General features: G+C 39.0%; 1 protein-coding gene and 1 non-coding gene across 9 annotated transcripts; both read left to right on the forward strand.

The window, feature by feature from the left end:
- Positions 1-7,427: 7,427 nt before the first annotated feature.
- LOC133827714 (small nucleolar RNA R71) lies at positions 7,428-7,534 on the forward strand. Its single transcript, XR_009890366.1, has one exon. It is a non-coding gene; the product is annotated as a small nucleolar RNA R71 (small nucleolar RNA).
- Positions 7,535-9,610: 2,076 nt separating this feature from the next.
- LOC133823217 (uncharacterized) lies at positions 9,611-57,172 on the forward strand. 8 transcript variants are annotated; one of them, XM_062255864.1, is made up of 20 exons: positions 9,616-10,027; positions 10,133-10,167; positions 10,285-10,406; positions 10,666-10,755; positions 10,909-11,028; positions 11,153-11,236; positions 11,634-11,711; positions 33,367-33,492; positions 33,572-33,661; positions 34,355-34,390; positions 34,482-34,537; positions 34,704-34,848; positions 35,052-35,493; positions 35,625-35,716; positions 35,835-36,384; positions 55,615-55,750; positions 55,905-55,946; positions 56,195-56,360; positions 56,505-56,588; positions 56,717-57,172. In XM_062255864.1, exons 1-20 carry the CDS (start codon positions 9,765-9,767, stop codon positions 56,861-56,863), a joined length of 2,904 nt encoding a protein of 967 aa, XP_062111848.1. In that variant the 5' UTR covers positions 9,616-9,764; the 3' UTR covers positions 56,864-57,172. The 8 variants fall into 8 exon arrangements, 4 of the variants coding, with proteins under 4 accessions (XP_062111849.1, XP_062111850.1, XP_062111848.1 ...); XR_009888186.1 differs by lacking the exons at positions 55,905-55,946; positions 56,195-56,360; positions 56,505-56,588; positions 56,717-57,172 and adding exons at positions 39,188-39,340; positions 39,577-39,756 and having other exon boundaries at positions 9,611-10,027; positions 55,615-55,749; XR_009888187.1 differs by lacking the exons at positions 55,905-55,946; positions 56,195-56,360; positions 56,505-56,588; positions 56,717-57,172 and adding exons at positions 39,188-39,265; positions 39,577-39,756 and having other exon boundaries at positions 9,611-10,027; positions 55,615-55,749.
- Positions 57,173-72,089: the final 14,917 nt, after the last annotated feature.

The following is a 72,089-nucleotide window of genomic DNA, read 5'->3' on the forward strand; positions in this document are numbered from 1 at the left end:
ATGGATTTATTGTCATATATTTTATATTTGAAAATATTAATTTTAATTTAATTTGTGTTTAATTTTCAGGAAATAAAATATATTTTTGACACAATGAAAAAGAAATGAGAAAGAAAGAATTAAAATTAAAGAAATAATGAAGAAAATGGTATTTTTGAAGGAGAAATAGGCCCAAAATCAAGCCCAAAAGGGAGCCCAAACTCAGCCGTCAAGCCGCCAGCCGCCATCTGCCACGTTCTGACGCCGACAGCCTGCCACGCTGACACTTGTCCCCCTGCGTCAGCCCATGTTCCCCCACGCCCCGCCAGCCGCCATCTGCCACGTCCCATCATCCTGACGCGCCTGACGCTGCCACTTTCTGCCAGCCAGCTGAGCCAACCATTGCCCGCCACGCGTCCGCTGCGTCAGTCCGTGTCTCCACTTTACCAGCAGCCACTTCCCATTTTCATCAGCTTTTTGAGCCACTTTCCCACTATTTTATACACGGTTTTGCACGTTTTTGGGTCCTATTTACACTATAAATAGAGTACCAAATGAGTTAAAATTATATCAGATTGTGTAAGGAGAGTGTAGAGAGTATTGGAGAGAAAAACACTTACTTTTCCTATTTTTCTTTTACATTTTCTTGAGTGAAAACAATGCCTATTTTAGGCTAAATTTTCTTGTGGAAAAGCTAGAGTGGAGTTCATGTTTAATATTATATTTTTAATAAAATTGATTCATTATACTCAACTATAATTCTACACCATTAATTATAGTTGGAAAATATATATAATAAGCTCACCTTAAAATATGTTCTTTAATTAAATTATACTAACTTCTAATTTTAAAAACCTATCATATTATATACTTTAGAGCGACAAAATACCATTGGCAGAATGCAATAAAAAGCATATAATATAACAAATATTCTAAATTAAATTAAAAACCTAAATTACATAAGAAGAGCATGACTAGACTTATGTAAAAGATAATAATAAATTTAGAATAAAAATTAGAAGAAAATAAATTTAATTGTAACAAATATATAGAAATGAAGAATAAAATAAAGAATCAATATATTAAAAATATAATATTAAACATGAACTCCACTCTAGCCTTTCCACAAGAAAATTTAGCCTAAAATAGGCATTGTTTTCACTCAAGAAAATGTAAAAGAAAAATAGGAAAAGTAAGTGTTTTTCTCTCCAATACTCTCTACACTCTCCTTACACAATCTGATATAATTTTAACCCATTTGGTACTCTATTTATAGTGTAAATAGGACCTAAAAACGTGCAAAACCGTGTATAAAATAGTGGGAAAGTGGCTCAAAAAGCTGATGAAAATGGGAAGTGGCTGCTGGTAAAGTGGAGACACGGACTGACGCAGCAGACGCGTGGCGGGCAATGGTTGGCTCAGCTGGCTGGCAGAAAGTGGCAGCGTCAGGCGCGTCAGGATGATGGGACGTGGCAGATGGCGGCTGGCGGGGCGTGGGGGAACATGGGCTGACGCAGGGGGACAGGTGTCAGCGTGGCAGGCTGTCGGCTTCAGAACATGGCAGATGGCGGCTTGGCGGCTGGCGGCTGAGTTTGGGCTCCCTTTTGGGCTTGATTTTGGGCCTATTTCTCCTTCAAAAATACCATTTTCTTCATTATTTCTTCAATTTTAATTCTTTCTTTCTCATTTCTTTTTCATTGTGTCAAAAATATATTTTATTTCCTGAAAATTAAACACAAATTAAATTAAAATTAATACTTTCAAATATAAAATATATGACAATAAATCCATGAAAATATTAATTAAAACTTAATTAATTTTACACTTTTAAGACTAATAAAATGATATTTTTGAGCACTAATCACATATTCTTCATTTCTATATATTTGTTACAATTAAATTTATTTTCTTCTAATTTTTATTCTAAATTTATTATTATCTTTTACATAAGTCTAGTCATGTTCTTCTTATGTAATTTAGGTTTTTAATTTAATTTAGAATATTTGTTATATTATATGCTTTTTACTGCATTCTGCCAATGGTATTTTGTCGCTCTAAAGTATATAATATGATAGGTTTTTAAAATTAGAAGTTAGTATAATTTAATTAAAGAACATATTTTAAGGTGAGCTTATTATATATATTTTCCAACTATAATTAATGGTGTAGAATTATAGTTGAGTATAATGAATCAATTTTATTAAAATATATATATATATATATGTTTGCATGAATGAAACTAATGCCTTCCATACTTTCTTTCTGATTCTAATTCCTCGATTTTATTCATTTAATGTTTATATTCTTTTTCAAATTCACATTTTTCCAAAGTTTATGATTTTTAATTTACTAATCTTTCTTTTAATTTTGTACTTTCCCTCTCTGTGGATACGACATAGCCCGATTACTACTGCGACCGCTTAGGAATTTATTGGGCGATATCAAGATCCGGCATGAATATGCTCACCACCCCCAACCAAAATCTGACAGTGTCCTCAATGTCTCAAAAGATAATAAATGTAAAAGAGCAGGGAAAGAGAACACCTGGATAGCGAGCGTCGAGTGGTAGAGCGAATATTGATTCTCTAAAACATGAAAAACTGAAAACACAAAATGATAACAAATAAAATAAAATGACAAAAGGGAAATAAACAGAAAACAAACCTATGTACAAACAATTTGGAACACTACTCAGACTTGGTAAACCGGTTCCACGAGAGTGACTTCTTCAGGCTGGGTCACCCTCTCTATGTAGTGTTTCAGTCGCTGGGCATTTACTTTGAATTCTCTCCCATCAGTTGGGTCTATGACCTCCACAGCACCGTTGGGAAAGACAGATTTCACAACATATGGGCCAGTCCACCTTGATCTCAGCTTGCCAGGGTGGATATGCAGACGAGAGTCATAAAGATGCACTCGTTGGTTTGGCTCAAATTCTTTTCTTAGGATCTGCTTGTCATGAACCGCTTTCATTTTAGCCTTGTAGATCCTAGAGTTGTCGTAAGCATCGTTTCTTAATTCTTCAATTTCTGACAACTGAAGCTTACGATTGAGTCCTGCCGCCTTGAGATCAAAATTTAGGCTTTTAACTGCCCAATAAGCTTTGTGTTCCAGCTCAACAAGAAGGTGGCAGGCTTTACCATAGACTAGCCTATAAGGAGACATACCAAGTTGAGTTTTGTAAGCAGTGCGGTATGCCCAGAGAGCATCAAGAAGTCGGGAGGACCAATCTTTGCGGTCAGGATTAACCGTCTTTTCTAAAATTTGCTTAATTTCTCGGTTGGCTAACTCAGCTTGGCCATTTGTCTGTGGGTGATAAGGCAATGCAACCTTATGAATTACACCATATTTTTGCATTAAGGTCTCGAAAGAATAGTTGCAAAAATGGGTGCCTTGATCACTTATGATACGCGCGAGGTGTGCCAAACCTAGATAACACATTTTCCTTTAAGAATTTCACAACAGTTGTGTTATCATTATTTCGACAAGGCACAGCTTCCACCCATTTTGAGACATAATCTATGGCGAGGAGAATGTAAAGGTAGCCAGAAGAAGGTGGAAATGGTCCCATAAAGTCTATCCCCCAACAATCGAATATTTCTATTACAAGAATTGGGTTCAATGGCATCATATGTCGTCGGGACAGGGCACCTAATTTTTGACACCTTTCACATGATCGACAGAAATTGTTAGTGTCTTTGAACAAAGTGGGCCAATAAAGACCACACTGTAAGATTTTTGCAGCAGTCTTTTTCATAGAAAAATGACCACCACAAGCTTCATTATGACAAAAGTTCAGGACACTAAAAATTTCATCATCTGGAATGCAACGTCTCATAATTTGGTCGGGGCAATACTTGAAAAGATATGGGTCGTCCCAATAGAAGTTACGAACCTCGACCAAAAATTTACGTTTATCTTGTGCACTCCATGCAGTTGGAAGTTCGCCAGTCACTAAGTAATTGACGATATGAGCGTACCATGGCAACTTAGTGACTGCGAAGAGATGTTCATCAGGGAAGTCATCTCGAATGGCTGGGCCATCAGCGGAATCAGAAAATTCAAGACGAGATAAGTGGTCCGCTACCACGTTTTCAACTCCTTTCTTGTCTTTTATGGTCAGATCAAATTCCTGTAACAGAAGGATCCACCTAATTAAACGCGCCTTAGCATCCTTTTTGGAAAGGAGATATTTTAAGGCGGAATGGTCCGTGAAGACTGTGATAGGTGAACCAATCAGGTAGGAACGAAACTTGTCAAGTGCGAATACTACAGCAAGTAACTCTTTTTCAGTGGTAGAATAGTTCATTTGAGCACTGTTAAGAGTTCTACTTGCGTAATAGACAACGAAGGGATTCCCTTCCCTTCTTTGACCTAAGACAACCCCTATAGCATAATTACTAGCATCACACATGATTTCGAACGGTAAGTTCCAATCTGGTGGCTGAATGATAGGGGCGGAAGTGAGTTTTGCAACGAGCGTTCGGAAAGATTCCTCACACTCAGGTGTCCAACTGAACACAACATCTTTTGCTAGGAGGTTTGACAAAGGGCGAGCAATTGTCGAAAAGTTTTGTATGAACCTCCTATAGAATCCTGCATGCCCAAGAAAAGATCGAATGTCTTTAACAGTCTTGGGGGTGGGCAGCTTTGATATGAGTTCAATCTTTGATTGATCAACCTCAATTCCTCGTTCCGACACGACATGCCCCAAGACTATGCCTGATGGCACCATGAAATGACTCTTTTCCCAGTTGAGTACCAAGCCTTTCTCTTTGCAACGTTTAAGCACAGACTCTAAATTGAGAAGGCTTAATTCAAAGGAATCTCCAAAGATTGTCAAATCATCCATGAATACTTCCATACATTTCTCGATCATATCACTAAATATGCTCATCATGCATCGCTGAAAAGTGACTGGAGCATTGCACAGGCCAAATGGCATACGCCGGAAGGCAAAAGTACCAAAAGGACAAGTGAATGTGGTCTTATCCTGATCTTCTAAGGCAATCTCGATTTGGTAATACCCTAAATAACCATCGAGAAAACTATAGAAAGGATGACCTGCCACACGTTCCAATATTTGATCGATGAATGGAAGTGGAAAATGGTCTTTGCGGGTGGCGGCATTTAATTTTCTATAATCAATGCACATGCGCCACCCAGTTGTGACCTTGGTAGGAACAAGTTCCCCTTTTTCATTTGGTACCACTATTACCCCAGATTTCTTGGGAACAACCTGAGTTGGGCTGACCCATTTACTATCAGCAACAGGATAGATTATGCCAGAATCCAGAAGTTTCAAGACTTCAGTCTTTACTACTTCCTTCATCGTTGGGTTCAATCTTCTTTGAGGGTCACGACGTGGTATAGCCCCGTCTTCCAATTGAATGTGATGGGAGCAAATTAATGGACTAATACCTTTGATGTCAGCTATCGTCCATCCTAATGCATCTCTTTGTTCTTGCAACACATTGATGAGTTGGCGCTCTTGTGTGGCAGTGATCTTGGAGGATATTATGACAGGAAAAGTGTTGTCAGCTCCCAGGAAAACATGCTTAAGACCGTCAGGAAGTTGGGCCAACTTTGGTTGAGGAGCTTGTTCAATAGATGGTTTTGGTGTTTCTCGATCTTGAGGGAGTTCCTCAAAGATTGGATTCCAAAACATGGTTCTTTTAGCCTGTGAGTGTTTGACGATTTCAGGGTTGATTGCAGACTCATCAGGTTCAAAACTTTCTGAAATTTGGAAGAGGTGATTAAAATGACTAGAAGTGTATTTTGATTCGACCTCTTCCGAAATAAGTGTATCGATCAGATAAGATTGGAAACACTCATCGTTGTCAGGTGGTTGTTTGCCGATGTGGAAAACATTCACTTCTAGAGTCATGTTCCCGAAAGAGATTTTCATGAGACCATTCCTACAGTTAATGAGTGTATTTGCTGTTGCGAGGAAAGGTCTACCGAGAATGATGGGAATTTTGGACTCTATACTTACTTCAGATTGAGTGTCCAAGATGAGAAAATCAACAGGGTAATAGAATTTTTCAATTTGAATCAGAACGTCTTCTACTATTCCCCGAGGTTTCTTAACTGATCGATCAGCCAGTTGTAGCACCACAGATGTGGGCTTGAGTTCTCCTAGACCTAATTGCAAGTATATTGAATATGGCATAAGATTTACACTTGCTCCTAAGTCTAGAAGGGCTTGACCAAATTCTTGTTCCCCTATTTGTCATGAGATGGTGGGACAACCAGGATCCTTGTACTTCGGCGGTGTTTTACAGTCAATTACCGCGCTAGCTTGTTCTACCAAGAATGCAGTTTTCTTGACATGGTGCTTTCTTTTAACGGTGCACAAATCCTTGATAACCTTGGCATAAGCCGGCACTTGTTTGATCACATGCAACAATGGCAAGTTGATCTTCACTTGTGTTAAAAGGTCTAGGATTTCACCATGATTTTCCAGTACCTTTCCAGTAGATTTCAAAGCTTGAGGAAAGGGTGCCTTTACTGGAATGCTTATTGGCACATCATCATCTGGAGCGGGCATTGACGTACTCGTTGTCTTAGTTAACGGTGAAACCGTATTTTGACCACTTCGAGTAGTGATGGCATTAACCTCTTTGAAATTTGTATCTGCAGAGGAGGAGGTTTGTGCCATGTGTTGCCCTTTTTGATGGATTAGAGGTTGAGCGGGAAGTTTCCCATGCTCTTGAATCGCCAAAGTAGTGTTTAGCTTTGTCATTTGGACTTTCATGGCTTTCATTTCCTCTACCATTTGTGTGAAACAAGCTTTGAGCTCTTGGGTTGAGGCTATTTGAGTTTGTGCAAGCATTTGCAAAGTACTCTCAAGAGAATTACTTGACTGCATGATATTTTGAGGAGCGTTGTATGATTTTGGTGGTTGTTGTTGCTCAGGCCTCCATTGGCTTCCAGATGCTTGGTTCGAATCCTTCCAGCTGAAATTTGGATGGTTGCGCCAACCGGGATTGTAAGTGTTTGAGAAAGGGTTATAAGGTTTCTTGTAATCCCCTAAAGCATTACATTGTTCTTCTTTTCCTCCTCTTAACTCACTAAGAGTTGGGCACTCTTGCGGTTGATGTTCCGTTCCTCCACAGATGAAGCATGGATCTCGTGTCTCTACCTTTGCAGCCATGTGGATTCCTCTACCTTCTTGAGATTTGAAAGCCTCGAATTGTTGTCTCAATGACTCAATTTGGCTTTTGACGTTGTCATCTTCCCTTAATTGGTAGATTCCAGTTGATCGTGGCTTGTCCATAGGACTCGGTCCATTCCATGTGTAGGATTTTTCAGCAAGATCGTTGAGGTACTCGAAAGCTTCATCGGGATCTTTTTGAAGGAATTCGCCATTGCACATCATTTGTACGAATTGTCTTTGACCGGTTGTGAGACCGTCATAGAAATAGCTGATCAGACGCCAACTTTCGTATCCATGATGTGGGCATTGATTTATCAAATCTCTAAACCTCTCCCAGACCTGATGGAAAGTTTCATGGTCTTTCTGGATGAAAGTAGAGATTTGCCTCTTAAGGCTGCTAGTCTTATGGGGCGGGAAATATTTGGCAAAGAATGCTTTTGTCATTTCGTCCCATGTTTCGATAGATCTAGGCCTTAAGGAATACAACCAACTTTTTGCTTTGTCTTTGAGTGAGAAAGGAAAGAATTTCAATCTCACAATGTTGGTGACATCAGCACGGTTGTTGAATGTAGCCACCACCTCTTCGAATTCCCGTATATGCACGTACGGACTCTCATTTTCCAACCCATGGAAGGTTGGTAAGAGGTTAATCATGCCGGGTTTGAAATTCCTAAGCGGTCGCAGTAGTAATCGGGCTATGTCGTATCCACAGAGAGGTAAAGTACAAAATTAAAAGAAAGATTAGTAAATTAAAAATCATAAACTTTGGAAAGATGTGAATTTGAAAAAGAATATAAACATTAAATGAATAAAATCGAGGAATTAGAATCAGAAAGAAAGTATGGAAGGCATTAGTTTCATTCATGCAAACATATATATATATATATATTTTAATAAAATTGATTCATTATACTCAACTATAATTCTACACCATTAATTATAGTTGGAAAATATATATAATAAGCTCACCTTAAAATATGTTCTTTAATTAAATTATACTAACTTCTAATTTTAAAAACCTATCATATTATATACTTTAGAGCGACAAAATACCATTGGCAGAATGCAGTAAAAAGCATATAATATAACAAATATTCTAAATTAAATTAAAAACCTAAATTACATAAGAAGAGCATGGCTAGACTTATGTAAAAGATAATAATAAATTTAAAATAAAAATTAGAAGAAAATAAATTTAATTGTAACAAATATATAAAAATGAAGAATAAATAAAGAATCAATATATTAAACATGAACTCCACTCTAGCCTTTCCACAAGAAAATTTAGCCTAAAATAGGCATTGTTTTCACTCAAGAAAATGTAAAAGAAAAATAGGAAAAGTAAGTGTTTTTCTCTCTAATACTCTCTACACTCTCTTTACACAATCTGATATAATTTTAACCCATTTGGTACTCTATTTATAGTGTAAATAGGACCCAAAAACGTGCAAAACCGTGTATAAAATAGTGGGAAAGTGGCTCAAAAAGCTGATGAAAATGGGAAGTGGCTGCTGGTAAAGTGGAGACACGGACTGACGCAGCGGACGCGTGGCGGGCAATGGTTGGCTCAGCTGGCTGGCAGAAAGTGGCAGCGTCAGGCGCGTCAGGATGATGGGACGTGGCAGATGGCGGCTGGCGGGGCGTGGGGGAACATGGGCTGACGCAGGGGGACAGGTGTCAGCGTGGCAGGCTGTCGGCGTCAGAACGTGGCAGATGGCGGCTGGCGGCTTGACGGCTGAGTTTGGGCTCCCTTTTGGGCTTGATTTTGGGCCTATTTCTCCTTCAAAAATACCATTTTCTTTATTATTTCTTCAATTTTAATTCTTTCTTTCTCATTTTTTTTTCATTGTGTCAAAAATATATTTTATTTCCTGAAAATTAAACACAAATTAAATTAAAATTAATATTTTCAAATATAAAATATATGACAATAAATCCATGAAATTATTAATTAAAACTTAATTAATTTTACACTTTTAAGACTAATAAAATGATATTTTTGAGCACTAATCAGCATCGACGAAGCATCGAAATGGCATCGATGTGGAATCGAATGAATATCGACCCACAAATTTTTTGCAGAATTTAAACATAATCTTCCAAAATGATGCACATAGAATCAAACCCATTTTAAGCTACATTTTTTGCAAAATAAAGATTAACAATCAAACCCATTTCATCGATTTATACATTACGATTCAAATTTTTTTTTTAAAAAAACCACATGACAACTGTCTTACCTTATCGTGGCCGGCGATGGAGAAGAAGGTGGCGACGGCGGCTGTGAGGAGAGAAAGAGCTTCGCCTGAGAGAGATGGTGAGAATGTGAGCTCGGTTGAGAAAAAATAATGAGAGAGTTTGGCTAGGAGGAGAGAATGGGAAGGGTGTGCACGGTTAGTGGTAGAGGTGCTTTTGTCCACAAATTTAAAAATGATATATTTTTGGAAGAATATGTTATGTTGCCGTTTTAAAAAAATTAAGTATGCTATTGAAGATATAGTGTAAAATTTCCCTTTCAGTTCTAGATTAGCCATTTCTGCAAATTTCTCACCGAACACGTTTCCTCCGTCAACCTAGAAGCAGCTGCTATCAACTCTTCCCTGCTCGGCTGAAGGGGTAGTGGAAAATGGGACTGGGGTGGAGATGGTTGGGAAGCATAGGGGTGTATTGGGTAATATTAGGGCTTCATGTCCTCGCCATTCTCCTTTTCACCAAAGGATTTCTTCTCACTCGAACTGAGCTTCCCTATTACAGTAATTGCTCCGACGTTACCGAATCCCCTTGCTTTTTTTGCTCTCATACTGATGCTAATCTCAATCAAACTCATCACCATTGTTGGACCAAGCCTGTTGTTAGCCGAGTACTCATTGTTGTTCTCGATGCCCTCAGGTTATCCTTATTCCGTTCTTATTGTTATTATTTTTTTTCTATTTTGGAGGGATCGCCATATTTAATATGTATGTATATGTATATAAATGTATATTTCAATCTCAGGTTTGATTTTGTTGCTCCGAGTACCTTCTTTCCAGGTTAGCATGTCGAAATAAACGATTGAAAAATAGTTAATTATGTTCCAAGAAAAATCTTACACATAGACGATGATTGATGGTGTGATATTGAAACTGGGTGTTTTTAATTGGTGTCAGAATCGAAACCATGGATGGACAAATTACAAGTGTTACAAGAACTAGCATCTCAAAACCCCTCATCGGCTAGAATCTTCAAAGCCATTGCCGACCCGCCAACTACAAGTTTGCAGCGTTTGAAGGTCAGTAATTCTATGCTTTCATTTAATGTTTGAAACAAAATCCCTTTACTCAGCGTGCAATACTCTTAAGCCTTCAACTTCGTGTAAGGTTTTACTTAACCACTTCCAACCTTTCTATTGATGATTTATTATTGCAAAGTTTTAGTTTTAGTTTTCGATTTTGATTAGATCTTGTTCTAGTTATAGTAAGTTCAGTATGTAGCTGGTGAAAGATCAACACTTTAACATGATCATATTTTTCTCACTGTAATGCTTTCAGGGTCTAACCACTGGTGGGCTACCAACTTTTATTGATGTTGGGAATAGCTTTGGTGCTCCTGCAATTATTGAAGATAATTTAATTCATCAAGTTTGTATCATGTTGTTCCTTTTTCTTTCCTTCACGTGTTTTTATGTATTTGCTCCCAAACTTTTCAATGATGATACATGCATTTACAGATAATTTGAATTTGAGAGTTTTGGTTTCTTGATGTGCTTTCACTTATGTTTGATCTGCTTGTAGTTAGTTCAAAATGGAAAACGAGTCACGATGATGGGGGATGATACATGGATGCAGTTGTTTCCTCATCATTTTGCAAGATCTTACCCTTTCCCCTCATTTAATGTTAAAGATCTGCATACTGTATGTATTACTTCTTTGTGTGTGTATGATTGAGCTTGAAGTTCATCTTTTATTGAATAGGTGATTACTGATTACTTGAAAAACTACTTTTATATGTATAATTGAATTTATTATGCTCTATCAGGTAGATAATGGATGCATTGATCACCTTCTTCCATCATTGTATCAAGAAGACTGGGATGTTCTTATTGCGCATTTTCTTGGTGTGGTATGGATGTCTTGCTTTCTCATTTAGTTTAGAATTACATTACATGTCATTTCTAGTCAAAAGATGATTTCTAATTTCTCCCTCAGAAATCTTATTGGCAGAATTTTTAAGGGTCGCTCACCCTAATTATGATCTAAAGTTTTAAATTATTCTTTGCATTTTGTTTCTATCAGAAATATCTCCATCAGTCTCATTCTTTTTCGTATTTATTTTTACCCCATAAATAGGACTGAGAACTTCTAAAGTCTTCTTTAGGTTAATCAACTTCACGTACCTATAGACAAGAAAAGATAAATCATCAACAGACTGCAAGCGAATCACCTCAACTTACTTATTCCAACCAACCTTCAATGATGTAGGCTATTGAGCATATTAATTGTTTTATTCTGTGGCTTAGGATCACGCTGGACATATTTATGGGGTTGAATCCACACAAATGGTAGACAAATTGGAGCAATACAATGTCGTTCTACAGGTGAGTTCCTTGAACACATATATGAAAATTGTACTTCATGTATTTATTTTGTGTATTATGCAGATTCCCATTCCTTGTTCATTTATTTGTTCGGATCCTTCTATAATTTCATCCTATAATACGTTGCTCATATTCCCCTCATTTATTTCACTCTTTTCTACGAAAGAGAGAGCAGAACAATAGAATTTTTGAAGCTACTAAGGAGAATATTTCCAATTTACGGGAGAAAGTTAGATATTGGGTAGCTATTTGGGTTTTTAATTTAAAACAATTTAGGGGTTTATTGTTTAGCTAGATATTGGAGTTTATTCATTGTAAAATCTTTGTTTGTTGTGTTGGAGTGTTTTCCCCAAGCCCAATAGTTAGGCCCACGGTGGTGGGCGAAGGCTGGCACAGTCCAAAACCCTAAAGAGGATATCGGGATGTTGCCTAGCCCATTTGTGTGGCCACCTCTCGGGTTGGGCAGATTCTTCCTTGCATAATAAGCCCAAGGTTCTCAGGTTGGGCAGATTCTGCCTTGCATAATAAACCCAAGGTCCTCGGGTTAGTTTCCTCATGCCGCTCGAAGTCCTTAAGCTTTTGTCCTCTTGGACTCAGGGTAGTCCCCCTTTTTCACTATGCACCAAGTGTTGCTTTATGTGGAAAGATTGGTTTACTTTTGTAAATCAATCTTGTAAACATGTCAATCTATTTCCATAAAAGCACTCTCAATGGGAGGTAAAATACTTCTTTATCTAAAATATAGAGAAAAAATTGGTGAAAGGAACTTTCAATAGGTGAGGTAAAATTGAGCTATTTTACATGTTTTTTACTTAAAAGAATAGTGTTTCTCCACATGCAAAAAAACACTATTCATTGAGCTACAAATATATTAATATTTTAGATACTTTTTTTTTATATATATGTGTGTTACTATAATATTTAATTATTTTATTTTTTAAAATGAATAAAATGTAATAAAAAATAGAATATTTAAATATTGTTGAGAAAATTTAGAGAAACTAATGTATTTTATAATGTAAAAGTTTGAGGAAAAATAGAGAAAACTGTGTTTTGGTGAGGTATTTTAAAGTATAGAGTGGGGTGCTCTAATAAGAAGAAGTTGGGTATTTGTCACCTGGTTCTAATTTGCTTGTGTTTATGGGATCACATTTATAGACTTGATCCTAGAGTTGGTATATATATATATATAAATTTATATATAATAGCTTGTATGTTCAAGGAAATGCAAGAATCACCCATACTATACAACCTCTTTGGGAATTCTTCAAATAATAAAGGATACAAGTGTTATCCTCTTATCACAAGGAAATTTTACAAGGGAAATTTGAGTTTCTATGCTTAATGGGGGGAAATTAGAAAATGCCATCTTAATTATACATATCAAAATATTATGCTATTATTTCCTTGTTTAAAAATTACTCATAATTTTTTCTCTCAAATCTTCTTATTCTCTCCTATTTCTATTTAATTTGAAAATGGTAGCAACAACACTACCATCACCACACACCTTCATCCCTCTCTTAGTTTTTCTCTCCCCCCTCGTTTCTCCTCTCTCTCCATGGAGGCTACACAAAAGAGACCTATGATAGTTTTTAATGGTTTAGAATTTAAACTCATAAAAAGTATCACTTAAGACACTAATTACTACATTTTGAATAAATCTGGGCATGATTTGAGTTTTTTGTGTTTTTTTTCTAAATATGAAATTCTCAAATCTGTAGAAAAACGACTTTGCTCAATGATGCTCAATGCCAGCTTGATGGGGTCTTAAAAATCAAAATTTTTATGAAAAAATTAACATTGCTCAATGATTGCTTGATAGTTTCTCAATATTGTTCGATGCTTACTTGATGGTGCTCGATGCGATTTTTGCAAGATGCATAATTTTTCACTTTGGGTGTTTGTTTTGGGTGTATTTTTTTAGACTTACATGTTTGAGATGTGTATATACACATTTGGGAAGTTCAAAACTTGATGAAATACAAAAATTAAAAAAGTACTCCAATTTCGGTCGTGCTGTCAAGCTTTACACTTTCCAAATGTGGATATAAACATCTCAAACGTGCAGATCTCCAAAAAATACTCAAAATAAAAAAAAAAAAAATCACTTCAAACGACATCCGAGTAGAAAATTATATATTTTGCAAGAATTGTATCGAGCAATTAACGAGCAGGGCATCAACTTCATCGAGCAAAGTTGATTTCGCCATCAAAAATCATGTTTTTCATGTCGAACTCGATGCTTCTCAATGAAGTTTGATGCCCAGCTCGATAGGACCTTAAAAATAAATATTTTCAAGAAAAAACCGACTTTGCTCGATGCCCTGCTTGATAGTTGGTAACTACTCGATGGTGTTTGATGCAATTATAGCAAAATGTTTATTTTTTCACTCGTGTATCCATTTGAGGTGATTTTTTTTTTAATTTCGAGTATTTTTTTGAAATCTACATGTTTGAGATGTGTATAAACACATTTTGAGAAGTTTAAAGCTTAAAAAAGTTCCATAATTCAAAACAATACCCTAATTTTAGTTGTGCTGCCAAGTTTTATATTGCCCAAATGTGGATATAAACATTTTAAATGCGTAGATCTCGAAAAAATACAAAAAAAAAAATCTCAAAGGGACACCTGAATGAAAAATTACACCTTTTGCCATAATTGTAGTGAACACCATTGAGCTTTATCAAGCAAAATTGATTTTTTTCATAAAATACTTTACTTCTAAGACCCCGTCGAGCTGGGCATTGAGGAGAATTGAGTTGGGCCTGGTGCTTGTTGCCTTGCTTGATACTACTCGATGTAATTTTTGTAAGTGACATAATTTTTCACTCGGTTGTCCGTTTGAGGTGATATTTTTAGTATTTTTTTCGAGTTTTACACGTTTGAGATGTATATATCCAAATTTGGGAAGTGTAAAGCCTGATAGTACGACTAAAATTGGGGTATTGTTTAGAATTTTTATATTTTTTCAAGCTTTAAACTTCTCAAATATGTATATACACATCTCAAACGTAGATTTAAAAAAAATATCCAAATTAGTAAAAAAAACACCCAAAATGAACACTTGAATGAAAAATTACACGTTTTGCAAGAATTGCATCAAGCAAAATCAAATTTTTCATGAAAATCTTAATTTATAGCCCCATCGAGCAAAGTCAATTTTTTGCAGATTTCAGAGTTTCAAAACTAAAAAAAAATCGCGAAAAAACTATTGATCCTAAACATGATGTTGAACCATATTTGAATCCAAAGGAAACATTGTCAAAGTAACACAAGTGACAATTCTAGTGAGTTTTCTTATCTTGATTTATTTATTGCACAAAGGATTGTAAGATCTTGTATGAAACACCCAATTAATAATTTTGCTTCCTATAAAGGCTTGGCATCATATTATTGTGCATTTGTTACGATGGCATCATATTATTGTGCATTTGTTACGATGTTTGATAAGATTCAGTAATAATATCCAAGAAGCATTTCAAGTGCTTGAATGGAAGATATCTATCGTATAGAAGTCGGGGCTCTAGAAAAGAATGGTACTTAGCAACTCACAATACCAGGAGGAAAAATTTGGTTGGTTGCAAATGAATTTTCACAAATATAAGGCTGATCCTGTATTGAGAGTTACAAAGTTCGATTAGTTGCCAATGGTTTCACACAATCTTATGGTATTGATTATTAAGAAATTGCTCTAGTAGCAAAACTGAATACAATTAAAGCTCCATTATCTTTGGCTGCTAATTGGTGTTTTCATAAAGAAGAGGTGTATATGCAAATTCCCTCATGACTAAAAACTCAAGCTAGTAACCAACCCCCCTCCTTCTTCCACTCAGACCGTCCCTTCTGCCCAGAACTTTACCACTGACCTGATCCCAAATGCCTATTGAGAGGAATCAGGCATTGAATTTGATGGACTTGCCCAAGGAGAAAAGAACAGTGGGTTGCAAGTGAGTTTTTACGTTAAAATTCGAGTTGGATGGATCCTAAGAGAGATATAAGGCACGCTTGGTGGCGAGGGACTTTACTCCAAGCTTATGGAGTCGACTATTTAGAAACCTTTGTTCCTGTTGCTAAACTTGATACAGTTCGTGTGCTCTTTATTGCAGTAATTTAGATTGGCAATTGCAACAACTAGAGGTCAAAAATGCATTTTTAAATGGTGATTTGGAAGAGGTGATTATGGATTCCCCTCCTGGTTTTGAAGACAAATTTGGATCTAAGGTGTGTATGTTAAAGAAGTCACTTTACGGATTGAAAAATTCTCCATGAGCCTGGTTTGAGAAACCAACTCAATCAATTGAGTAGGATATTCACAAGCTTAACTTGACCACCACACACTGTTCTTTAAAAGATCAAAGGAAGGAAGAATATCAATCCTTATTGTGTATGTAGATGACATCATCTTGACCGGTGACGATGCAGCTGAGATGACTCGTTTGAAGAAAAGTTTGGCAAATGAATTCGAAAATAAAGATTTTGGAGCTCTTAAGTACTTTCTAGGAATAGAGTAGCTAGGTCTAAAGAAGGAATACTAGTAAGTCAATGGAAATATATACTAGACCCTCTTAAAGACACTGCATGAGTGGGTGCAAACCAATTGATACTTTCGTTGATCCCAATGTGAAGTTAGGAGGAGAGCAAAGAAGATAGTGTTGTCACTTTTCGATACCAAAGACCTGTTGATAGACTTATCTTTCTCATGCACAACCCAGCACAACCCAACATTGCTTTTGCCACAAGCTTGATGAGTCAATTCATGCACTTTCCATGGAAGACACTCATGGAAGCAACTTATAGAATACTTCAGTATCTTAAAGGTTCTCTCAGAAAAGGTCTATTTTAGGAAACAAGAAAACTGGAATATTGAGGTCTATATTGATGCTGATTGGGCAGGTTCAGTCACTGATAGAAGGTCGACATCTGGCTATTAGGGGTGTGCAAAAATCATTCAATCCAATTAGAATCGATTGCTGAAAATTGGATATCCAATTATGATTAGATCGGATCGGATCAGATTTTGAAGATCCAAATTGGATGATATATGCAAAAATCCAATAAAACCGAAACGATCCAATTGTACGTATATATTTAAAATATATATATTTATTTAGGATTGTGCTTATAATTTATGTTGTATTTGTATGATGTATCATTTTGAACAAACGAGTCTTTATATATAATATTATGAATTATTTGAACAAATTAAGCTAAATAAATGCTAAAAATTATTGGACGGATCCAATCCGATCAAATACATAAGCAAGGAGACACATCCAATGGATAAAGTTGATTCAATCCAATGGATAATTGGATCGGATCGGATCGGTTGAGACAAGTTAATTGGATCAGATCAGTTGAGACAAGTTAATTGGATCGGATGAGTTGTAAAAATCCAACATTCAATGGAAAATTGGATTGGATCAGATAGGCCTAAGAACATTGGATATTATCCAATGAACACCTCTACTGGCTATTGTTGATTTGTTTGGGGGAATCTAGTTACTTAGTAAAGCAAAAAGCAAAATGTTGTTGCTTGCAGCAATGTGGAGGCTGAATTTAGAGCTATAGCCAATAGATTATGCGAGTTGATTTGGCTACAACGAGTCATAGAAGATTTGTAGCTGAAGATAAAAACTCCAATGAAACTCTATTCTATTTTGATAACAAGGCAGCTATTAACGTTGCTAATAATACAGTGCAACGTGATCAAACCAAGCATGTGGAGATTGATCATCATTTCATCAAGGAGAAGCTTGAGTCTGGTGCAGTTTGTCTACCCTTCGTGCCAACTTGTCAGCATACAACCGACATCTGTATGAAGGGTCTATTTAAACCAAGTTTTGATTCTTGTGTTAGCAAGTTGGGTTTGAAAGACATCTTCAACCCAACTTGGGGGGAGTCTCAGAAAATTAAAGGGTTTTTTTTAGAATCTTTCCTAGTTTAGATTTTCCTATTTTATAGGAGATTTTCTAGGAAAGATAGTTTCTTGATTTTGTTAGAATATCTTTTTTAGTGGCTGTAAATAGTGGTCATTAGCTGTCATTTGCATATTGTAGTCTATAAAATTTATTGTGCTCTAATGATATATTCAAGGAAAAGAATTCACATTTTTTCTTCAAACTTTCAGTTTCTTTCTAAAGAATTTGAAGCCAAAGTTCATGGAAATCTCAAATATTTCCTAGGAATGGAAATTGCTCAATCCAAAAAGGGTATTGTGGTCTCTCAAAAAAAACATGCTCTTGATCTTCTAAAAAAACTCTATCTACTACCCAACAAAATTGGAAGCAATAGAAGGAAGTGCCCATTTGATAAAGAATAATATCGGAGACTTGTGGGAAGCTGTGTATTGAATTCTAAAATTCTAAGGACCTCAAAATGAATCTAAGTAGAGAATTCTACTTTAGAAAGATTCAAAACAAAAGTGTGGAGATACCTTCTTATGCTGTTTGGGCAGGATCCTTCATAGATAGGAGATCCACATTATTGTACATATGTGTCAGAAATCTTGTTACATGGTGAATTAAAAAACTATTTGTTGCAGCTAGGAGAATTGCTGAAGCAGAGAATTGGACTCTTGCTCAAGGAAAATGTGTAATGACGTAAAAAGTAGAAAAGAATTTCAAGTTTCTCATTTTTTCAATCTCTCTGTTTATTCATATTCTACCAGTTGACCACCAAGCCTTGGAACTAGGCATAGGCTATTGACTGGTAAAATGGATGTTTGTCATGCAGGAGGTTGGGAAAGTGTGCCTTGTGTCACCCCTAATTTGTTACTTTGCCGAGGGGCAACAACCCCTTCTATCACATCGGTAAGGAGCAACCCTTCTATCTCCCTAGGAATGACCTCTCTTGTAGGACTACAGTCAGATCAACGATTGAGGCCTTTCTCAAGAGCCAAACTTGATCCAACAACGTAGGAGCCATGACAGTAGCTACTATTTTTGTCCGTGAGGTCGTCAAGCTTCATGGAATTTCTCGTTCCTTTGTGTCCGACTAGATAAGATCATCCTCAACCTTTCTGGAAGGAACTCTTCTGTTTGCAGGGCACTGCGTTGAAGCAAAACAAGACTTGCCATCCTCAATCCAACGACCAAACGGGGGTGGTTAATCGTTGCTTAGAGACGTATCTCTGCTGTTTTGTGAGTTCAAAACCTAGCTAATGGTCCAAGTGGATTCCGTGGGCAGAATATTTGTACAACACCACTTTCCATTCCTCCGCGGGAATGACTCCCTTTTGAGCTGTGTATCATTGTGACCCTCGGCCTCTTTTGCGTTTTGAGCAGAATAGTACTCATGTTTCAGCAGTGGAACTCAACTTGCCGGCTCGAGATGACATACTGTGTTTGCTGAAACAAAACTTGTAGAGGGTTCAACAGAATATGAAAACTCAGGCAGATCGTAAGAGGGATGTGCAGTTCAAAGTTGGTGATTTGGTTTATGTGAAACTAAGGCATTATCGGCAAAGGACAATAGCAAAAAGAGTGAATGAGAAGTTGGCACCTTGCTTCTTTGGTCCTTTTCCCATTACAGCCCGTGTGGGCACGACTGCTTATAGGCTTCATGTTGACAGAGAGGAAATCGAATCCCATTGATTCAGTTCCAGATTCTATGTTATTCCCTGTTTTATAGGGATTTGTTTATTCTATATTAAAGAAGTTGATTTTGTAAATACCCTATATAATATCGTTTCTAGGTTGTAAATAAAACACAGAATAAAAATAAAAAATTCTTTTTCTCCATCATGTTTTTATGGTATCATAGACTTAAGACTTTCTTCTCCGTCCGCCCACCTCTGTCCAGCCCAGTATTCCTCAGACAGAATCTATCACTTGCACCTCTCCTCAGGTCCTAATTTTTTTTAAGTAGAAAGAAAAACAAAAAACACGATTGCTCCTTCTGTTCATCTATACTCTTGTCGCACCTCTCCCATCTCTCTGCCCCCTCCAACGATGTCAACCAATGAGGAGATTACTTCTCAGATCACCGGAGAAATTACTTCTCAGCACAGCGGGTCTACAACTCAGTCCAATGATTCTTCTAGGTCTCTTTATGGCTATGACAACTGCTCTCTTCATATCACAACTCATAAGCTTGACGGAAAAAATTATCAGTAGTGGGCCCAATTAGTCAAAGTTGTCATCTGTGGACGTGGGAAACTCGGATACATCATTGGTGATCTCCCTGCACCACTGAAGAAGCATTCTCTGAGGTAAGATGTGAAGAATTATGTCGTCGCGTCATGCTCACTACTCCTGATGTGCAGCCCATTGACAGGTCTGCTCGTCTCAAAGTCAGGACCGACACCATCTGGCAGATCCAATCCTGACCCTCAGCCTAATCGTAAGGGTGACCGACCTTGGTGTGATCATTGTCAGCGTCATGGTCACACTCGATCCACTTGTTGGGAAATTCATGGCAAACCACCAAACTGGACTCCTCGTCGCCAGAATGACAAAAAGGCCTACTAAACTCAGACTGAGAGTATCACTAATCAGAGTAGTACTGCTGCCCCTTCATTCAATAAGGAACAACTCAAACATTTATATACACTCCTCAGTCAATCTTCCATGAAACCCAAGCCTAATCTTGAGTCTCATAGTGCCTCAGTTGCACATTCTGGTAATTTCTTTACTGCTTTCTAGACACCATGGATCATCGATTTAGGTGCAATTGATCACATTACAAGTTTATCTCATTTGTTTGATTCTTACTGTCCATGCTCTACTTCATCTAGTGTCAAAATTGCAGATGGTTCTTACTCACCTAGTACAGGAATTGGCACCATTAAATTATCTGCTGATTTAATTCTTCAATTAGTACTCTATGTCCCTTCATTGAAATGCAATTTAATCTCTGTTCACAAATTAACATCTGATAATCGCTGTCTTACTAAATTTGTGTCCAATTCTTGTCAATTTTAGGATCTATCATCGGGGAGGATGATTGGCATTGCTAGGATTCGCGACTTTATTTAAATCAGCATCCAATAAAAGAGCAACCTTCCTTGCAGTGTTTGACTTCAATTTTTCTGATTCGAATTCTCAAACTGTTATGTGATAGACCTCCCCTCATTTGTGTATTCTAGGAAGCACAAGAAGAATTCCAGTGGGGCTGCAGTAGGGGATAAAAACTAAGAGTTAGTTATTTGAGTTGTATTAGAGTGTGGGTGAGTGCACCGTATTTTCCTAGTCTACTAGAATAAAAAGGCTGGTTTGTAGAAAGTGGGGGTTGTCAAGTATTTTGTAAAAGTTTTAATACATGTTTGGAGAGAACCAAGCTCTCAAAATCTTGGTAATTAATACAATTTAGTGTTTGCTTCTACCATTCCATTTTTCTCTATTGTTATATTCCATTTTGACAGGAAATTCCTATCAAATTGGTATCAGAGTCGTAGGATTCAATGGGGCCAAAGAAGGATGCTCAAGTCGACGTGATGGAGGAGAAAATGGAGCTGGTTCAAGCGGACCTCAGCCGAGAAATCACAGAGGTGCGATCAGAATTTCGGCAACTTCCCAAGGATATCGTCCTGATGAAAGATGTGCAAAAGATTCCATCCATGGAGAAGAAGCTAGACTTGTTGGCTGGCCAGGTATCTGAGATATTCCAGTTGCTTCAATCACAGGTTCGGCCATCAATGGAGACCACTGCTGTGAGTATAGATCGGGAGAAGCAGGCTGAGGATGCAGAGTTTCATTCCAAGTCGACTCAAGCGTCACCCAGTGCTCAATCGGTGCCGAGAACGACACCTACAACGAATCCGTTTGCTCCGACGTATGGACGAGATTATCAACCGCCGAGAATGGAGTTGCCCTTGTTTTCAGGAGACAACCTCGATGGTTGGGTGTTTAGAGTGGAGAGATATTTTCTTCTGAATCATTTAACTGAGATTCAGATGTTGGAGGCAGCCATTATTGGATTGGAAGGAGATGCTCTGACTTGGTTTCAGTGGGAAAACAAACAGCAACCGATTGGTTCTTGGGCAGCGATGAAACATCAGTTGCTTTCTCGGTTCCGAGCAATTCCGGTGGGCTCGATATCGGAGGAACTTCTTTCAGTGCGGCAAGAGGCGACGATGAGGGAGTACAAGGTGAAGTGGGAAGCATTGGCGTCTCGGGTCCTCGACGTACCCGAACATATTTTGGAAGGGAGTTTTATCAAGGGTTTGAAAGAAGAAATTAAAGCCTCAATCCATATACTACAACCCACGGGCCTTGCCCAAATTATGGAAACGACCCAGCGAATAGAGGGCCAACAATTTTTTGTTGCAACTCAGGCTACGGCCCAACCCACGAAAAGCCCAAACACTAAACCCAGCCTTAGCCCACTTACCTCCTCCAGATCCACAATTAACCCATTTAGCCATAAATCGTTTTCCCCCGTTACATCACCTTCATCAATCGCATCGTCTTCTCTGACCACGGTCACCACCAGAACGATGCTAGCTTTGCTGTCCTCCCTTCGGATGTCTAAAGTCGAGTACCATGAAAAGAGAGCCCGTGGGGTTTGCTTCAAGTGTGATAAGAAATATTATCGTGGGCATCAATGTGAAAAAAAATCCTTAGAAGTCATGTTAATTACTGATGAGGAAGACCCAAATTCGCCTATCGATTCAACGCTAGCGAGTCCGGACCCAGAGGAAATAATGGCGACTGAAGAAACGTTGGCCATGTTATCACTTCACTCACTAGTTGGTTTCTCCTCCTCTCATACCATGAAATTGGCTGGCCGTATTGGACAGCGACCAGTCACGGTATTGATAGATAGTGAGGCTTCTCATAATTTTATACTATGGATGTTGTTTCTGCCTCTGAAATCCAAATCACTACCACTTCTTGTTACGGAATCTTGTTGGGTACAGGTGATAAGGTGCGTACGAATGGAATTTGTGCTCAGGCTGAATTGGATTTGGGGTCCCTCAAGGTGGTTACTGATTTTTTGCCCCTGGAACTTGGCGATATGGATGTGGTTCTTGGTGTTAAATGGTTGGAAACGTTGGGGAACATCCAAGTTAATTGGAAAACCATTGTAATGAAGTTTCAAATGGGAGGAGCTTGGGTCACTTTACAAGGGGATCCCAGTTTGTGTAAGTCGCCAATAACTCTCAAGGCTATGTTTCACACGGTGGAGCAAGAGGGTTATGGATTTTGGGTGCACCTTGGAGCTTTGGCAGCAGCACCCCCGGAACTAATCGAGCATCTACCTCAGGCTGTAGTTGACCTTCTCCATCTGTACAGCTCAGTCTTTTCTATGCCTCCCGGGTTACCTCCGCCACGTTCCCGAGAGCACTCGATTACCCTTCGAGAAGGGGCTGGTTTGATTTCGGTTCGTCCGTATCGATATGCTCACGCACAGAAAGATGAGATAGAGCAGTTGGTCTATGATATGCTTCAATTTGGTATTGTACAACCTAGTACAAGTCTGTTTTCCAGTCCGGTTCTCTTGGTGTAAAAGAAAGATGGGAGTTGGAGATTTTGCGTCGATCATTGGGCTTTAAATAGAGAGACGGTTGCTGCTAAATTTCCTATCCTTGTCATTGATGAATTGTTAGATGAATTACACGGAGCTCAAGTGTTTTCTAAGTTGGACTTGAAGTCCGGTTACCTTGGTCCGTGTAGCTGCTCGGGACGTAGAGAAAACAACTTTTCGTACTCATGAAGGACACTATGAGTTCCTTGTCATGCCATTTGGTCTCACCAAAGCTCCGGCGACATTTCAAGCTCTCATGAACGAAGTAATTCAGGACTTTCTACAAAAATGTGTGCTGGCGTTCCTTGATGACATACTAGTGTATAGTGCGTCCTTGGAGGAGCATTCACAACACCTTGAGCAAGTGTTGGCTAGGCTGCAGCAACATAGCCTTTATGCCAATAAAAAAAAGTGTCTGTTCGCTCAATCTCAAGTGGAATATTTGGGTCACATCATTTCAGCTCAAGGAGTCTCAGCCGATCCGAGCAAGCTGCAAGCTATGACTAGTTGGCTAGCCCCAAAATCCATCAAAGAGCTTCGGGGATTTCTCGATATCACTAGTTATTATAGAAAGTTTGTTAAGGGGTATGGAGAGTTAGCAAGACCTTTGACAGATCAGCTACGCAAGGATGGCTTCTGCTGGTCCCCTCTAGCGCAAGAAGCTTTTGACAAGCTCAGAGATGCCATGTGTTCCGTGCCGGTGTCAGCTCTCCTTGATTTTTCAGCACCATTTGTGGTGGAGGCTGATGCTTACGGAACAAATTTAGGGGTTGTTCTCATGCAAAATCAGCGCCCAATCGCCTTTTACAGCAAGGCTCTATCTCCTTGAGCGAGCGCCAAGTCAGTTTATGAGAGAGCTGATGGCCATTGTTCTCACAATTCAAAAGTGGTGTCCATATTTGTTGGGGCGAAGGTTTTTAGTGCGTACGGATCAGCGTAGTTTAAAGTACTTGCTGGAACAACGATTGGTGGCTTTGGAGCATCAAAAGTGGCTAACAAAATTGCTGGGGTACGACTTTGAGATACAATATAGGCCAGGATTAGAGAACAAGGCAGCAGACGGCTTATCTCAGATTCCTCGTGAACCTTCCCTTGCTGCCATTTCTGTTCCCAGTGTGGTGTCTATTCCATATTTGCATGCTCATATTGCTTCAGATCCTATGCTTGGCAAGGTGGTCCAAGATTTAAACTCAGGTCGCGATGGTGGGGGGTATTCGTTGCATCATGGCGTTCTTCGCTTTAAAGGGTGGCTGGTTTTGCCCTCTACTTCACCATTTATTCCTTTGTTCCTTCAGGAATATCACAGCAGTAATATGGGAGGACATTCAGGTACTTTCAAGACATTTCAGAGAGTGGCCACAGACTTGTATTGGCCTAGCATGAGGAAGGATGTCTAGAAATTTGTTGCTGAATGCTCAGTTTGCCAACAGAATAAATATATGGCTCAATCTCTAGTCGGGTTACTCCAACCACTCCCTATTCTGGCCCAAGTTTGGGAAGATATTTCCATGGATTTTATAGAGGGGTTACCACCTTCGAATGGCTTTGAATCAATTCTCGTGGTGGTGGATTGTTTTAGCAAATATGGTCATTTTATCCCCCTTCGCCATCCTTATTCTGCCATTACAATTGCTGAGGTGTTTACTCGTGAGATTGTGAAGTTACATGGTGTGCCTCGCTCGATTGTATTGGATAAGGACAAGATCTTCCTTAGTACTTTTTGGAAGGAGCTCTTTCGTTTCGAAGGCACTCTGCTGAAGCACAGTACCGCTTACCACCCACAATCAGATGGGCAAACTGAGGTAGCAACCGGGGTTTAAAGACTTACCTCCGCTGTTTTGTTGGGTCTAAACCTCGTCAATGGTCTAAATGGCTCTCATGGGCTGAGTATTGGTACAATACTTCGTTTCATTCTTCAGCAGGCATGACTCCTTTCCGAGCTCTTTATCACTGTGACCCCCCTCCACTGATTCGCTTTGAAGCAGCCACAACTCCGATCTCAGTAGTAGAGCAGCACCTGCACGAGCGTGATGACATTCTTTCCTTGTTGAAAGAGAACCTTCAGCGAGCTCAGCAGTGGATGAAAGTTCAGGCTGATCGTAAACGTCGGGATGTTGAGTTCAGTCACAAATATTGGGAAAATTTTATATGTTATTATTTCTATTCAGTGAACATATATTTATACAAGTATATGATAGGTGTGAACCAAATCACAAATATACAAAAAATAAATTAGCAAATTAATAAGTTTCCTAGAATAAGAATAGCTGTCAAATCTTTGAATATTTGACAGCCTTACAAGAATCATTCTAAGTTAGGAATGTTCCTAAAAATAGTTTGAGTTTCCCACAAGTTCAAAGTTGGCGATTTGGTTTATGTGAAGCTTCGACCATATCGTCAAAGATCGGTGGCCAAACGTCACAATGAGAAGCTGTCTCCTCGTTTTTTTGGCCCATTTCCAGTGTTGGCACGAGTTGGGGCAGCTGCCTACCGCCTCAAGCTTCCACCCGAGGCTGTCATCCATCCGGTTTTCCATGTCTCTCTTCTACGGGCAGCGCTTGGGCCACAACAACAGGCTACTAGTCTTCCTCCTGGGTTGACAACAGAACTGGAATGGACATTGGAACCCGAAGTTGTCCTTGATTTTCGTCCACGAACAAACAAGATTCAGTTGCTAGCCCTCATCAAATGGGTCAACCTTCCTGAATTTGAGGCCACTTGGGAAAATTTTTCAGGTCATACAGCAGCAATTCCCTCATTTCCACCTTGTGGACAAGGTGAGACTTTTGGCAGGGGTATTGATAGACCTCCCCTCACTTATGTGTATTCTAGGAAGCACAAGAAGAATAGTAGTGGGGCTGCAGCAGGGGATAAAAACTAAGAGTTAGTTATTTGAGTTGTATTAGAGTGTGGGTAAGACCGTATTTTCCTAGTCTATTAGAGTAAAAAGGCTGGTTTGTAGAGAGTGGGGGTTGTCAAGTATTTTGTAAAGGTTTTAATACCTGTTTGGAGAGAATCAAGCTCTCGAAATCTTGGTAATTAATACAATTCAGTATTTTCTTCTACCATTCCATTTTGACAGGAAATTCCTATCATTATGTTATGGCATTGCCGACTTGGGCATCCAAGTTTCTTATATTAAAACATTTGTTTCCTTCTTTGTTTATTAATAAAAAGGTTGCTGATTTTCAATGTGATATTTGCCAATTTGCTAAACATACTCATGCTTCGTTTCCTCAAAAAATGTATACACCATCTAGCTCTCTCTCTTGTTCACAGTGACTTATGGGGACCCTCAAAGGTCACTACTTCTTATGGTAAGCGTTGGTTTATTATATTCATTGATGATCACACACGAGTCACTTGGGTGTATCTACTTAAGCATAAATCCGAAACTTGTCAGGTCTTCCAAAACTTCCACAAAATGCTCCAAACACAGTTTTGAACATCTATTCAAATACTTCGTACCGACAATGGTACCAAATACTTCAATACCACCCTCGGTCTCTATCTTCTCCAGAATGTAATTATTCATCAAAGCTCGTGTGGATACTCCACAACAGAATGGGGTAGCCGAGAGAAAAAATCGTCATCTCTTAGAAGTATAGCCCATGCTCTCATGCTCAAAATGCATGTCCCACAATATTATTGGGGTAATGTTGTTCTTATGGTTGCTTATCTAATTAATCACCTTCCCAGTCGACCTCTCCAGTTCAAGACACCATATTCTGTTATTCAGTCGGTCTATCCACACATTTCTACAAATACTTTGCCAGTCAAAATTTTTGGCTGCACCGCTTTTGTATATGTTCACTCCCAACACTGGAGTAAACTTGATCCTAGAGCTATAAAAACATTTTTCCTGGGTTATTCTCCTACCCAGGAAGGCTATCGCTGCTACTGTCTACTCACCAAGAAATCATACATCTCAAGTGATGTAACTTTCTTTGAAAATTCTCCGTACTTCACTCCCACCTCGCTTCAGGGGCAGAATAGCCATGACGAGCAAGAAGCTCAGTGGTCGTGGGGTTTAGAAGTACCCCTTGACACTCCATTCCCTTCAGAACCAAAAGATCCTCCATCTTCTTCTCCCGAAATAGAAATTGATGATCATTCCTCTGAACACCCATCTTCTAAGGAAATCTCGGAGAAAGAAAGACTTCCTCCTCAAGAACAAAACATGCAGAAGGAAATTCGGGTGTATTCCAGAAGAAATAAACAAGTTACGAATCTTCATCACAGTCAAGAGTCCGATCTGATGATGGAACCAATTCCCTCAAATGATCCAGGTACTTTCCTCTCAAACAGTCAATCAGATCTAGACATTCCTATTGCATTAAGAAAAGGAACTGGATCTTGCACTCAACACCTTATTTCAAAATTCTTTTCTTATTCAAAATTATCATCTCCATTTAAAGCTTTTACCTCTAGTCTATCAGATGTTGTGATTCCCAGGAACATCAACGAAGCATTTGAGACTCCTCAATGGAAGATAGCAGTTCTCGAAGAGATAAAAGCACTTAAACAGAATAGAACTTGGAGTTAGGTAAAGTTAGCACTAGACAAGAAGATAATAGGGTGCAAATGGGTGTTTACAGTCAAGTACAATGCAAATGGGTCTATTAAGAGGTATAAAGCTCGGTTAGTTGCCAAAGGTTTTACTCAAACTTATGGAATTGACTACACTGAGACATTCGCTCCGGTTGCCAAACTCAATACTATTAGAGTATTACTCTCATTAGCAGTTAACTTGGATTGGGAGTTGTATCAACTTGATGTAAAAAATGCATTCTTGAATGGTGAACTGGAAGAAGTTTACATGAGTCAACCTTCGGGCTTTGAAGAATCTCCCAATACAACCAAAGTCTGCAAGCTAAACAAATCTCTCTACGGTCTAAAACAATCTCCTTGAGCATGGTTCAATCGCTTTCTGAAAGTAGTCAAGGGGCTTGGATAAATGCAAGGTCAGATTGACCATACTCTCTTCATCAAACACTCAGGAAAAGGGAAAATGTCAGTACTGATCGTGTATGTCGATGACATAATTGTCATTGGAAACCATACTAAAGAGATTAGTCTGATTAAAGAAATGTTGGCAAAGTAGTTCGAAGTCAAGGATCTTGGTACGCTCAGGTATTTTCTGGGAATGGAATTTACTAGAAGTAAAAAAGGAATTTTTGTGTCCTAAAGAAAATACATTCTTGATCTCTTAAAAAAAACAGGAATGCTTGGTAGCAAGCGCAGCAAGACTCCAATCGAGCTAGGAGACGAGGAAAATGTTTGGAGGAAATCCAGTTGACAAAGGGAGGTACCAGCAGCTAGTAGGGAAGCTTATCTACCTCTCACATACTAGACCTGATATTATCTTTGAGGTAAGTCTGGTCTGTCAATATATGCATGATCCATGTCAATGACATCTCATTGTTGTATATAGAATTCTGAGATAGCTCAAGCAAACACCAGGAAAAGGTCTTTTCTTCAGAAAGACAACCGGGAGGAAGGTTGATGTGTTCACAGATGCAGACTGGGCTGGGTCAGTTCATGAGTCAACCTCCGGGTTTTGAAGAATCTCTCAATTCAACCAAAGTTTGTAAGCTAAACAAATATCTCTATGGATTAAAGCGATCTCCTCGAGCATGGTTCAATCGTTTTCTGAAAGTAGTTAAAAGACTTTACATGCAAGGTCAGACTAATCACACTCTCTTTATTAAACACTCAGGAAAAGAAAGAATGTCAGTACTGATTGTGTGTGTTGATGAGATAATTGTCACTGGTAACTACACTAAAGAAATGCATTCAATCAAAGAAATGTTGGCAAAGGAATTCAAAGTCAAAGATCTCGGGTCACTAAAGTATTTTTCTGGGAATGGAATTTGCTAGAAGCAAAAGAGGTATTTCTCCAGAGAAAATATACCCTTGGCCTTTTAAAGGAGACAGGTATGCTCGGATGCAAGCCCAGCAAGACTCCAATTGTGCTCTTAGACAAAAGGAAAATGTTTGAAGGAAGTTCAGTTGACAAAGAGAGGTACCAACAGCTAGTAGGAAAACTTATCTACCTCTCACATACTAGACTTGACATTACCTTTGTAGTAAGTCTAGTCAGTCAATATATGCATGATTCGTGTCAATGACATCTCAATGCAGTATACAGAATTATGAGGTATCTCAAGCAAATACCAATAAAAGGCATTCTCTTCAGAAAGACAGCTGAAAGAAAGGTTGAAGCGTTCACAGATGTGGATATAAAGTCTACATCTGGGTATTTTACGATTGTTCGAGGTGATGTGGTAACATGATGAAGTAAAAAGCAAATAGTAGTTGCAAGAAGCAGTGCAGAAGCAGAGTATAGAGCCATAACTCATGGAGTATGTGAATCAATATGGATCAAACACATATTAAAAGAATTGAAGATTGAGTATGAGGCCCCTATTCAGCTCTACGGCGATAATCAATCTACCATCAACATTGCATATATCCCTATACATCATGACAGAACTAAACATATAGAAGTGGATCGTCACTTTATTAAAGAAAATATAGATGGTGGAATTATCAACATTTGATATGTACATACAGATCAACAACTAGCAGACATTCTCACAAAGGGATTATTTGAGCGAGTATTTGATTTCCTAGTAAACAAGTTTGGACTCATCAATATCTAGAGTCCAGCTTGAGAGAGAGTGTTGACAGATTGAGGAAATCAAATCAAATCCTATGATTTGGATATAGTCGTTATTCTCTTAGATTCCTTACTTATAGGATTTAGAGTTAATTTTGTTTATTATGTAATAAAGGGTATTAGTTGTGAAAACCCTATAAATGTACCGGTTGTATGCTGTAAAATATATAGAAATAAGAATACAATTATTCTCACCATATTTTCTCAAAATTAGATCCCAAGTCTTTGAAGTGCATCTTCCTTGATTATTCTATTTTGATACCATGTAATGTGAGATGAAAATAATTCTATTTTCTTAATTTTCATTGAAAGGCGGTGCACATATATATACAAAACTAGAAATTTATCTTAAGAAACTACACAATTGAGAAATTATAATTAATGCTAATTAGACAACTAATATACAACTAACAAAAATAAACAACCGAACATATGTCAATTTTGCGAGAGGAGAAAGTGTCAGAATAATCCACTTCATAGGTTTGAGCATAGCCCTTAGTAACAAGATGACCTTCAATCTAGTAACTGACCCATCAGGATTGACCTTCACTGCAAACACTTTGCATCCTATAGTTTGCTTTCCTAGAGGTAAATTGATCAAGTCCTAACTATCATTGTCATCCAAAGCATTCATCTCCTCCATCATTGCATTATACCAACCAGGAAGAGATATGGTTTCACGAACCATTTTAGGAATAGAAATAGAATCAAATGAAGCAATAAAAGAACAAGAAGAAGACGACAAGCCATTATATGAAACAAAAGAAGAAATAGAATAAGTACATTGGTGTTTACCTTGTCGTAGCACAATAGGGAGATCATCACGTGGACTCGAGTAATAGGAGGCTTGACAGGAGTGAGTTCTAAGAAAAATGCATAGGTTGTAATAGAATAGACCAACAAATTATCATCCTCCCCATGACAAGCAGGAATAGGTGAAGACGGAAAATAAATTGTCTTCCATGAAGGTAACATCAATTGAGACAAGAATAACATTTCTGAAGACGAGAATAACCAAAGAATACACACTTCAAAGACTTGGGATCTAATTTAGTAACATGAGGACGAACATCCGGAACGAAACAAGTACTACCAAAAATCCTAGGATAAATAGGAAACTATGACTTCTTGGGAAAAAGGATTTTGTAAGGGATATCACCATTAAGAACAAAGGACAACATGCGATTAATAAGAAAACATGCTGAAGAAACGGCATCAACCCAAAAAGGTTTAGGAACATGCATTTGAAATAAGAGGGCCGGTGCAGTCATGCCATTTTGGACCATTTTGGGATTGAGTATCAACAAAAGAAGTCATGCCATTTTGAACCATATAAGATTGATATAAAACTGATGTATGTTCTTTGACGTTATCACTTTGCAAAGTACGAATGGAAGCATTAAATTGATTTTTAATTTAAACACAAAAGGCACAAAACAAAGAAAACAACTCGGAACGACTTTTCATTAAGTATAACCAAATTACACGAGAATAATCATCCACAAAATGTTGAAATTTGGGGATTAGACACAATAGGACAACGACCCAAAACATAAGAATGAACTAATTCAAAAGGAACACTAGCATGTTTATTGACTTTAGGACTCGAACTAAGATGATGATGTTTTGCAAACTGACACGATTCACAATCTAACGAAGACACCATAATATACTGTGGACAAAGCATTTTGAGCAAACAGAGAGATGGATGACCCAACCTACAATGAGCCTCAAAAGAAGTGACACTTGAGCAAGCAATAGAAGTTGGTAGCGGTATGTCAACAATGTAGAGGCCTCTAGACTCAGGTCCTTTACCAATAATCTTCTTCGTCATGAGATCATGAAAGAAACAATGATCAAGAAAAAATGAGACACAACAGTTGAGATTACCTGTGAGTTGACTGACAGAGAGCAAATTGACAAAGGAAGCAAAGGGATAGGATTGATAATACCAAATCTACGAACAAGATGACGACCCATCAACTAAAGTAACGATAGGAGTAGAAGCGTGTGACTAAATAGTAGAGAAGAGATGAGAATTACCTGTCATATGATCTGTGGCACCAGAATCAATGACCCATTTGGAGGATGAGGAAAGAAGGTACACATTGGATTTACTTGAGTTAGCAATATCAGTGACAGAAGAAGATGAAGGCTTGAGTGATTCCTGATACCGTGAGAAGGCAAATTCATCGGCAGAAATAAAGACTGATTTATTAGAGGCATCATTAGTGGACGCAACGTTGGCCAAGTGTTTTTGTTGATTTTTGTACTGAAACTTTCTACACTCGAATGTCGTATGGCGTGGTTTGCGACAGTAGTTGCACATAATTCCTCCAGAATCCGACGTTCGAGGTTCAAACACTTGTGAGCCATTGCCTTTGTTTCCACTATGATTAGTTGATCTCCTAGGGGCATAATTATTATTCCGATCGACCAAAGCACCACTAAGCGGAATGGGTGGAGGATGACTTTCCGTGCGGTGAACGTGACTAAAGACGTCATGTAAGGAGGAGATCTCAGAGAGAATTTGTGACTTAGCAAACTCAAAATTAGGAGAGAGGCTAACTAAAATAATTCATGATAGCTATCTTCTCCTGTTGGCTTTATTGAACCTTCACATCAGGGCTAAAAGGCAACAACATATTAAACTCCTCATGTTTTCTTAAACGCCATAAAATAGTTTATAAGGGATTGGTCTTATTTATCTACACTGTAAAAGGCTCTGCAAACCTCATACATGCAAGAGAGATTCCTTAGCCAGAGTACAAAATTTACAAATTATCCATTAGTTCCTTAACAAATTCATAGTGATTGATCAAGCCAGTTACCTCACTATCAATAGAATTCCTAATATGAAGGAACAAGCAAGCATCATCTCTGAGCCATGTCAAATCATCTTTAGGAGGATCAACAATCAGATGGTCTTCTTTGTCAACACTCCGTAGATAAAGATGAATAGTCTTTCTCCAATCCAAATTGTTCAAACCATTGAGCTTATGGTCCATGAGTTTAGGCATTACTGGCACTACATCCGTCACAATAGAACTTATTTTCCGCCATTACGCTTGTCAACCACAAAGACTGAAGCAAAGTGGAGACAAACACAATGTAGATCGGCAGTTGGGGAACCTCGTGGTGGGGTGGTGAGAATCAAAAGCACCTCTAAATAGGACTTCCAAAATAAAACCCTACTAGAGACTAAACCCTAGGTTGTGTTTATGCAAGATACCCAAAACAAAATTTAAGTTTGTAAATAAAACCCTAAGGCTTTGGATACTATGTTATGTGAGGGGAAAATATATATATTCTCTTGATTTTCATTGAAAAGATGCACATATATATACAAAACTAGGAATCTATCTTAGGTAACTATACAATTGGAAAACTGGCATTAATACTAATTATACACCTAATATACAGCTAGCAGTATGTTTTTGTGATTTGTGCATTGCTTTTCTTCATCAATCATTGTTTAGAATATGACCGTGTAGTTTCTTCAGAAAGTGATTGAAGTGCTGAAGAATGAGTCTGAACCTGGTGGACTGCATGAGAATACTCTTCTCTTTGTGATGGGTGATCATGGACAGACTCTAAATGGAGATCATGGAGGGGGTACTCCTGAAGAGGTACGTTTTTCACCTTCAATTTTTTTCCTTAAATTTAAGTATATAATATAATAATGCTAACTTGGGTTTTGTCAAGCAGGTGGAAACATCCATCTTTGCCATGAGCTTTAAGAAGCCTCCAGCTTCTATACCATCCACATCTAGTACTTCTTCTTGTGAACTAAAATCGGTAATGCCTGCTATTATTATGAATACTTTTGTACTGGTAAGCTTCATGTTGAAAATCATTTTGCTTAACCATTTAATTTTTGCTGATCTTGTCTTTTTACCCTCCCTGGTTAGGGAGTGGAAAAGGGACAGAAAAGATATCCATAGAAAATGGGGAAGAGAAATGTAGAAATATTAAAGTGTATGACTGATTCTGGAAAATTTGAGGAGTTTTGTCACTGTATGCTGACGCCTTGATAGATAGTTGTAGGAAAGTACCAGTCATAAACCTCTACAGTAAGTCAAATCTCTGTATTCATTTTATCCCTTTGCAAAGAATATTGCTTTGTTCTTAGATTATGCAGTGGATGGGAGAGACTTTTTATGCAAAAGAAGTTGTGAGGCAGTGGTTTATTTGTTTTCCATTGTTCTTTGCTACAATTGCGATTATTTATTGCAAAATTCAAGCCCATTTTGGTTACTTCTAGATCTTCAATAGATTTATTTATTATGGAATTCTTTATGATTGGCAATAAAGACATAATTAATTCTAAAAATTTCAGGAAGTTTATATCTTCTGATTTTGTAAGGTGTTGGGCCTGTCTCTTGTAATAATTTTTATTTTGGACTTTTTACTCTTCAATTTTTCCCATAATCAAAATACTTCTATTAATTTCTTCTGCATAATATTTGTTTTTCAAAATTTTAACCTCAGGATAAGAAGAATTTGTGTATCAATTCCGTCCAACAGGTCAGAGTGTTAGTTTGTCAAGGCAAAGTCTGGAATGATTTGCAGTTTAGTTTCCTGTGAGATTCATACTTAATTCAAGTCTTGTTTGCAGCTTGACTTTGCAGTGACAATTTCTGCTCTGCTTGGTATCCCCTTTCCTTTTGGAAGGTGTAGTGTAATCATCTTGTCATATTTACTTTTGTTGGTACTCATTTATATTTCAGTACTTGTGTTTTGTTAATTTTGCAATAGATTTTTGGCTTTGATATCTTATCTTTTTCTTCATCTCCTAATGCTGGCAGTACTTTCGTTTTTAATGCTGATTTATTTTCAGCATTGGGCAAGTAAATCTTGAGTTATATGCTTTAGGGGAGGGAGCATGGAGTTTTAATGACAATGGAGAATTCTGTGAGCATCAGTCGGAATTAGGAGAATGGATGTGGCATTATGTCAACGTTCTCTGTATCAATTCTTGGCAGGTATTTATTTTTATTTTTTTTGCTAAAATTCTTGGCAGGTATTTGGTTCATTATTTTGCACTACTTATCTATATACACCGCTTTGCTTGTCCCCGTTGTCTTGTCTTGTTTCTTTGTTTTGTATTTGGTGGGTGTGTGTTTTGTTTTGGCTATCCTAGTTTTGATTAAGAAAAGCAGCGCCTGATGTATTCTTTTTCTTTAAGGTGAAAAGATATATGGACATTTATTCTGCTTCTTCTGTTATTGGATTTTCCGGGGAAGACCTATTCCATGTTGCAGACCTTTATGCTAAAGCAGTGGAGAAATGGTCATATACTAAGAATTTTTTCATTTACAAAAATGAAAGCTGCAATACGGTATTGCCTGCTCTTAAGAGGCAGATTGATGCATATTCTAATTTCCTATTAAGCGTTGCAGAGCTAGCACGCTCCAAGTGGACTGAATTTAATTTAAAGACAATGGCTGTTGGCTTTGGCATTATGTTATTATCAATTTTTATTCATATTCTTGCTCTTACAGAGGTGAAAAAGAAAAATGGCATTTCTTTTTCTCCATCACAAGATTCAGGAATTTCCTTTGGGCTGTTTTTTGCTTGTTTTATGGTTGCAATACGTGCTTTCAGCTTCTTCTCAAATAGTTATATCTGTAAGTTCCAACTTTAATAAGTTGCTGTATGGTTGTCTTGTCCAAGAATAATATTGATGCATGCAATATGTTTATTTTGTTTCTGTGTTTATATGGGTGCTGAATGGGTGATACTCTTAATTTCTGATCAGTGGAAGAGGGAAAAGTGGCATGCTTTCTTTTGGCCACAAGTGGAGTTGCAAAGTTAAGAAATTCAGTAATAAAGAAAAAGCTGGTATTGGAAGTAAGTATGTATTAAACAATTAATTTTAAAGTAGTCTTGAAAGGTTTTTGATCTTTATTTCACCTGAAGACTAAGTTCAAAAGTTGCTGTTGTTCTAATTTTTTAAGGTTCTTTGCAGGCGATTGTTTTTCTTCTTGTAATCATTATTGGCAGGTTTACAATTGAAGTAGGATTATCAAAGCAAACTCCAGATTTTGCTTTTCTGAACATTTATCCTTCTTGGATGCCCAGGATTGCCTCTGGCCTTCCAGTTTTGTCATTTATAACCGATCTGGTGCCAATCATTTGCTTGATGTTATTAGCAATCTTCTTGTATAAGACCTTAAGCAGTAGCTTTTCTGAGGGACTATGGAAATATGTTATCAGGGCAACTATTTTTAGTTATATGCTCATAGCAGTTCATTGGGCCTCAGAAAGTAGTTTGTGTGGTCTAGCTTGGGTACTCAAAGGCATTGAACGAAATTCGATTCCTCAAATGGTTTATGCTTTGGGATTTGCACAATTACTGTTACTAATATTTCTACAGCTCTTCAACAAAGAGGGATCCCTTTATTCCATGAAAAGCTTCGTTACTAAAGTCGTGGCACTGTTATCTACATGTAGTTCAACGATCATCATGCTGTTGGGAAAACAAGGGCCTGTAGTTTCTATTGCAGCCATAATTGGAGGTGACCTTTTCTGTACTTGTATTATCACTATATGATACGTTAATCACTACATCTGTGGTAAATTCAAATGAACTAGTGTAGAAATAATCTGAATTATTAGTTAGTGTTTTACAGCTCATTAGTTAGTGTTTTACAGCTAAGGTGTAATCAATGTAAATTAGTTTATACCTAGAATATACCTCTTGTACTCCGCCTATTTAAAGGCTATTCCTTTAGAAATGAAAATAACAATCAAGAGTATATTTTTTTACATGGTATGAGAGATTTAGAAGCTAAACAAATTAAGATTTTTTTCATTTTTTTTTCTCAGCCCTTAAAAAAAAATTGGGTTTGGTACTCTTGAAGTTCAAATCTTAGAAAACTATTTCGGAGTGGTCTTCTATTCTCACCTCCAACCAAGGGAGTTTGCCCAGCCTCCGATTGGCGCAACCCCAAAATTCGGTGCCCAATAGAGCCGTGCGTGAGCCCCACGCGCCGTCTCCCGCCGCTGCCCTCTCCGCCACACGTCGGTGTGTGTTGGCGCGTGCAGCCTCCGACGGCTATTTTTTTGGCTTCCTTCATCTGTGGTTCTCCTCCTCACCTCGGCATGTTCTTGCCCTTGCTGTCCTTTTTTGGTTTGTTCATTTTCTTTTTTATTCGGACCATTGAAAATCAACCATGGTCACTTCTCGAACTGATCCCAACACTACTTGGTACGCTACGATGGGTGCTCAATGTGACACATTCCATTTCACCACAGATCAGATTGCTCAACTCCATAGGTTACTCAAGTCGACTTCTGCACCAGATTTGCACTCTCCGGGATTTTTCTCCACCCCAAACACTTCAGCTGCCTTTAATGCTCAAACTTCGCCATGGATCATCGACTCCGGCGCAACTGACCACATGACTGGCCAATCTCATCAGTTCATTACTTATAGTCCTTGTTCAGGTAGTAGTAAAATAAAAATTGCTGATGGCTCTCTATCAACTGTGGCTGGTAAATGTCCCGTTTATCTATCTCCTCTCCTTACTCTTAAAGATGTCCTCCATGTGCCAAATCTATCTTGTAATCTCCTCTCCATTAGCAAACTTACCCTTGATCAAGGTTGTATTGCAAAATTCTCACCCTTACATTGTGATTTCTAGGAATTGTCCTCGGGGAAGACGATTGGAAGTTGTTGTTGACCCTTCATCTGCTCATGGTAATAAAATGTTGTCTTCTAATATTGATATTATGAGCTGGCATTACCGATTAGGACATCCTAGTTTTCCCTATCTGAAACATTTGTTTCTTAGTATGTTTAAAAACTGTTGGAATATATTAGTTGTATTAGCTGTATATTAGTTGTAGAAATTAGAGTTGTATTTAGTTAGTTTCCTATTTAGTCTCTCTAATTTTGTATATAAATGCATACTATTCTATTGAATAAAGACACAATTCATTCACCATATTTTACATGATATCAGAGACAGGTTTTGGGATTGAGAATTCGAAATTCGAAATTAGGGTTCATTACAAATTGGGGTTTTCAATTAGGGTTCATCACAAATTTGGGTTTTTCAATTAGGGTTCATCACAAATTTGGGTTTTTCAATTAGGGTTCTTTTTCGGAAACCATCTTTAGAGTGATCATTTGTTCTCACCGCCCGCTCAGAAAGATTGCCCAGCCGCCGATCTGCCAAACCCCAAAGTCCGGTCGCCGGATTCCTTGTACGTGTGGCTCACACGCCTCTTGTTCCTTCTGCCACCTACTCTTTCGACGGCGAATCATCTCCGGTTCGTTTCTCGGCTCCTCTTGAGCCTACTCACATCTATCTCAAGTTGTAGTTTGGTATTTCTCACTTCTTCGTATCTGGGTGTTCTTTACTTGTTCTTCATTGTTCGATTTTGTCTCGTCTCTTTTGATATTTGTTTTTGAGGTTATGGCAGAGATGAAATCAGATCCAAAACCACTAGTTATTTCTGATGTGGTTCCCGTGATGTCTAAAATCACAAACCATAAATTGATTGGTTCGAATTATTTGGAATGGAGTAAGACGATTCGACTTTATATAAGGAGTATTGAGAAAGATGATCACTTGACTGATGATCCTCCCAAAGAAAAAGACGATTCAAGAAAAGTGTGGCTACGTGAGGATGTTCGCTTGTTTCTTCAAATTCGAAATTCTATTGATAATGAGGTAATTAGTTTAATTAATCATTGTGAATTGGTTAAAGAACTAATGGATTACTTGGAGTTTTTGTATTCTGGAAAAGACAATCTATCGCGTATGTATGATGTTTGCAAAGCCTTTTTTCGCGCGGAGAAACAAGATCAGTCTCTTATGAACTACTTTATGACATTTAAGAGGACATATGAAGAGCTTAATGTGTTGTTGCCAGTTAGTCCTGATGTGAAGGTTCAACAGCGCTAGCGAGAGCAGATGGCTATCATGAACTTTCTAGCAGGACTCGCATCTGACTTTGACTCTGCAAAGTCACAGGTTCTTTCTGGGTCTGATGTCTCCTCTTTACAAGATGTCTTTAGCCGTGTTCTTCGTACAAAAACTACTCCATCTGTTTATTTTAATAGTGCTTTGGTTGGTCATAATAATCATGCACCATGGAGAAACTCTACTCCAAGTGGTTCCAAAGGAGGCAATTCACAAAGGCCTGACAATCGAACACCAGAATCCGGGAGCATTATGTGCAACTATTGTAAGAAACCAGGCCATACCAAGTTCGAGTGTAAGAAGCTACAGTTTAAAAATCAGCAAAAATACTATGCTACTGTTGCAAGCACTAGTGATGCATCTGACAAATCGGTTATTATTTCTGCAGATGAATTTGCCAAGTTCTCAAGGTACCAGGAATCACTCAAGTCTTCATCTCCTTCTGTCACTACAATTGCTGATTCAGGTAAGTCTAATGCATGCCTTCTTTCCACATCCTCGAAATGGGTCATTGATTCTGGTGCCATAGATCACATGACAGGTAATTCCAGTCTCTTTTCCACTCTTCAGTCTTATAGTCCCACTTCTTCTGTTACCTTAGCTGATGGATCACCATCTTCTGTTCTTGGATCTGGCACTGTTATTTCTACACCTTTGCTTACTTTGTCATCAGTCTTACATTTACCTAATTTATCCTTTAATTTGCTTTCTGTTAGTCAACTCACTCGTAATTTGAATTGTTGCATCTCTTTATTTCCCGATCATTGTTTATTTCAGGATCTTATGACGAAGAAGATTATTGGTAAAGGACATGAATCTAGCGGCTTGTATGTTCTTGATCCACTGTCCTCAACTCCTATTGCTTGTCCGAGTGTTGCTTCTGCTTTTGAGGCTCATTGTTGTTTGGGCCATCCATCCCTTCCTTTGCTCAAGAAGCTTTGTCCCCAATATAGTAAGGTGACTTCATTAGATTGTGAGTCATGTCAGTTTGCCAAACATCATCGTGTTAATTTGAGTCCTCGAGTCAATAAACGTGCTAGTGTTCCTTTTGAGTTAGTTCATTCTGATGTTTGGGGTCCTTCTCCTATTTTGTCTAAACTTGGATTCAGGTATTTTGTTACTTTTGTGGATGATTATTCTCGTGTAACTTGGCTATATTTAATGAAAAATCGTTCTGAGTTGTTTTCTATATTTTGTGCTTTTTGTGCTGAGATTCAAAATCAATTTAATGTGTCTGTTCGTACTTTGCGAAGTGATAATGCCAATGAATACACATCTGCTCAATTTCAATCTTATATGATCTCTAATGGCATGCTTCATGAAACTTCTTGCGTTGATACTGCACCCCAAAATGGTGTAGCAAAACGTAAAAACAGACACCTTGAAACTGCACGAGCCCTCTTGTTCCAAATGAAAGTTCCTAAACCTTTTTGGGCCAATGTCGTTTCCACAACATGTTTTCTTATCAATCGCATGCCATCCTCTGTCTTTAATGGTGAGATCCCATATAAAATTCTTTTTCCTGGTAAGTCATTGTTTCCAGTTGCTCCTCGGGTATTTGGAAGTGTTTGTTTTGCTCGAGATGTCTGTCCATATGTCACCAAATTAGATCCTAAGTCATTAAAGTGTGTATTTCTTGGTTATTCTCGTCTTCAGAAAGGGTATAGGTGTTATTGTTCTGATCTTAACAAATATCTTGTGTCTATTGATGTTACTTTTGTGGAAAATACACCTTATTTTTCATCTTCACCTACTCCTACTCGTCAGGGGGAGGATGATGATTTGTTGGTATATTCTGTCACATCCTATGCGCCTGATACATGTTCAGACGAGTCTCTTGTTCCTTCACCTGCCTCGGTCATAGCTCCTGTAATGCCTACACCTCCACCACCTCCACCACCTCCTAACCCTCCTATTATAGTGTACTCCAGGCGTCCACCTCCCGTTTCATGTCCTGCACCTGCCTCTTCATCATCAGATTCAGAACTCAACGATGATCTTCCCATTGCACTACGTAAAGGTAAACACCAATGTACATATCCTATTTCTTATAATCATCTGTCCTCTTCTTCTTACTCTTTTATTGCTTCTCTTGATTCTATCACTATTCCCAAAAATGTTCGTGAAGCCATGTCTCATCCTGGTTGGCTTGCTGCAATGATAGAAGAGATGAATGCTTTAGTTGCGAATGGTACTTAGGACTTGGTTAATTTACCTTCAGGAAAACGGGCCATAGGGTGCACATAGGTGTTTACGGTTAAAGTCAATCCAGATGGAACAATTGCTCGCTTAAAGGCCCGTCTTGTTGCCAAGGGTTATGCTCAAACCTATGGAGTGGACTATTGTGATACTTTTTCTCCTGTTGCTAAACTCACATCTGTTCAACTGTTCATTTCCATGGCAGCTACTCATCATTGGCCTTTGCATCAGCTTGATATTAAAAATGCTTTTCTTCATGGGGATCTTGAGGAAGAAGTGTATATGGAGCAACCTCCTGGGTTTGTTGCTCAGGGGGAGTTAGGGCGAGTTTGTCGTCTTCGCAAATCTTTATATGGGTTGAAACAAAGTCCTCGTGCTTGGTTTGGTAAATTTAGTCAGGCTGTTGAGAAATTTGGTTTGTTGAAAAGTAAGTCAGATCATTCTGTGTTCTATAAAAGATCAACTACTGGTATCATTTTGTTAGTTGTGTATGTGGATGACATCGTTATTACTGGAAATGATACTGGAGGCATCTCATCCCTTAAATCTTTCATTCATACCCAGTTTCACACGAAGGATTTAGGGGTGCTCAAGTATTTCTTGGGAGTTGAAGTTACTCAGAGTAAACAATGTATTTTTCTGTCTCAAAGGAAGTATATACTTGATTTGTTAATTGAGACAGGAAAATTGGGAACAAAACCTTGTAGTACTCCAATGAATCCAGCTGTGCATCTTACACGTGATGGGGAACCATTCGAAGATCTTGAGAAATATCGCAGATTGGTTGGAAAGTTGAATTATCTAACTGTGACTCGTCCAGATATTGCATTCTCAGTTAGTGTTGTTAGTCAGTTTATGTCTTCTCCAACAATTCATCATTGGGCAGCATTAGAGCAAATTTTGTGTTACTTGAAATGAGTACCAAGACGAGGTATTGTTTACAAGGATCATGGACACACCCAGATTGAGTGCTTCTCTAATGCGGATTGGGCAGGCTCCAAGGTAGATAGATGATCCACATCAGGTTATTGTGTCTTCGTTGGGGGCAATCTACTCTCTTGGAAGAGTAAGAAGCAAAATGTTGTGTCTAGATCCAGTGCAGAATCAGAATATAGAGCTATGGCATAGTCTGTGTGTGAGATAGTATGGATTTATCAGCTTTTGACTGAATTCGGGTTTAAGACTTCAGTTCCAGCAAAATTGTGGTGTGATAATCAAGCTGCTCTTCATATTGCCTCAAATCCTGTGTTCCACGAGCGAACTAAGCACATTGAGATTGATTGTCATTTTGTTCGTGAGAAAATTCAACAAGGCCTGATCTCCACAGGATATGTGAAGACTGGAGAACAATTAGGAGATATTTTTACAAATGTTTTGAATGGGGTGCGGGTTGATTATCTTTGTAACAAGCTGGGCATGATTAATATTTATGCTCCAGCTTGAGGGGGAGTGTTAGAATATATTAGCTGTATTAGTTGTAGAAATTAAAGTTAATTGTATTTAGTTAGTTTCTTATTTAGTCTCTCTAATTTTGTATATAAATACATACTATTCTATTGAATAAAGACACAATTCATTCATCATATTTTACAAAAAAAAACCCTTGGACATGTTCATATGTGAAGTGTGTCAATTTGCAAAACATACTCGAAGTGTTTTTCGTTCTCGACCCTACAAGGCATCTCATCATTTCACTCTCATTCATAGTGACATGTGGGGGTCATCCCGTATTACAAATATCTCTAATACCTGCTGGTTTATATCCTTTATAGATGATTATACTTGTTTAACTTGGGTATTTCTTTTAAAATACAAATCTGATGCCGCTACCACCTTCAAAAAGTTTCATTCAATGATTAAAAATCAATTTCAAGCTAATCTCCAAGTTTTGCACACAGATAATGGTACAGAATATTTTAATTCAATTTCAGGTGATTATCTTATCTCTAATGTCATTGTCCATCAGAGTTCATGTGTTCGTACTCCCCAACAAAATGAGATTGCTGAAAGGAAAAATCGACATCTATTAGAAGTTGCTATGGCTCTCATGTTTACTACTTTTGTTCCTAAGATTTCTTGGGGAGAAGCTGTTTTGACAGTAGCTTATTTAATCAATAGAATGTCTTCTCGTGTCTTACAATATCAAACTCCAATTTATTCTCTTCTTAAAATTTATCCTCAGACTCACCTACTCTCAAATATTCCACTAAAAACATTTGGTTGTACCGCCTATGTTCATGTTTTAGGACCCAATCATACCAAATTTGATCCTCGTTCTCAAAAGTGTATTTTCCTTGGGTATTCTTCCACCAAAAAGGGCTACAAATGTTACAACCCTCTCACTCGTCACCTTAGTGTCTCATCAGATGTCACATTCATTGATGAGCAGCCTTTTTATCCCAACACTTCGCTTCAGGGAGGGATTGTTAGGGATACTCACTGTGGGATACATGTTTACCAATGATAGGACCTGAATTCAGTCCACCCATTGAGTTTAATCCGCCAACTGAGTCTAACTCTATGCTAAATTCTGAACAATTCAATCCACCCAATTGAGTCTAATCCGCCAACTGAGTCTAACTCTGTGCTAAATTATGAACAAAACACTTACGAAATGGAAAAGACAAACCGAATAAATGCAGAAAAAGAGTTGTTGGTTTATACTAGATGACAGGACAAACATCAAGTAATACTGGCAGCTACGGATCTCGTCTCCCATGAGTCTGAACCAGTGACAAACCCCAATGTAAGTGATTCTTTGGGTGCAATTTCATTTGATTCTAATCCTAGTTCAAGCGTGATAGAATCAGATCTGCCCATTGCAAAAAGGAAGGGAGTGAGGAATTGTACTTTACATCCTATATCTAAGTATGTGTGCTACAACAAACTCACACCAAAATTCAGAGCCTTTGCTGCCAAAATTGAGGAGATAATTATTCCAATGAATATTGATGAAGCCTTGTCCATTCCTGAGTGGAAAGCGATTGAAGAGGAAATAGGGGCGTTGGAAAAAAATGCTACCTGGAAAATATTTGCTAAGCCAAAAGACAAGCATGTGGTAGGATGCAAGTGGGTATTCACAGTGAAATACAAAGCTGATGGTACTATAGAAAGATACAAGGCGAGACTGGTTGCAAACGAGTTAACTCAAACTTACGGGGTGGAGTACACAGAGATATTTGCACCGGTGGCAAAACTAAACACAATAAGAGTTCTCCTATCAATCGCTGCAAATCTTGATTGGCCATTGCAGCAACTTGATATTAAGAACGCCTTTCTAAGCGGAAATTTAGAGGAAGAGGTTTATATGAAGATTCCTCCTGGCCTCGAAGGAAAATATGGAAAAGAAAAAGCATGTTACTTAAAGAAATCTCTTGATGGCTTGAAGCAGTCACCGCGAGCATGGTTTTGAGAGATTCAATCAAGTGATCAAGAAGCATGGGTACAAACAAGGTCAGTCGGATCTAGGGGTGTACACGGTTTGGTTTGGTACGGTTTAGAAGAATTTTTAAACCAAACCACTCATGCGGTTTTTTCAAAATGAAAAACCAAACCAAACCATTAAAATTAAAAAACCAAACCAAACCAAATCATAAATAAACGGTTTGGTTTGGTTTTAACCATATAACCAAATTATTAAAAGGGATATTTGCGCATAAGTACTCAATGTTTGGGTTTTGTACGCGGCATAGACCCAATGTTTATTTTTAGTGGAAAAAGTACCCAAAGTCAGTAAAACTGTAATTCCGTCAGCCTCCTCCGTTAGGTTCCGTTTCGTGATGACTGAACCAACACGTGTCACTTCGTGATTAGTCCAACTCAATAATATTTTAAAAATAATTATGATTTGGACCAATAAAAACGTGACACGTGTCTGCCTAACGGAGGAGACTGACGGAATTACAGTTTTACTGACTTTGGGTACTCTTGCCACTAAAAATAAACATTGGGTTTATGCCGCGTACAAAACTCAAACATTGGGTACTTATGCCGCAATTATCCCTTATTAAAATTAAAATTTTTTTTTATTATAAAATAATTAACTAAATAATTGTATTTAAATAATAATAATTTCAGCTTTACTTTTAAGACCATAATAGTCTACAAGGAGCTTATTGTCTTTGTTGTTGTAAGTTTAAGTACTTTGAATCATTTTGTAGAAGTGAGAAAAAGAAATGTTTACTTTGTAAACAATGTGGGACTTTACATTTCTTTTTTTAGTTTTAGAAATTTGTGCATGTATTAAATACTACTAAAAACATATCATAAACAATTAAATTGTTTGGCTTGGATGGTTTGGTATACTTTATGTTAACTTAAGTGTAGGTGTTCAAACCTTTGAACCATTATTTCTAAAAATTATTTTTTAGAAAAAATCATGGTCCGATCCGGTTTAATTAGTTTTAAAAAATTAGAAACCGTGACCAAACCATTAAAGTTGAGCGGTCCGGTTAAACCGAACCATCGAAAAACGGTTTCATTAGTTACGGTTTTTGGCGGTTTGGTGCAGTGCGGTTTGGTTCCAAACCACGGTTTGCGGTTTATATGAACACCCCTAGTCGGATCATGCTCTATTCTTCAAACATTCACAAAATGGTAAGATTGTAATTCTTATTATCTATGTTGATGATATGATTCTAACTGGAAACCCCAAGCGGCGGCTCAGTTGGTTAGGGCGAACCTGAGGAGATAATCCCTCACAGGTTCGATTCCCCATCGAGTCAATAAACCGTGGGGGGCCACTGGGGCGTGTCTCCGGGCGAAGCGACGTCAGGGCGGTCCCACTTCAAGGAGGGTTATCCACAAAAGGATAGACCTCTGGGGACATGCAGATTTCGCTCAGGTGGTAATCACCACCTGGCACCAGGGCCTCCAGGGATTAGTGGGGGTGGGGCCCCTGATACCCTGGATAACCAAAAAAAAAAAAAATGATTCTAACTGGAAATGACCTTAATGGAATGGAGGAGCTTAAAAGACTACTAGCCCAAGAATTTGAGGTAAAATATCTTAGTCAGATGAGATACTTTTTTGGGTATGGAGTTTGCAAGAACCAAGCAGGGGATTTCAGTCTCTCAACGTAAGTATGTTATTTGTGAATTTCTGAATAATCGTTACATTATTCATGAAAGAATATTGCCTATAAATAGGCAGATTACAACTAAAGAATTAAAGATAAAGTTGTACAATTAACCTAGGTCAACTAATCACCTAAAAACTAGGAATATAAAATAAAGATGGAAATAAAAAATTCGGTTACCCTAAAAGGGTGGATACCGAATAAATACAAGATATTTACATAATTCTACACTCCCCCTCAAGCTGGGTTATGTATATCAAACATTCCCAGCTTGCACACTAATTCATCAAAAGTAGCTCTGGGAAGGGCTTTGGTAAGAACATCAGCTATTTGGAATCTGGATGGAGTATAGATAGTTTGAATTGTGGCACTCTCAATCTTCTCAGTGATGAAGTGACGATTTATCTCAATATGTTTTGTCCTGTCATGATGAACATGATTTTTGGCAATACTAATGGTAGCCTGATTATCACATAGCATTTTTATAGACTCTTCAGCAAAGAGTCTCAGCTCACCCAGTAATCTGTTTAGCCAAATCCATTCACAAACACCTAGAGCAAGAGCTCTAAATTCTGCTTCGGCTGAACTTCTAGAAACTACTGATTGTTTCTTACTTCTCCAAGTCACTAGATTACCCCAAACATAAGAGCAGTATCCTGAAGTACTCCTCATGTCTGTTACATCTCCTGCCTAGTTTGCATCAGTGTAAACTTTGATCTCTCTGCTATCACTTTTCTTGAATAGAAGTCCTTTTCCAAGATTCATCTTAAGGTATCTTAAGATTCTAGTAACCGCTTCCATGTGTTCCTCGGTAGGATTGTTCATGTATTGACTAACAACACTAACCAAGAACCCAATGTCAGGTCTAGTATGAGATAGATAGATCAAACGCCCAACTAACCTTTGATATCTCCCCCTGTCCACTGGTAAGTTCTTTCCTGAACCCACTTTCTTGTTGGAGTCCATTGGAGTTGAGGCTGGTTTGCATCCAAGCATTCCTGTTTCCTTAAGTAAGTCAAGAACATACTTACGTTGAGAAACAAAGATGCCATGTCTTGATCAAGCAATTTCCATGCCAAGAAAATATCTAATATTCCCAAGATCCTTAATCTCAAATTCCTTAGATAAGAAATTTTTCAATCTCTCCATCTCCTCCTCGTAGTCACCCGTTAGTATTATGTCATCCACATAAACAATTAGGGTAGCTATCCTTTTATCTGATGAGAATCTGACAAACAATTTGTGATCTGCTTGACATTGAGTGTACAAGAATTGACTTAGTAAATCTGCCAAACCATGCCCGTGGAGATTGTTTAAGACCATACAAAGATTTCTTGAGTTTGCAAACTTTGTTCTGATTTGCAAAGTTCTCGTAGCCTGAAGGAATGTCCATATAAACTTCTTCTTCAAGGTCACTGTTTAGGAAAGCATTTTTCACATCAAGTTGGTGTAGAGACCAATCTTTATTTGCAGCAAGGGATAATAGTACACGTACGGTGTTAAGCTTCGCAACAGGAGCAAACGTTTCTTGATAATAGATTCCATAGGACTGAGTGAAGCCTTTAGCAACAAGGCGAGCTTTAAACCTCTCAATGCTTCCATCTGCTTTGTGTTTAATAGTAAAGACCCACTTGCAACCCATGGATCTCTTCCCAGGTGGTAGATTTGTGATTGCCCAAGTACTGTTTTTAGCCAAAGCATAAATCTCATTTTCTACAGCCTCTTTCCATCGAGAATCAGTCAGTGCTCTTGAATGGTGTGGGGAATCTGTATGTTATCAATAACAAAAACAAACGCCTGATAGGATGGTGATAATTTGTTATAGGATACAAAATTGCCAATAGGGTGTTCTGTACATGTTCGAACTCCCTTTCTCAATGCAATTGGCAAATCTAAATCATCATTTATCTGAACAATATTATCATGGTTAGAATTACTTAAACTTGAATGAGTTTCTAGGGTGTTTCATGGTGGTCCTCCAGATGTGTTGTGTGCTCTATATCTTTACCAAATTTTTTTCTTCTCGTATAAACACGAATTTCTGGTTCGTGATCAGGAGCAAGAGTCATTGATGGTTCTGAAGAGTTTTCAATGATTTGGGAACCTAAGTGATTAGATGAAGGACTAGATGAAACATGATTTTCTATAACTTGAGAGGTGGCAGGAACACTAGGAGATGGAGTATTGATACTCAGAATAGTGTCCCAAAGATGAGATTCACTTATATTCTCCCCCTGAATCTCAAATTTGTAATAAGCATCATTTTAAAAAAAAGTGACATCCATAGAGTTATACATTCATCGAGTTATAGGGGAATAACATTTATAACCTTTTGATGAGAGGAATAACCAATAAAAATGCACTTAATTTAGGGTCTAACTTACTACGATTTGGAGAATGAAGATGAACAAAGGCGGTGCAGCCGAAGACCTTAGGATCGAGAAGACTAATGAATCTTGTATGAGGGAATGATTGCTAGACTTTTTGACATGGGGTTTGAAAGTTGAGAACCCGAGATGGCATTCAGTTGATAAGATAAGTAGCATTAAGAATAGCTTCACCCCAGAAATATTTGGGAACCTGAGTAGAAAACAAGAGAGAACGAGCAATTTCTAATAGATGTCTATTTTTTCGTTCAGCTACCCCATTTTGTTGAGGAGTATCAACACAAGAGCTTAAGTGTAAAATACCTTGTTGTGTGAGGAAAGGACTGAGGATGGAATTGAAGAAATCCTTAGCATTGTCGGTCTTGAGGATTTGAATTTTAGTGTGAAATTGAGTTTGAATCATGGAATGAAATTGTTTAAAAATTTCACTTACTTCTGATTTTGTTTTCATGAGAAACACCAAAGTTAATCTAGTGTGATCATTAATAAAAGATACAAACCATTTTTGTCCGGTTATATTGTTTACACGTGAAGGACCCCACACATCACTATGAATCAATGAAAAAGGTTTGGAAGATTTATATGATATTCTAGAATGTGTTTCGCAAATTGACAAATTTCACAACAAAAAAAATTCAGAATTCTATTAATAAATAAAGAGGGAAACATCTTTGACAAATACAAGAAATTTGGATGACCAAGACGATAGTGCCACAACATAATATCACTATCTTTATTTGAAATAGACTGATTATTCAAAGAAAACAAACTGAATTTATGAGCTGTCCTAGCGGATTGAGTGTCATCTTGTAGGATATAGAGCCCAGAACACATCTTAGCACTGTCAATCATCTTCCCCGAATCCAATTCCTGAAAAACACACAGATTTGAGTAAAACATAGTCACACAATTTAGGTCATGAGTAAATTTACTAATAGACAGTAAATTACAATCCAAATTAGGCACATAGAGAACAGAATTGAGAGTTAGGTTTTGATTTATCTTGACTGAACCCGAACCCTCAACCTTAGAGGATGTGTCGTCTGCAATTTTTACTGTGTGGTGCTCTGGACTTGTGTGGAATTTAGAAAAAATATTTCCATCTCCTGTCATATAATCTGATGCTCTAGAATCAAGAATCCAAGGGTTAGTAGTTCTTTTGTCGACAATAAGAGCTATTGAATGGTTACCTTTCATGGCTAACAACCCTGTACCATGTGTAGTATTCGACTGTTTAGTAATGTGTGACTGACTTAGGAGTTTCTTAAGTGCTTCTAACTGTGCTTTAGTGAAAGGTAATGAATCAGATCCATCTTCTTTTCCTTTAGCAGTAGTATTTGAAGTGGCAGCAACATTTCCACGACTCTCCTTGTCTTTCCACGACTTTGGCTTCCAATCGGCAGGCTTTCCATGAATTTTCCGACATGTTTCTCTGAAATGTCCAGGCCTACGGCAGTGATCACACCATGGACGTCCTTTCTGTTGTCAATTATCTTGATTGGCACCTTGGAATTGTCCTCGGGCAGCAAGGGCAAAGGAGTTTTGAGTGGATTGAAGACTTGAAGAGCCCATCATAACCTTCTTTCTGCTTTCTTCATGTCGAACCTCTGAGAATGCTTCTTGGACTTGAGGAAGAGGCTTGGTACTCATGATTCTACTCCTCACTGCATCAAGATCCTTATTGAGGCCATGAAGAAATTTGAATGTTCTCCTTTTTTCCACAATGCTTCGGTATAGAGCAGTGTCTTCAACACACTTCCAGGAATAAGATTCGAACAGGTCCAATTGCTGCGAATACCAGGTAAGAGTGTTGAAGTAGGGCGTGATAGAGGTATTTTCTTGGCGGAGATCAATAAGGGTAGCTTCAATCTCAAATAATTCTGATGTATTATCGGCCCTTGAATAAGAGCTTTTAACAGTATCCAAAGCTCCTTGGCTGTTGTATACAGAGGAAAATTTTCTCCTATATCATTATTCATGGAACTAATCAGCCATGATTTAATCATGTGATTATTTGCCTTCCATGTTTTATATTTTGGATCATCTATTTTTGGAGTATCAATCTCTCTTGTGAGATATTCTTCCTTCCCTTTTCCACCTATGTATATCATCACCGACTGTGACCATTGAAGGTAATTATGGCCATTGAATTTGTGGCTGGTGACCAGAGAAGCAGCCTCAATGCCGTGAGATGAAGAACCATTTGACATATTCAAATTAGAGATGGTGGAGGGATGAGAGGATGCATCTGAAGTGAGGTTTTCCTTCTCAGCAGCCATGGTGAATTGATGTGTGAAGAACAGAAAGAGAAGAACTAATACGAGAGAAAAGAAAATAAAAAAAAAGGAAAGAAAAAATAGAGAAACGATTTAGGGTATGGGTGGCTCTGATACCATGTGAATTTTTGAATAATCGTTATATTATTCATGAAAGAATATTGCCTATAAATAGGCAAATTACAACTAAAGAATTAAAAATAAAGCTGTACAATTAACCTAGGTCAACTAATCACCTAAAAACTAGGAATATACAATAAAGATGGTGTACAAAATGGTGAATGAATTGTATATATTATTCATGTAAATCACATATATTTATACAACACTAGAGAAACAAAATTAGGAAAGTAGGAAATAAAATAATTACAATTGACCCTAATTTCTAGCTAATTTACAGCTAATATTCTAACACTCCCCCTTAAGCTGGAGCATAGATTTTAATCATGCCCAGCTTGTTACAAAGATAATCAACCCGCACCCCATTCAAAGCCTTTGTGAAAATGTCCTCTAATTGTTCTCCAGTCTTCACATATTCTGTGGAGATCAATATTCTGTGGAGATCAAGCCTTGTTGAATTTTCTCACGAACAAAATGACAATCAATCTCAATGTGTTTAAGTTCACTAATGGAATACAGGATTTGAAGCAATATGAAGAGCTGCTTGATTATCACACCATAATCTTGCTGGTACTGAAGTCTTAAATCCTACTTCAGTCAAAAGCTGATATATTCATATTATCTCACACACAGACTGTGCCATAACTCTATATTCTGATTCTGAACTGGATCTAGACACAACATTTTGCTTCTTCCTCTTCCAAGAGACCAAATTGCCCCCAACAAAGACACAATAACCTGAAGTGGATCTTCTATCCACCTTGGAACCAGCCCAATCTACATCTGAGAAACACTCAATCTGGGTGTGCCCGTGATCCGTGTAAACAATACCTCGTCCTGGTGCTCCTTTCAAGTAACACAAAATTTGCTCTAATACTGCCTATTGATGAATTGTTGGAGATAACATAAACTGACTGACAACACTAATTGAGAATGCAATGTCTGGACGAGTCACAGTAAGATAATTCAACTTTCCAACTAATCTACGATACTTCTCAGGGTCTTCAAATGGTTCTCCATCACTCGTTAGGTGCACAACAGGATTCATTGGAGTACTACAAGATTTTGCTCCCAATTTTCTTGTCTCAGTTAACAAATCAAGTACATACATCCTTTGAGATAGAAAAATACCTTGTTTACTCCGAGTGACTTCAACTCCCAAGAAATACTTGAGCGCCCCCAAATCCTTCGTGTGAAACTGGGTATGAATGAACGATTTAAGGGATGAGATGCCTCTAGTATCATTTCCAGCAATAACAATGTCATCCACATACACAACCAACAAAATAATACTGGCAGCTGATCGTTTATAGAACACAGAATGGTCGGACTTACTTTTCAACATACCAAATTTCTTAACAGCCTGACTAAATTTACCAAACCAAGCACGAGGAGTTTGTTTCAAACTATATAAAGATTTGCGAAGACGATAGACTCGCCCTAACTCCTGAGCAACAAACCCAGGAGGTTGCTCCATATACACCTCTTCTTGAAGATCTCCATGAAAAGCATTTTTGATATCGAGCTGATGCAAAGGCCAATGATGAGTAACTGCCATTGAAATGAACAGCCGAACAGATGTCAGTTTAGCAACAGGAGAGAAAGTATCACAATAGTCTACTCCATATGTTTGAGCATAACCCTTAGCAACAAGACAGGCCTTTAATCGAGCAATTGTGCCATCTGGATGAACTTTAACCGTGAATACCCATTTGCACCCGATAGACTGTTTTCTTGAAGGTAAATCAACCAAGTCCCAAGTACCATTCGCATCTAAAGCATTCATCTTTTCTATCATTGCATCATGCCAACCAGGATGAGATATGGCTTCACGAACAGTTTTAGGAATCGAAATAGAATCAAGAGAAGCAATGAAGGAGCAAGAAGAAGAGGGCAAATGATTATAAGAAACAAAAGAAGAAATAGGATAAGTACATTGGTGTGTACCTTTACGTAGGGCAATGGGAAGATCATCGTTGGGGTCCATATCTGATGACGAAGAAGCAGGGGCAGGACATGAAACAGGAGGTGGACGCCTGGAGTACACTTTAATAGGAGGCGGAGGAGGTGGAGGAGGTGTAGGCATGTCAGGAGCTATGACCGAAGCAAGTGGAGGAACAAGAGACTCGTCAGAACATGTGTCAGGCACAGAAGATGCGATAGAATATACTAACAAATCATCATCCTCCCCCTGACGAGTAGGAGTAGGTGAAGACGAAAAATAAGGTGTATTTTCCACAAAAGTAACATCAATAGAAACAAGATATTTGTTAAGATCAGGACAACAACACCAATATCCTTTCTGAAGACGAGAATAACCAAGTAAGACACACTTTAATGACTTAGGATCTAATTTGGTGACATGTGGACGAACATCTCGAGAAAAACAAACACTGCCAAATATCTGAGGAGCCACTGGAAACAATGACTTACCAGGAAAAAGAATTTTATATGGGATCTCACCATTAAAGACAGAGGATGGCATGCGATTGATAAGAAAACATGTTGTGGAAACGACATTGGCCCAAAAAGGTTTAGGAACTTTCATTTGGAACAAGAGGGCTCGTGCAGTTTCAAGAAGGTGTCTGTTTTTACGTTCTGCTACATCATTTTGGGATGCAGTATCAACACAAGAAGTTTCATGAAGCATGCCATGAGAGATCATATAAGATTGAAATTGAGCAGATGTATATTCTTTGGCAGTATCACTTCGCAAAGTACTAACAGAAATATTAAATTGATTTTGAATCTCAACACAAAATATAGAAAATAACTCAGAACGATTTTTCATTAAATATAACCAAGTTACACGAGAATAATCATCCACAAAAGAAACAAAATACCTGAATCCAGGTTTAGACAAAACAGGAGGACCCCAAACATCAGAATGAACTAACTCAAAAAGAACACTAGCACGTTTATTGACTCGAGGACTCAAACTAACATGATGATGTTTGGCTAACTGACACGACTCCATTCCAAATAATTTGAACCAGTCAATTTATGGTCTGTGATTTTCGACATCACGGGAACCACTTCAAATACAACTGCTGATTTTGAGTCTGATTTTGTCTCTGCCATAATCTCGAAAGCAAAAATTGAAAAGGAAAAGGTAGAAAGCAAACAGCAAAGAAAGAACACCCAAACATGAAGAAGCCAAAAGTATCAAACCACAAACCGAGAAGAACCACCGGAGACAGATGCAAGAGGGATAGAGTAGGGCCGAAAAGGGAGCGGAAGCTGACTGTTGCCAGAAACACGGTCGGATGCGCCTACACGCACTGGCGTGTGGGGATGAACGCAGCGGTAAGTGGCAGCGCGTGGGGACCACGCGCGGCGATTCTGACGGCCAGACTCCGGGGTTTTGACGATCGGCGGCTGGGCAATCTGTCTATGTGGGCGGTGAGAACTAAGATCTCCAAATAGGGTTTCCGAAAAAGGAACCCTAAAGCAAAGAAGAACCAAACACAAAAACACAAACCCTAATTTTGAATCTCAATATTCGAACCCTAATCAAATTTGCTCTAATACCATGTACAAAATGGTGAATGAATTGTATATATTATTCTTGTAAATCACATATATTTATACAACACTAGAGAAATTAAATTAGGAAGTTAGGAGAGAAAATAGGAAAAAAATAATTACAATTGACCCTAATTTCTAGCTAATTTACAGCTAATATTCTAATAGGATACCGAATAAAAAATTTCAGTTACCCTAAAAGGGTGGATACCGAATAAATACAAGATATTTACATAATTCTACAATCTACTCAAAGAGACTGGTATGCTCGGATGTAAACCAGCAGCAACACTAGTGGAACCCAAGGGGAAGTACAAGAAGAAAGAAAAGGAGAAACCTATAGATAAAGGGATGTATCAACGACTAGTGGGAAAATTGATCTATTTGTCTCACACCAAACTTGACATTGCCTTTGCAGTTAACTTGGTCAGTCAGTATATGCACAACCCTTTAGAAGAACACTTGGAGGCAGTTTAGGATATTGCGGTATCTAAAGAAGACACCTGGAAAATGTCTGTTGTTCAGAAAAAATGGAGAAAGAGGCATAGAAGCTTTCACTGATGCAGATTGGGCAAATTCAATTGAGGACAAAAGATCAACATCTAGATATTGTACTGAGGTATGGGGAAACCTTTTTACTTGGAGAAGCAAGAAACAACCTATTGTCACAAGAAGCATTGCTGAAGCTGAGCTTAGAGCTCTTGCTCAAGGAGTATGTGAATTGATCTGGATCAAACGAGTTCTTGAAGAACTACAACTTCAAAGAGTGAATTCTTTGAAACTATACAACGACAATAAATCAGCTATTAATATAGCACACAATCTGGTTCATCATGATAGAACCAAACATGTGGAGGTTGACCGTCATTTCATAAAAGAAAAAATTGAAGAAAAAGAACTTTGTGTCGCTTATGTGCCAAGCAAACAATAAGCTGCTGATTTGCTAACAAAAGGATTATCAAAAGAAAGCTTTGATGAGAAAGTGTGCAAGCTGGACATGTGGGACTTGTATGCACCAGCCTCAAGGGTGTAGAAATAATCTGAATTATTAGTTAGTGTTTTACAGCTCATTAGTTATTGTTTTATAGCTAAGGCGTAATTAATGTAAATTAGTTTATACCTAGAATATAATTTTTGTAGTCAGCCTATTTAAAGGCTATTCCTTTAGAAATGAAAATAACAATCAAGAGTATATTTTTCTACAATTAGTTTGTGAAAGAGATTTTTACAGGTTATTGCATAGTCAAGCTGGACACTCTTAAGCACAATGCTAACAATGAAGGCACCGGAAATGTAACTGTTGACCCTCTTAGTGTAACACAATGGAGCCTGTTAGCTGTGTGCCTATTTTTCTTCACTGGACACTGGTTTGTTATTTTATTTTTTGTGCAGGGTTCCTTTTTTTCCGTTTTCTTCAATAATGCTTGTCTTTTTTCATCTTGGTTCTTTATCCTTTTATGGTTTCTAGATTTTAGGTCATCGTGCTCTCATAAATTATCCTTCATGATATTTGTGTATCAGGTGTGCTTTTGATGGCCTTCGATATGGTGCTGCATTTATTGGGTGAGTCTGTATACCAGCACAGTGTGAACTATCAATGGACCTGCTGGTTAACCAAGCATTGGTTCAACAAGTAGAATTTTATTGTTGGTATTCCAAACTTTTGTTTGTCATAGTTTTTCACTAATGACTGTTTGTTCGCATTTGCAGTCATTAGACCCTTGCTATCTCCCATTCTCGTGCATGGAGATACTTTTGTTGATCATTGAATATTTTATTAACAACCTAAATTTTTTTTTTTCCTGTTTCAGGTTTGATGAGTTCATCCTAATTCGACAAGCTATTCTCCTTACAATTGATACATTTGGCATTTCTCTTATCCTTCCAGTATTTGGACTTCCATTTCTTGTTGCCTGTAATCATTCCACATGTATGACTGACCAAGGAAAAAATGTCATATTTGCGTCATTATCCCTTGTAAGTTTATCAACTAATTTTGTCCACTCGATATTCTTTTGTCTACTAAATTCGTTATGTTTTCCTTTACGAAGGATTCATATTAAAGACCTCTTGGTATTCTATAATTATGTTGAAGTTAATAAGTATGCTTGGTTATTTTAGGTATATTTGTTGTACGGGCTCATCATGGCTACTACTGTAACAGCCACTATGATTTGTGTCACTATTCATAGGCGGCATTTGATGGTAAAGGGGCTATCTTGGCATTATAATCTTCCATTTTCTTTTTAAACCTTTGGTTAGATTCATTTTGTATTCATTATCAAAAAGTGCACTCACATGACATGTTTCTCTACATGTACATTTCCTCGCAGGTATGGGCATTATTTGCTCCCAAGTTTGTTTTTGATGTGGTGGGTCTTCTTCTTACAGATTTCTTAATATGCTTGGCCTCACTTTACTATTTTGGTAAGAACTGCAGACGACAGGGTCAGACTACTGAAAAGTTGAGTGTATCATAATAGAAATGATTTTGAAAATCATGTCATGATATGAGTTGGTAGAAGAAAAAAATTACATTTTATAGTGGGCTAACATGATAATGAGTATGAAAGCATTGTTGAATTCATTTTTGGTAGAAGAAAATGTAACTAAATGATTGGATTCAGTTTTGGGGCTGATTTGGTAGAAGAAAATGTAACTAAATGTAATATGCAATTGCAAGAAGAGTAAAGTTGTGTGAATTTGTATTTATCAAAGAATTGAGCTGACGTTGTAATTTCAAATTCTCATTTTTGCTTATTGAAACGTGAGTAAAATTAGCAAGAGAATTGTTGGTGAGCGTGATCTTAGGGATTTGGCCAACGGTCTCGCTGTGATTCTTTTGCAAACCACTGTAGTTCTTTTTGGATGCCATTCCTCAGAGTGAGACGGTTACTCGCTGTGATTCTCATGCTCACAGTTCTCTTGGAGACAACTGGAGGACGAGTCATTCAGAAGGGTGAGAGTGCAATCTCTCCCACTCTCCATGTTTGCGAGCAGGTGGGAGTTCTCGTGAGCTCTATGCTCGTGAATGTCCTTGGATACATGACACATGGCTTGTGTAATTTCACCACAATAGGTAACTTTATAATACAAAGTATTTTTTTTTTTAATGATTGTTGTTTACTAAAAGCTTTCTATTATACTTAATAACCTGCTTCTGCAACAAAATTTCTTTTTTGAAAAAACACTTATTTTCTTCTGTAAAATATCACCATCTCTTAGTATAAATCTATCATGACATTTTGAATAACATCATTGTTAATTCTTCTTTTGGTTTGACCTTTTTGGGAATTTCTTACTTTCTTTCTTATGGTTCAACCCATATACTTTTGGCAGAACCCACAAATTATCTTCTTATGGTTACTCATGGCAAAACTTTCAATTTATCTTCTTATAACTTATGGCAGAACCCTTGTTCATTCCTTTTGATGGTTCTGTTAATATGTCATCTTTCCAATATACTCGTGATAGAACCTCCATCCGATAACCTATCTTCCTAGGTTCTGCCAAATGGTCATGGCAGAACCTTAAATCTAAATTCTTATGGTTCTGCCAATATACTTATGGTAAAACCCCATTCGTTATTATTCGTGCCTATATGTTCTGCCAATATATTCATGCCTAGAACATTCAATCTATCATTCATGTCACACGACCAATTGAAAAAACTTTATTACTTTCAACAAGACTATTACTACAAAATATTATTAAACGTAATACTTTTTTAAACTCATTAAGTTCCACGTTCGCTCCATGGATGTGCCTTAACGTGTACAAACCTCACACAGTCACTTTGGTTGTCTCAAAATGGCCTTCCTATTTGGATTCTAATTTCTTCTGCTACATGTGACTCTTCTTAGTACCTACTCCCATTTTCGAAAGGTTATGGGGTTAACTTGGCATAATAGTTCTTGCTAAATGTTGATAGTTAATCTAGGTTTCTGGCGATTTGTGCATTATTCTTCACTTCATTTGCATGCCACAATTTCAGATCTCAAAGTTGGTAATCTTGCTTTTACTGGGATTACTGCTTCTGTTTCATATACAATAGCACAAGGTGACTTGCCTATTGAGGTTCATTTTGTAGTTTTGTAGGCCCACAAAACTTTTGGTCGTATATCTTAGGGGTGCACATGGGTTGGGTTTCAGGTGCATGGGGTTCAGGTGGGAAAATAGGGTACCGAACTCACTCCGAAGTTTTTGTTTTTTGGGGTGATTTTGGGTGTCGGGTTTGGTCTGGTCGGGTCGGGTTGGGTTTCGGGTGGTATTGGTCCAAAAATGGGCCTTAATAAAAAAATTTCAAAAATACTATTTTTTGGCACTTATTTTTAATAATTTATTTTCCTTTTCACATGTTTTTTTAACTTTGTTACTAGTTTAGTAATGTTGATTTTTTACAAATTGGGGCTTGGTAAATTTTTTTGATAAATGCATTAATCTCTAAAGTCTAAACTTTTTTTAAATTATGTTCGGGTTCGGGTATAACCCGAACTCGTGTGTCCTTAGTTTTGAAACTCGAACCCGACTCGAACCATGTTGGGTTCGGACCAAATTTCACCCGAATTTGACGGGTTTTACAAAAAATTGGGTTTTCAAGTTGCGGGTTGGGCGAGTTTGCGGGTTTTTTGGGTTATATGTTCACCCTTAGTTTATCCATCTTCATTGTTTATCTTCCAAATTTTTCTTTATATTATCAAAAAAAAAAAAAAAATCCCAAGTAATCATAAAAATATACAACTTAGTTTAAGATCAATACATAAAATCATTGAAAAATAATAAACTCGAATCTAATAAAATAATTCTCATACAATGAAGAAAAAAACAACAACATAAATTAAATGGTATATAGACCATAAATCCGAAATATTAATATTTAGTAAAAACATTCAAAATAAACCTAAAAAACTATAAGAATTTACAGATTAGTTATTACATTTTAAAGCCTAACCCTAAAAATAAAAAAATGAGAACCCCAAATTAAAACAATATTTTTCTAATATATGAAAACACACCTTAAACTTTTGGGGAACTTAAGCATATTCACCCAAAATTACTAACAATCCTTAATTTTAACTTTCTTCATCAGCTTAACCTCATCAAAAATCTTCATGACATGCTTCTTGATTTTGAAAGAGCTAGCCATTTTTACGCTTAGCTGAAATAGGGCTATCCAATATTTTTAGGCCTATCCAATGCAATCTTATTATTTATTGGAATGGATTGGTTTCATTCATTCGATGTGTCTCCTATTTATATATTGGATTGATCCAACCAGCCTTTATAGGCTAATTTTTAAAAGAAAAATAATGTGTACAATTTTAAACCAAATTTTCTTGTATACCGTACATGTCACTTATAAAAACACTACAATACAAATCCAACTTAAATTATAAGCATAAATCCTAATAATTTATAAGAGTTCAACATAAATTATGTGTGCAAGAGCATACTAAGGGTATTGATAGCTATTAACTACAACAAAGATAAATAAATATATATTTTTTTAAGTATGATTTTTTTCTCCCAAACTTATCACCACTTTAAATTGTGTTTCAAGAGAGATTTGGCATGTTGACAATTCCTCCTAAATAAAATGTTAGACTTTTGTTAGGTTCCATCCAATATGGCTAATAGAATGCTGATGTGGTACTTTGGGTGCTGATAGACATTGTCACATCATTGCCACGTGTGTAATTTAAAATAAAAAATTACTTTAAAATTAAAAATTTTATGAAAAATGATTTTAAAAGATTAATAAAAATAAAAGAAATACTAAAATTTTAATTTCAAACAAAATATCAAATACTAAACAAAGACTAAATATTAACCTTTAAATTTTTTTAAAATATATTTAAAATCAATTAAAAAATCAAAATTAAAAAAAATAATTTGCATTGGTCTAAACATAATTAAATTATAACTTAAAACTAAACATATAAATAAATCCATTATAACTTAAAACAAAAAATTAATCTAAATTTTTTTTTTTTACTTTTTTTCTTTTCTTTTTTCTCCTCCTTTCCCGACTTCTCTCCTCCTCCTTCTTCTTCTTTGTCTTTTTTGGTGGTGGTTGGCATCAGGGTCGGTTGGATCTGGTGTTGTCGAGGTCGGGGTCGAATGGGTCTAGGGACGACAAGGTTGGGGTTGGATGGGTCTGGGACAACAGGGTTGGGGTCGAAGACGGTTGGGGACGACGGGGTTAGAGTTGGAGATGGGTTTTAAGATGGAAGGAAGGAGAAAAGAGAAAATAAAAATATTTAGTTAATTTTTTTTATTAATTAGATTTTACATTTTTTTAATATTTGAAATTTTAGTACTTTTCTATTTTTTTATCAATGAATAAGAAAATAGTTTTTTTTTGTTTTTAAAATATATTTTTTAAACTTTAAGTTAATTTTTATTTTGAATTACACAAGTCACAGTGACAGGCAATGCCACAATAGCGTCCAAAGTGTCACATCAAGATTTTGTTAACCACAGTGGACAGATTCTAATAAAGTCACCTGTTTTAGTTTCGTGAATAGTTTTGGGAAAATTTTTAACATTCCAAAATTTTCGAGGGTACGATTTGGTAATGATAAAATTTTGGGATGTAAAAATCCTATTTATTTATTTTAAAATTATATAAATATATATGTAATTGGATTGTATCGGTCAATTGGATTGGATTACCCAAACTGTCTGCCAACCGACATATCCAATTTGAATGTTTTAAAATTGGATCTAATCCAATTTTAGCGGTTGGTCATAATTGGATTGGTCGGTTTTTTACAAATTCTGTACACCCCTAAGGTGAAGCAACCTCCGAGACCACGATGACTTAGATGTGTTGGGTTTTATGCCCTTGTAAAATCATATTTCTTATGTAACACATTTTATTATCAATAAAGAATAGAAATAATTTTTGTTTATCAATTGCATTGCTCACATGTTTTAATACATTATTATTTATTTAATACAAACGTCTATAAAGTCATGAACATGTGTAACTAGTTGCAATTATAGTGACTGTGTCACATTGGATTATATTGTAATTACATGTTCAAAAGAATTAGTCCTAAGATTAAATCAGTGCACATAATTTTCATTGATTTAGTATTCTACGATATGATCTACTTACATAATGGTGTGGTGTCTTATCTAAGACATTGACCAAGTAGATAAGATCAGATGCATCTAGTTATATCGGACTAGGATCGACATTGATTATTGATAGATAAATAAGTATCGTTTTTATCAAATCTAATTAGTGTCACAACATTGATCATAGGTCAAGTAGATCTCAATTCTGAGTGATAATATTTTTATTAATTATATTATTTGAATCTTTTGACTTGTTCGTTAAAAGCTTACCCTACGACATAGTCTATACTTGCGTCTTGGAGATTCAATGGTGTAATTGAATAAGAGTATTTATCATAGATTTGAAATCTATAACTTTCAGAATAGAAGTGAAAATATGATTTCCTTAATAGATTAGTTTAAATGGTTAAATGATTGAGTACTTATTTCTGTAATTAATTTACGGAATTATCATTTATAAGGAACTTAGTAAGAGTTAAGGATAAAATACTAATGAGGGGTAAAACGATAAAATTCACCCGACTCATTAGGAGGTCATCGATAGATGATTGACTAACGGTAATGGTTATAACAATGGATAAGATATTTGCATTAGTGGAAATACATTCTATAAATTCAAGAGTCCAATTTTGAGTCTATAGTGGAGTCGATGAGTTAATAAGTTGTGAGATAATTTATTCTATAAATAAACTCATGATAACTTATTGTAGTTTCTATTCATGGATCCATGGTCCACACGCTGTCTTTGATTAAATCAAGTCTAAATGTCTTAAACAATTGATTTAATTATCAATTTAGAATATTGAATTGACTAGGTCAATTTTGTGATATTTATATGTGTACGCCCTGATTTTCCCACGGGCTGATTAGCAAACCGAGCTGCGGCCTAACCATGATTACCTCATGATCATCCCCAGGGGCCGGAGCTTCTGTCGTAATGTCGTGCCTTCTTAGCTCGAGGAAGCCCCAAGAGCTCGCCTTCACTGCCCAAGGCCGGGGCAGGGATTCCGAAGGTCGAAGACCGAGCTAATTATGAAGCTCGTGGTACGAGCTTCATATGGAGGCTATGACCCTTTGCGAAGTCAACACACGCAAGGTAAACGTGCACATATCAGGCATCACGTGTCTGATATCCCCCTGACTTCTCGGACACGCAGTAGGAACGTGCGTATTCAGACACCCACGACTGGGTTGGGCCGTGCGGCCCATTACCTCCTTACCTATTGATTTGACCACACTTATGTGTCAGGTTTAGGAATTAATCATGAATGTCACAGAATTGATACGACAAGTAAGAAGGTCACGGGATGACCTTCTTACCAACTTCCAGGTGCCTTCTCCTATAAATATGGAGACACTGAGAGTTGATAAGGGTTGGAAAAAATAATCTCTTGTAAGAAATACTCTGTAATCAAATACTCAGTATAGATCAATAATATTGACTAGTGGAGTAGAAGGATTTTAACCTTCGAACCACTTAAAAAACGTGTCTTGAGTCACCTCTTTCATCCTCTAAGATCATATATCTGTTTCGGTTCTACATTTGGCACTAATCCCTTTCTCTTCTTCTCTTAATTACCTGTTGGTGAAGAACCGCGTCAACAGTTTGGTGCTTTCATTGAGAGCAAGTTCGATTAGTGCTGCTGCAAACATCCAACTATGGTGACTACTCGGTCCAGGCATGGTAACGAGACAGAACAACATGATGGGCAGGAGGCTCATCATACTACCATCCCTGATGAACAAGTTCCTGAAGTCCAACAGCGGCCAGGAAAACAGCCGGTGGGCCAAGATGATACCGGTAGTTCGGCGCCTCGGCCACCTAATCCGAACCCATGTTATTATACTGCGGTGGAAATGGAGAACGCTCAACTGAGGAGTCAGTTAGCAACAGCTAGCCAGCAAATCCAGGATATCCTGGCCCGATTACCCCCTCTCACAACCGGCGTTAACGTCGGAGAGAGGCAAGGCGAGGCTCCCAAGTCTCGCCGGGGTAACTGGTCCAGGCATAGCTGTTCGGATAGACTTCCGGCAACCAACTCCACCCCCTTCATCACACCATCGAGAGGCAAACTTCGAGGAAATGCCTATGACCGGACAACAGCAATACAGCCGTTCGGTCAGGACGTCGACTCCTAGCTCCCAACCATCCTCGAGAACGCCCAAGGGAGCTCGAGGAAATTCCCGAAGGAGATCCGGGGAGGGCTCACGACGTCAGCTCGTCCTCGATGACCGTCCTGCGCCTCGTCCAGATCGCCCGGTGCGGGACCAGCAGGTTGGCAGGGCCGAAAGGCCCCCACCAAACTTGATCCGTCCAGACGGAACTAGGATCCGCCTCCCCAGTCAGGCATTCTCCATCTCCGATCAGATATCCGTCTCCTCCTCGGCCCGTCCGGGACATCCCAGCCTATGGGAGTAGTAGGAGAAACCCACCATCAGCTGGACCTTCCCGGCGCAGCAGGGCGCCAGGGGAAAGCTCAGATCGTCACCACCAAAGGCGGACTCCAAGCCTATCCAGCAGGAGCCACTGGACCGGCATTCGCCAGAGTGATCTCTCCGGGGGAGACCTTCGTCAGCGTTTAAGTTCGGCACAAAGTCACCAGACCACCCAGGGAGGTGACCTGCGAGATCGCCTCAACTCTCATAGAGGGGACAGAGCAGGAGGAGATGGTCGGGCTCGCTCAGGGGGGGCCCTGTCTGAAGTACGCAACGAGGGGAATGTCCCAAATAACCTATCTCAAGATAGGGGGGCAATAACCCACCAAATGTGTACAATGGATCCGGAGCTGTTGAACAGCCCCGGAATAACCAAGGACATTAGGACCAAACCCTCGAGTGCCTGACTCAGATGGAGGAGCTGATGAGGAAGCTCCTGTCTGAAAAAGAAAAAGACGAATATGATTCATGTAACGACCCAAAATCGCTAATAAGGCTTAAGGGCCTTGATTAGTGTGCCAGGAGGGCATGTTGGGATTTATGTGTGATTTTATGAGTTAAATGCATGATTATGATTTAAAGCATGTTATATGACTAATTGAACATTCGAGATGCATGACTATGTGGTTAGTATGCATGATAGGTGAAATAATTATGCATGTGGACCCCGTTTGCATGATAGGGGTAAATTAGTAATTTTAGCCCGCTGAGGGCATATATGTGATAATTGTATTCTGTGAATTGTACCACGTGAGTGTGGTGTTATTATTGTGATGCACGTGCCGAGACGGTCCTAGAGAGCAAATTAACTTAAGAGTCACAACGGGATTTCTATACCCGGCTCGGGAGGAGCCTAGGGGTACCTCGGGAATTTTATGGTTAAGTCGAGATTTAGCGGGTAATGGTTATTGGTGATTGGTGATTGAGTAACCTGGGTAACCATTAGTTACTGCTGAGAGTAACAAGTTAGGTGAAAGAAATGGTAGAATTGCAATATAGGAGAAAGGACTAGAGTGCCCTTGAGGTGTAGTTAGCAAAGGGTTTTGATGAAGGGGTAAATTGGTCATTTGGCTGGGAATTTGATATGTTGCAGCTGGGTATTAAGGGGTACACGGTTTGGGGCTTGGTCATTGTTTGGTTTTGTTAAAAAAAAATAAAGAGAAGAAAAACTAAAGAGAAGGAAAGTTAGGGCAATGAGAAGAAGAAGAAGAAGAAGAGGAGCGAAGGAGCTGAAATTCGAGACTTAGGAGATGAATCAAGGGAGCTTAGGGTGGGATTCCTCATTCAAGGTAAGGATTTTATGTTATTTAAGGCTTGTTTCTGTTATGGTTTAAGGAATTTAAGCATGGTTTAAGTTTGAGTTTTGGGTTTTATATTTTCTGAAGTTGAAAATCAAAGATGTGGATTTTGGGGATTTGATTGTGTGTTTGGGTTTCTTTAATGATGTTTCTGAGTTGTTAAATGGTCTATGTGGGGTTTTGAGTTGATTTTGGGGCTTAGGCGTGAGTTTGGGAGTGTTTTGGATGATGAAATGCATAGGAAAAACCCAGTTTTTCCTGGGTTCGCGAAGGAGCGCCGCGGCCCTGTTCTTGGGCACTGCGGCGCGAAGCTGTTTGCAGTCAGGGGGCTTTCTGACTTCTCTGGGCGCCGCGGCCCTTGCGGGTAGCGCCGCGACGCTACGCCTTTTTCAGGATGGGAAATTTTGCAAATTTGAGCTTTTGCTCCGGGGGTTCGGGGGATGTTTCTGATGAATTGTTTTAGGAATTTGGGAGTCCCGAGAGTGTGGGATTGGTCCCGGGAAGTGGTTTTGAATTGATTAGTATTAAAGGATGTTTTATGTGTGTTGTGACTAGGCTATTGGAGAGGCTCGTGCTAGAGGACCGTGCTCGTGACTTTGGTGTATTGTGAAGCTCGGGATACAGGTAAGAAAACTATAACACCCGTAGGATGGGGCATGGGCCCATAGTGTGATTGCGGGGCACGGCCCTATATTGCATGTTGCATGATGAGATGATTGCAGGGCACGACCCTATATTGCATTACATGTTAGGGTGCAGATTTAAATGAATTGATATTTGTTTGAATGTTATTTTGAGATATACTATATGTGTGATTATAGTGAAATGAACGGCTATGGCCGAGGGCGGCAAGGCCGAGAACGGCAGCGGGGCCGGAAGTAACACTTAGCACATGGGATGCTTATAGTCAGGGTAGGACCTAGAGGATACATGTGAGATCCTTACGGTAAGGACCGAGACCCCAGGCTTTGGTAAGGCTTCTGGGGCGGCATGGCCGTGTTTGCTTAGTCTAATGGTTGACTTGTTTATCTGTGGATTATCTGATATGATAAACTGTATAAATTGCATATGTTATGTTCTGCATGAGTTTTCTTGCTGGGCTTCGGCTCACGGGTGCTCTGTGTTGCAGGTAAGGGCAAAGACTGAGTCAACCAACCATGAGTACGGAGAGCGTGAAGCGACGCGTACATGTTTGGCCTGCCCGACTGCTTTGGTTGGGGGTTTATTCGAAAATGGCTGTAATAATCTATGATTTTTTTAGAACTGATCAACTGTAAACTTATTTCAAGATGTAAATAGTTTTCAAACCTCATTTTGGGATCCCAAATGTTTAATATTAGAAGTATTTATTGAACAACGCATTTTCAAAGATTACAGCCTTAACTTTTAATTAGTTACACTTTCGTTTCAAAATCTCGGTTAGCGAGTTAATTGCACTATTTTGTCTTAAAACTCACTTGGTAACGACTCTAAGGAAGTAGGGCGTTACAATTCAGGGGACGAGATGGAACTCTTCGCGCCCAATATAGCATCAATGGGGACGGAGACCCATCTGGTTTCCGTATGCCTCACTTGTCAAAGTTCAACGGGGACGGAGACCCGTCGGACCATTTAGGGATGTTCAACACCCTAATGATGGCCCATAACATTGGCCTGGAGCTGCGATGCTTAATCTTCCCTTCCACACTGACTGGACCTGCCAGACAGTGGTTCAAGAAAAGTAAAAGACAGTCAATCAGTTCCTGGAAGACCTTCTCAGCCGACTTCAAAAGGGGATTCCGAGCCTCCCAGGCCGCCCGTGTTCAGGCCGACTCCCTGGCTAACGTGAGACAGCAGCTTGGTGAGACTCTGAAGGCCTACTTGAGCAGATTCGCGAACGTCGCTGCTCGGGCTAGAGACGCGGATGATAGCTCCAAGCTCATGGCCATGAGAACCGGAATCCTTGTCGGAGGAGACCTATGGAAGGATATACAGAGGAAGGGAGTCAGCTCAGTCAACGAATTCCTTAACAGGGCCCAAGAATGGATAAACTTGGAAGAAGCCGAAGCCTCAGCTGCGGGAGTAGGGATGGAGGTCGTGGCAGCGACCCCAAACGTCGCACAGAGCAACCAGCCCGGTGGAGGAAAAAGAAAGGGCAATGGAAAAAACGGTCAGCACGGGCAAAAGAAGAATAAGTCCGTAGATAAGTTTAAGCCCGTTTTCACGACGTATACCGAGCTCACCCAGTCCAGAGAGAGTATCTTCTTGGCCAACTCTACTCGGGTCCCTTGGAAGAGGCCGGAGCCTTTGAAGCACCACAAGGGAAAGAGAGACACTTCCAAATTTTGCCGTTTTCATAACGACATCGGCCACAATACCGACGATTGTAGGCATTTGAAAGATGAGATCGAGACTCTCATCCGAGCCGGTCCCTTGGCTCAATACTCACGGAACAGGGTCCCAGCGAGTCGACCTGCTCCAGAAGCCCCAGCCAGTCAGCCCAGGTCTCGGGTAGATCAGGATGTCCCTCCCCCTGTGGTCGGAGGAGAGATATCCACCATCTCTAGAGGTCCGCACATGGCTGGCACGAGCAAAGGTGCCCAGAAGAGATACGTGAATGAACTAAAGGCTCACAACGGAGTGGAGTTCGTCCTGGAGCAGCGCCAGTCAAAGCAGCAGCGATTGGAGAGGGAACCAATCATTTTTACGGAGGAAGATGCAGGCCATGTCCAGTTCCCTCACAATGACCCCTTGGTTGTAGCAGTCCAGCTCGCCAACCGGAGAGTGAGGAGGGTACTGATAGACAACGGGAGCTCGGTGAACCTCCTGTTCCGATCCACCTTAGAGAAGATGGGTTTGACGGTCGCCGAGCTAAAGGCAACCTCCATGATGCTGTATGGTTTTTCGGGAGAAGGATCAGCGGCGATAGGGACGATCGAGCTGGTGATCACCCTAAGGGAAGAATCTCAGACAGTCTCCAAACTACTCGAGTTCGTGGTCATAGACTGCCCCACTGCTTACAACGCCATTTTGGGCCGACCTACGCTCATAGCTTTCGAGGCTATCACTTCCATTGGACACCTCGCCATGAAGTTCCCTAATTCAACAGGAATCTGCACTATCCAGGGCGATCAGCTCGCTGCCAGGGAATGCTACAGCATTTCCATGAAGGGAAAATCTAAACCCGAGCAGCTGGCTATGGCCATTCTGAGTGAAGAGGAATCTCAGGAACCCTCAGTGGACCCTGAGATTGAAAAACCTCAAAGCGCCAAAGGGGGAAATGTCGCTTTGAGTGAGGATATTGACCCCCGAGTAGGCGAAGACAGATCCGAGCTCCAGGCTATTGAGGAGCTCGAGGAGGTGAACCTTGATCCACAAAATCCATCACGGATGATCAAGCTCGGGAAAAATCTCTGCGGCAAGAGGAAGGCAGAGCTGACTACGTTTCTGCGTGCTAACTTAGACGTATTTGCCTGGTCCCACGAGGACATGGTGGGGATTAGCCCGAGTGTCATCATGCACACGCTTCATCTGGACAAAAGCATTCCCGCCAAGTCTCAGAAGCAAAGACGTTTAGGAACAACCCGGGCTGAAGCCCTAGAAGAAGAAGTAGTCCGGCTCAAAAAATGTGGCTTTATCCGCGAAGCCAAGTTTCCAATTTGGGTTGCCTACCCCATGCTAGTTCCAAAGCCCAACGGAAAATGGCGAACCTGCATCGACTTCTCCGACCTGAATAAAGCCTGCCCCAAGGATTGTTTTCCATTGCCAAGGATTGACCAGCTGGTGGATGCCACGGCAGGGCACGAGCTCATGTCCTTTATGGACGCGTACTCAGGCTACAATCAGATCGCGATGAATCTAGCGGACCAGGAACACACCAGCTTCATGACCCCGACTAATGTCTATTGCTATAAGGTCATGCCGTTCGGACTGAAGAACACCGGAGCTACCTACCAAAGGCTAGTAAATAGAATGTTCGTGGACCAGATCGGTAAAAACATGGAAGTGTACGTTGATGACATGCTAGTCAAGTCAAAGACTGCCGATAACCATGTTTCCGACCTGGAAGAATGTTTTAAAATACTACGAGAATAAGACATGAGGCTCAATCCCCAGAAATGCACTTTTGGGGTCGCGTCAGGGAAATTCCTGGGGTTCATAGTCAATACCCGAGGAATCGAGGCAAACCTCGGTAAGATCCGGTCACTGCTCAAGCTTCCTTCGCCCAGATCGCGGAAAGATGTCCAAGGCTTAACAGGAAGAGTGGCAGCGCTCAACCGGTTTATTTCCAAGTCAACCGATAAGTGTTTGCCCTTCTACAACCTGCTCCGAGGAAACAAGAAGTTTGAGTGGACAGTAGAATGCGAAAGCGCATTCCTCGACCTGAAGGCACATCTGGCTGAACCGCCCGTGCTATCCAAGCCCAAGGCAGGAGAGCCTCTTTTTCTCTACCTGGTTGTCACTGAGGATGCAGCTAGTGCCGTACTGGTACGAGAAGAGGACCAAGTTCAGAAGCCAGTCTATTACATCAGCAAGAGACTTCTCGGGGCAGAGTCACGATACCCACTGATGGAAAAATTGGCGTTCTGCCTAATCACGGCCTCGCGAAAGCTCAGGCCGTACTTCCAATCTCACTCAGTACACGTCATGACCGATCAGCCTCTAAGGCAGGTTTTGCAAAAACCTGAAGCATCGGGACGTTTGTTAAAATGGGCGGTCGAGCTCAGTCAGTTCGAGATTTTCTGCACTCCACGAACTGCTATAAAAAGTCAGGCCCTCGCCGATTTTGTGGCAAAATGCACGGGATTCCAGGAGGATCCAGCAGAGGGCTCACCCCAGGTCACCTCGCCCCAATCGTTGTGGAGGATCTTTGTGGATGGTTCTTCCAACGAGAACGGCTCCGGGGCCGGAATCATTCTGATATCCCCCGAGGGACATAGATTCCACTCGGCGCTAAGGTTCGGGTTTAAGGCCTCCAACAACGAGGCAGAGTACGAAGCTTTGTTGGCCGGGCTGAGGATAGCCAAGGAGTTAAAGGCGAGCTCCATCCAGTGCTTCGGTGACTCCCAGCTCGTGGTAAACCAGGTTCTGGGCGAGTATCAGGCGCGGGGACCCAAGATGGCCGCCTATCTGGCAAAGGTAAAAGCTGAGCTGTCCACATTTGAGCGAGGATCGATCGAACAGATACCTCGGGAACAGAACGCTAATGCAGATGCTCTTGCCAAGCTCGCCACCTCGGGAGAGACGGAGACCTTGGGGTTGGTGCCAATAGAATTCTTGGAAAAACCAAGTATAGAAGGAGACCGGGCTGAGGTCGAGATGGTCGACGCCAGGTCGACCTGGATGACCCCCATTCTTGAATATCTCGTCGAGGGCAAGCTGCCTGAAGGACTTAACGATGCACGGCGAATCTTGTATCAAGCTCCGAGATATACGATAGTCGATGGGGTGTTGTACCGACGTGGGCATTCCCTACCTCTCCTCCGGTACGTTCTTCCAAGTGAAGCGAAGGCCATCCTGCAGGAAGTTCACGAAGGATTCTGCGGAGACCACACTGGGGGGCAGAGCTTGGCCTTAAAGGTTCTCAGGCAAGGGTATTACTGGCTAACTCTGTCCAAAGACTCGATCTCGTACGTAAAGAAGTGCGACAAGTGCCAGCGATTCGCTGCAGTTGCTCGAGCTCCTCCGGTCGAGCTAAAGATGATCTCGTCCCCATGGCCGTTTTCCGTTTGGGGGATAGACTTGGTTGGCGCCCTCCCCACTGGAAAAGGTGGGGCCCGTTACGCCGTGGTAGCCATCGACTACTTTACTAAGTGGGCTGAGGCAGAGCCGTTGGCAACGATAACGTCCAAAAAGGTGCTTGACTTCGTGGTTAAAAGAATCATCTATCGCTTCGGCCTGCCCAAGAAGATCGTCTCCGATAACGGCACTCAGTTCGACAGCGACCTATTCACTGAGTTCTGTGAAAGACATGGGATTGTAAAAAGTTTCTCCTCCGTGGCCTATCCTCAGGCTAATGGCCAGGTCGAAGCTGTCAACAAGACCCTAAAGGCGAGCCTCAAGAAAAGATTAGATGAAGCGAAGGGGGTCTGGCCAAAACAGCTCCCCCAGGTCCTATGGGCATACCAGACCTCGCATCGGACTCCTACGGGTCATACTCCCTTTTCCCTAACCTTTGGGAGTGAAGCAGTCCTCCCCGTGGAGATAAAGGTTCTTTCACATAGAGTCCAGTCTTACGACCAAGATCGAAACCATGAGCTCCTATGCCATTCCCTCGATCTGGTTGAGGAAAGGCGAGAGGATTCGCAACTCCAGCTCACCCATTATCAGCAGAAAATCACCCGCTACTTCAACACCAAGGTCAAAAAATGCGCCTTTAGCGTGGGCGACTTGGTCCTGAGGAGAGTTTTCCTCGCCGGAAAAGATCCCAAAGATGGAGTTTTGGGACCGAACTGGGAAGGACCATACCAGGTCATCGAAGTCATCAAGGAGGGAACTTATAAGTTAGCTCGACTTGATGGAGGGGCGGTCCCGCGGACTTGGAACGCCATCCACTTAAAGAGATATTATCAATGATCCACTTGTAAGGCCTGGAAGGCCACTTTTTATGTATTAATGAAAATCAGCTTTTTACGCATATTTGCAAGTGTAATCTTAAAGTAACCGCGAAAGACCATTTCCCAGTTACTTGGGGGGCATATGGTACCTGGATATAACCAGGTCTCCTTAACGACTTAGATGTTGATTCTTATCGATTGACCGTTGTTTTCTTAAAAACGCGAGATATTGATAAGGGTTAACGCTAACTAAGTCCTATCCTGGTTTTAACCGGGTCATAAAACTTAGAAGTTAACTTAAGTCTATTGATCGTTGTTCTTCTTAAAGAGCTCGAGATATGGATAAAAGT

Source organism: Humulus lupulus, chromosome 3 (assembly GCF_963169125.1).
Source record: "Humulus lupulus chromosome 3, drHumLupu1.1, whole genome shotgun sequence".
NCBI classification, from domain to species: Eukaryota; Viridiplantae; Streptophyta; class Magnoliopsida; order Rosales; family Cannabaceae; genus Humulus; species Humulus lupulus.

Bases quoted from the DNA above. Each gene is read 5' to 3' on its own strand.
- LOC133823217 (XM_062255864.1), top strand. From the start codon at position 9,765: ATGGGACTGGGGTGGAGATGGTTGGGAAGCATAGGGGTGTATTGGGTA. The intron at 10,407-10,665 runs GTCAGTAATTCT...TAATGCTTTCAG, and splicing joins CAAGTTTGCAGCGTTTGAAG to GGTCTAACCACTGGTGGGCT. The intron at 55,751-55,904 runs GTTTGTTATTTT...TTTGTGTATCAG, and splicing joins TTTTTCTTCACTGGACACTG to GTGTGCTTTTGATGGCCTTC.